Source organism: Pongo pygmaeus, chromosome 17 (genome assembly GCF_028885625.2).
Source record: "Pongo pygmaeus isolate AG05252 chromosome 17, NHGRI_mPonPyg2-v2.0_pri, whole genome shotgun sequence".
Lineage (NCBI taxonomy): Eukaryota > Metazoa > Chordata > Mammalia > Primates > Hominidae > Pongo > Pongo pygmaeus.
Genome location: NC_072390.2, coordinates 52,830,096 through 52,902,184, shown reverse-complemented (window position 1 = coordinate 52,902,184; position 72,089 = coordinate 52,830,096).

Sequence of the window (72,089 nt, the reverse complement as noted above, 5' to 3'; positions counted from 1 at the left end):
TTCCTGAGACCAGGTCTCACTCTGTCACCCAGATTTGAGTGCAATGACACAATCATAGGTCACTACAGCCTGGATCTCCTGGGCTCAAGTGATCCTCCTGCCTTAGCCTCCCAAGTAGCTAGGACTACAGGCACATATCATGCCCAGCTAGTTTATTTTTTACTTCTTGTACAGTCAAGGTCTTGCTATGTTGCCCAGTGGATCTGCAACTCCTGAGCTCAAGCTATCTTCTTGTCTTGGCCTCCCAAAGTGCTGGAATTACAGGTGTGAGCTACCATGCCCAGCTTTTCATTTTTCTTGATAACAAAAAATATATTCAAACCTCCATTTTTAATTAGAATAAAAAGTCACTTTAAATTTGATTTAATTTTAACATTCTGAATAATTTTTATTACTTTGAATTTAAATGTTAATATGAAATCATATTTAAACCAAATATCTAATTTAACTTAAACCTAATCTAATCAAAATTCAGAATTGAACATAACTCAATTAAAACTTTTATGGATTAATGACAGAATGTTAAAGATTGAAAAAATACTGTGTCATTCAAAAACTTTGTTAAAGAAAATTAACTGTGTGTGTAATAATTGTAAAATAATTTTTCCATCTGGTATATTTGGCAAATTTATTTTTTGGTAATTTGGCTTTAATTGGCTAGGCTTTTAGGGTTGTTGTTTTTTGTCAGTTATTTTGCATCTACAGGAAAAGCTGAAAGGAGAAGGTGAATGAGTTGTTCCTCACTCCTCATTTGGAATTCAGGATAGAAAATCTGGTTCCATAATTCTTGCCAGTACAGGACTGCTCCAAGAAGCAAAAACTAGCTGAAGAATATGGTTGAGAAAGGAGTACCTAATATCTTGCGATTCTCTTTGCTTCTGTGTAATATAGAAGGGATCCATAATTTCTGGCATATCTTATAGAAGACATGAAAGGAGGGTGATGATACCAGTATGGCAAGAAGCAAGGTGGACCCACCATAGAATTGATAGGAAGGTAGTCAGCACTAGGATATGAATGAGGGTTCTTTTCAAGAATCAGAGTGACTTTCAACTAACGACAAAGCTGAGGCTGCCACAAGGCAATGAGATAAGAACAGGAGGCTGTATCTGAAAGAATAGATCTCAGGTTTGGGCCACAGACTTCACAGCTTGTGATACAAGTTTGGGCCCATATTTCATACACCTGGATGTCATCTAGGGGAGAACCGGGAGAAAAGATTTGAAAATATATAAAAACTGAGCATAGTTTCCAAGGAAACTGAATTCTATATATTCATTTATTGATTCTTTCATTGTTGCATTTATTCATTCAAGAAAGATGTTATCAAGTGGCTACAGCATAATAGACATCATTCTAGGCACTAGAGAACAAGAAAAATCCACCCTCTCATGAACCTTCCTAATCTGAGAGACACTGATTAGGCCAGAAATGACTAAGATGATTGGTATGTGTTAGTTATTCCTTGGGCTATGTGGCAGGTAGAGTTTTGGCAGGAAATTTAGATGGGTTAGAGAAAATAAACCATGTATTTTTGCACTTTTTGTTGCAGCGTTTTATCCACTATAATTATACCAGAGTTCATATTGTATAGTTATTTGAAGGAAACAGGATTGTTTTATTCATTTATTTAACTATTTATTATACAGAGTTCTAAAGTATCTATGATGGGCCAAGCATTATTCTCACGCAGAAGATACAGCAGTAGACAATTCCATATTTGTATCTCTTTTACTTAACACATGATACACACTCCATATTTGGAAAAAAATAAACAGCAGAGGTAATGATTTTTGCCCTACTGACTATACTAGTTTTTGTAGAAGGCAACAAAGTATTTTGGGGTCCCTCCACCATCAGTCAACAAGAACAATTTATATAGGTCCTCCATGGTTCCAGAGTCTAAGGTCTTCCATGTTTTCTCTGACACCTATGCTGATCCACCCCACTGTAGGATGTGCCAGGAAAGAAAGAATTTTTAGCATCTGGCAACCTGGGTCCTACTCTGACCCATGTATAATAACATCCAATGATCACTTGTATTTAGTTTGGATATATCATAATTATCTGATATATTGGGTATATCTAAATGCATGTATAGAATATATCAAAATTATGTGATATATCTAAATGCACGTGCCTAGTTTGTCTTAGGAATTCTTAGTTTTCAAGTTTGTATACTTTTTGAGAAAACTGCTGGGTTACAAAAGCTACTGAAAATAGTGACATTAAATCAATTAGAAGACAAATTAGAAAATTATTCAGGTATAGGACATAAACTGATCCCTTGAGACATGACCAATTATTTAAATCATAATTATGTCATTTTTATGGACACTAGATTAATTGGTGGCTCCTTCACTTAACAAAACTTTATTTATCCCCTTTATCATTTTTTATTGCATCTATTTGATTCTTCTCTCTTTTTTTCTTTATTAATCTTGCTAGCAGTCTATCAATTTTGTTGATCCTTTCAAAAAACCAGCTCCTGGATTCATTTATTTTTTGAAGGGTTTTTTGTGTCTCTATTTCCTTCAGTTCTGCTCTGATTTTAGTTATTTCTTGCCTTCTGCTAGCTTTTGAATGTGTTTGCTCTTGCTTTTCTAGTTCTTTTAATTGTGATGTTAGGGTGTCAATTTTGGATCTTTCCTGCTTTCTCTTGTGGGCATTTAGTGCTATAAATTTCCCTCTACACACTGCTTTGAATGCATCCCAGAGATTCTGGTATGTTGTGTCTTGGTTCTCGTTGGTTTCAAAGAACATCTTTATTTCTGCCTTCATTTCGTTATGTACCCAGTAGTCATTCAGGAGCAGGTTGTTCAGTTTCCACGTAGTTGAGCGGTTTTGAGTGAGATTCTTAATCCTGAGTTCTAGCTTGATTGCACTGTGATCTGAGAGACAGTTTGTTACAATTTCTGTTCTTTTACATTTATTGAGGAGAGCTTTACTTCCAAGGATATGGTCAATTTTGGAATAGGTGTGGTGTGGTGCTGAAAAAAATGTATATTCTGTTGATTTGGGGTGGAGAGTTCTGTAGATGTCTATTAGGTCTGCTTGGTGCAGAGCTGAGTTCAATTCCTGGGTATCCTTGTTGACTTTCTGTCTCGTTGATCTGTCGCTAGCCATATGTAGAAAGCTGAAACTGGATCCCTTCCTTACACCTTATACAAAAATCAATTCAAGATGGATTAAAGACTTAAATGTTAGACCTAAAACCATAAAAACCCTAGAAGAAAACCTAGGCAATACCATTCAGGACATAGGCATGGGCAAGGACTTCATGTCTAAAACACCAAAAGCAATGGCAACAAAAGCCAAAATTGACAAATGGGATCTAATTAAACTAAAGAGCTTCTGCACAGCAAAGGAAACTACCATCAGAGTGAACAGGCAACCTACAAAATGGGAGAAAATTTTCGCAACCTACTCATCTGACAAAGGGCTAATATCCAGAATCTACAATGAACTCCAACAAATTTACAAGAAAAAAACAAACAACCCCATGAAAAAGTGGGCGAAGGACATGAACAGACACTTCTCAAAAGAAGACATTTATGCAGCCAAAAGACACATGAAAAAATGCTCACCATCACTGGCCATCAGAGAAATGCAAATCAAAACCACAATGAGATACCATCTCACACCAGTTAGAATGGCGATCATTAAAAAGTCAGGAAACAACAGGTGCTGGAGAGGATGTGGAGAAATAGGAACACTTTTACACTGTTGGTGGGACTGTAAACTAGTTCAACCCTTGTGGAAGTCAGTGTGGCGATTCCTCAGGGATCTAGAACTAGAAATTCCATTCGACCCAGCCATCCCATTACTGGGTATATACCCAAAGGACTATAAATCATGCTGCTATAAAGACACATGCACACGTATGTTTATTGCGGCATTATTCACAATAGCAAAGACTTGGAACCAACCCAAATGTCCAACAATGATAGACTGGATTAAGAAAATGTGGCACATCTACACCATGGAATACTATGCAGCCATAAGAAATGATGAGTTCATGTCCTTTGTAGGGACATGGATGAAATTGGAAATCATCATTCTCAGTAAACTATCGCAAGAACAAAAAACCAAACACCGCATATTCTCACTCATAGGTGGGAATTGAACAATGAGAACACATGGACACAGGAAGGGGAACATCACACTTCAGGGACTGTTGTGGGTTGGGGGGAGGGGGGAGGGATAGCATTGGGAGATATACCTAATGCTAGATGACGAGTTGGTGGGTGCAGTGCACCAGCATGGCACATGTATACATATGTAACTTACTGCACATTGGGCACATGTACCATAAAACCTAAAGTATAATAATAATAATAATAATAATAATTACAATAAAAGAAAAAAAAAAAAAAAAGAAAAAAAAAAAAAAAAAAAAAAAACTTTATTTAAAACCTACTATGTTCATAACACTGAAATTCTGCAAATGCATTAAGGAATACTTAAATTTTTAAATTTACCAAATTGTGTAATAACGATTGGCATCAGGTTATTATTTATTTTCTGGTTTATTTTTGTTCAAATCTGTAGGGTACCCAATTGCTTTCTTAATTCTGGCATTCTTGGATTTAATAGAAAAGTTTCGTAGTATCTTGGTTTACTTCCTTTATTGTGTTTTTAGTACTCTTGTCATTTCTATTCTCGGATTTGATCTTTTCAGACAAATGTCTTTCCCTTTGGAGTATATTTCAGTTTATTAAATTCACTTTTAATGGAAATTCTGAAGTGGTTACCTTATCATTTTTCACTTCTCTTTTTGTCTTCTCTTTCCTTTTCTTCCTCTTTCTCCTCAAGTGTACTTCCACCTTGGGAGAATTCGTAGGCTCTGGCCATGCGGCAGTTTGCATCTGTCACTAGTACTGCAGCCTCCAGCAACTTTTTATTAAAGCCAGTGATGTAGTGGGCACTTTGGCCAAAGCTGTCCACATGATGGATAGGACCATGTCTCCAGGGGCCTTTCCCTTGCAATGAGATGAGATTGGCTGATGTTGGGAGATGAAGCCTTTCCCCTCTAGGTCAGTGCCTGCAATCCATTCCAAGTCAGAAGGGAGAGGAAGTTATTACCAGCCAGTGGCTGTTTCCTGGTCACTGGGAATTCTATGACTGGGAGAGCCTCATCCCTCTTTTCTCTCTACAGGACCACAGCTCCTATCATCTAATGCTAGCCACCATGGTATCTGTCTCAGAGGAGATGCCCTGGGCAAAATGAACTGGAGTCAATTAACTAAATCTTGACCTGCAGTGGAAAATGAGGCAGATAATTATACTCTTTGGTTTCCCTAGGTATAAAATGTAGTACCAACATTTCCTTACAGAAAGACTTATAGCCATCTAAACTGGAGAAGTGTAACACTGAATCCAGAAATAAGTGAGGATGGCACCACGGTAGTAGGAAAAGAGAATCACAAACCCCATGTACTTTATTCCACATACACAGATGTGGAACCACTCTGAGGTAAATCATTCTTAATCTATTCTTTGCCTAAAAGCAAATAAAATAATAGTCATTGAGCACTTACTACATACTGGGAAGTTTATATCTGTATCCATTGTCTCACTTAATGATGATAATATCAATATTAGCTAATGGTAAGAGTGTTCACCATGTACAGGGGTCTCCAAAATACTCTATATTTATTACTTCATTTTATCCTTGTGGGTTTCCTATGATATAAGTTTTTGTTTTATTATGTTCCCCATTTAACAGATAAAAAACCTGATTGTAAAAGAGGTTAAGAAATCTGAAAGAAAATGAGAAAAATGAGGTTTAAGGAACCTGCGCAAATGGTTCAAGGCCATCCTCAATGCTGCACAATATCAAAACTAATGGTTTTGCTACTATAACAAAAACTCTGAGTGTATTAGGAGCTACAGTTTGCAAGCAGAATGAACATAAAGAAATATCAAAAAAAGTATAAATAATGGTAATGGAGCACAACAGAAAGCAGGAGATTCCTAACCCTAGAGCTTTTTCTTGGGAAGCACATAGTTACTGGGAGCATTATTCTATTGGAGTGCAGTAGGATAACTGATGTTCGTGATGATGACTCTGAGGTACCCAGACATGGTTAATTTTGTTTCAATATACAATTGAATCAAGAAAGATTGTAAACAAAATTTGCATGAAGAAAAGTTTTGTCTTGTATATCACACTATAAACTGAATTCATATGCTGAGGAATTTTTCACAGAGGGGATATTTAAAGGTAACTGTAATCCTACAGTACATTTTACAGAATGTTCAAGTACTGCTTAAATTGATGATTTACATAGCTGAACTTTCAGGGAAGTGTGGACTGTCTAAAATACAGACCACATAACTGACAATGCTACAGTGTATTGTTACTTTTAACTGCTGTGTTGCTCATTATAAATAGGACATGGTTATGTCAGAGATTAAGATAATTTGTATTTTCCCCATAAGAAATCAGCCTACACAAAGGTGTGCAACATTGCCCCAACCATATTGTACCCCTAATTTCCTCCAAAATGAAATGTCATGGTCACCATTGTGAACATAATGTGTCATAAATCTTCTTGAAATTAGGAGGCACTCAGAAAATGCTTGTGGAACAAATTATTTGATGAATAGTACACACATAGTCACACTTTGCCTTCCTTGTTACTAAGAGTTCTCTTTGGCTGAACTCTTGACCAAAGGCCAGAGGGCAGATGTGATGATTGTAAAACCCTGAACTGGGTCTCATTAGCAGTTTGGCCTCACTGATGGAGTAAGGTTATGAAGGACAATTACTACGATCCAAGCTGCAGTCTGGTTGTCTATGCCCAGAAAAGCAGTGTATATTTTGAGAAACAATATAATCTTGGGTCTCTGGAAACTCATCACTGCTGATGGAAATATTGCCATAAATGAAATTTAGGTATTTTAGCCAAGTAGACATGAAGCTTACTAAAAATATTTTACAGTTGAAAAAATATTCCCTATGGTATTACAATAACTTAGTGTTATTTTCACGTATAGTTATATTATTTCCATGATGGGTAAAGTTTTAATTACTACATTTCCAGCTAGTCGAGAAAAAGTCTGAGAGGAAAGTGGTTGTAGTATACTCTTGACATTACATTTTTCACACAGGCATTTAAACAGGTTTTCGAAAATTCCCTAAAGATGCAATGAATTGCCTATATCTCATCTACATTTTGCAATACATAGAAGAAGCCTGATTCTGTGTTCAGGTCTTGAAATCTATGTTAAAATAACCTTATTTAAATTAAGTGCTTTATTAGAGATCACAAAAAATTTTAATTATCAGTTATAAAAATGACCTGTTCAGTCTCCATTGAAATATCGTAAACATTTCTAAGGAATCGTCAGAATTCCAGGACAATGACAATCTAACCAGTATTAGGTTTACTTAGCCCACACCTCCAATGGAAGCATAAACTCTGTTTTAAGAATATTGTATTTCCTCCAATCTCCTAATTGGGGGAAAAAGAAAATACCACATTGTACTTACTATCCTCTCAGTGCAGTCATCCTTTGCTGTTTTATCTTTTCATATTTTGGTAAAAATAAAATATTGGAACATTCAAATATATTGTCTGTGTTATGTTTCTAGAGGCTTACTATTTATTTCAAGCCTTTTTGCCCTTCTGAAGCATGAAAACACATTTGTAAAGATTTTCATAGATAAGTTCTCTTTAATATTAAAATGTCTCCTATAGTTTCCTATGAGTTCCAATTCTTTTAGTCACCAAACAACCTCATAATAAAAGGTCAGAGCTATTATCATGAAAGACAGACAACAAGAGCTCCTCTTGCTTTACTTACTCTTATTTAACCACACCTATGGCCACTTGGGAGAGTTCCCTTAGGACCATTTAACAGAGAAGGAAAAACCACAGGCCTAGTTTAAAGATGCATCTTGAGTATACAGATGGTACAACATCAACAGCAGAAGTGAGTGACTACTGCATTTCAGGTCCAATCAAGGAGTGGCTCAGAAAGAGAGTGATGAGAAAAATTCTCTCTCCAGGTAGATCTTTAGACAGTGCATCAGATTGTCCACTTTTTATGAAAGGAGAGGTGGTTAGAGGTATAATCTACATTCATTACTCATTCATTAATGGGCAGTGATTAGGCAGCTGGCCAGCTCCTTAGAGATTTGGAAAGAATAAGATGGAAAGATTAGTGATGAGAAAGTTCATCAGAGATGTGTGGACATATGCAGCAAACTTGAAAGAAAAGATAAAGATACTTCTATCTCATGTAAGTAAATGCCTTCCTTAGAGCATCAATTACACAGGGATGTCTCAATAGTTATGAATATAATGATTCATCCTGTGGATGTCAATCAGTTGATTTCCACAACTATCTCATTTGTTCAATAAGTCAAAGTGGAAAGAGCTCATTGCCACAGATGGAGACTATGCATGGGCTCAAAAATATGCATATTCTGTCATCTAGAGTGATCTGAATGCCACCACTGCTGACTGTTAACTACCCAATGATAATAACTGACACTGAGTTCCTGACATAGTACCATTTCCCCTGAAGGGTGAGCCAACCACTCAGTGGCAGATAGATTACACTGGACCTCTGTTAATCATGGAGCAAGTAGCAATTTATCATCTTGAGAATAGATTCATTTTCTGGATATGGATTTGCCTTTCTTGCCTGCAATGCTTATGTGGGAAAGACTATTTTTGGACTTTATCTTATTCTTTAGCATGCTATCTCATATAACATCACATCAGACCAAAGAACTAATTGTATGGTGAAGAAAATGTGGCAGTTGACTCATTCCATGAAATTCATTTTTCTTACCACAGTGCTCCATTTGCCAGACGTATCTGGCTTAACAGAATGGTGAAATGAACTTCTGAAGCCTCCCTTATTACACCGTCTGGGGCAGAACACTTTGTAAGGTTGAAGGGTTGTCCAAAGAATCCAATGGATGACTTAAAAGGAAATATATAATGTGTTTTCCTCTATAACTATATTATGCATCTCTGCGAATACAGGTTTGGCAGGGAAGTGGCTCACTTGTTATATCCATTATATAAAAGAAACTGCAGAAAGCTAGCTAGTCCCTTCCACCATTTGAAAACACAGGAAGAAGACACCACCTATGAACAGAAAGTGGTCTTCACCAATATTGAATCTATTAGTGCCTTGATCTTGGACTTCCAGCCTTCAGAATTCTGAGAAATAAATTTCTATTGTTTATAAGCCAACCAGTCTATGGTATTTTGTTGCTTCCCCATCTGCAAGTACTTATGTCTTGTGTGTTTGGAGGTCCTCTTGCCAAGGAAAGACCCCTTTCCCCAGGAAACGAAACCCTTCATGTTTCTGTTAAATTGGAAGCTAAGGGAACGAATGACATTTTTGGATTTTTATACTATTAAACAAGTAGATATGGGGTCATTTTAGTGGTGAGCATGGCTGATCCTGTTTATTATTTTGATATTGCACAATTTGGGCAAGGAGAACTACTACCAGAATCCAGGATATTTACTATTTGTATCCAGGATATCTCATAGTACTCTGAGAGCATTTCTGAGTTAGAGGAAGCACTAGCAAATCCATAACAACAGGAACACTAAGGATCATGTGGACACTTTTGGGTTACTCTACCAGGTAAAAGTTTTCAAGAAGCTTAAGTGTTGTTTGAGAGTAAAGGGACATGGAAAGGATGAAAAAAGCTGTAATTATCCGCCTTGGCCTTTGACCATATGCAGAAGAGGTGACTGGAGCAGCTATATTTTAGGTCAATTAATGCCCACCCCCAATGCGTGTGACATTTCATGAAGTATACATTATAATTTGGGTTTCATATGTGAGAATAACTTTATTGACACAATGGTGACAATACCGTTTCACCTGTATAAGGAGGCAAGTTTCTTCTTCCAAGTGAAGAAGACACTGCCAGATGCATTCTTCTTTATCCTGTCTTATGCTTGAGATATCTAAGAACTTTATCCCCTGGGATACTTTATTCTCTGGTGTCTAGTTGATTTTGACAATAGGAACATAATAAGAGATCATAAGCAAAGAGAAAAAATGATCTGAATACTGATTTCACCACCTCCTCCTGGGCTCCCTCTTTACCTGCCTCACTGTGGTTCTAACTACAACTGCTATCTATGTTATCTCCTAGTGGTTATTTTATCTCTGCTGACACCAAACTTTCTCTATATTTTGATAAGACGATTTCTCCCCTTGACCATTCAGGGTTTGTGATGGCTTAGAGTTTCCCATACTTTGTAGTCTCTGGGCATTTCACCATCCTTAGCTGATTTCTTTAACCCTTACCACAATGCTATATAAATAGTTCCTCCACAATAGAATGTATTGGATATGTTATTTCTTTCCCGTCACTATGCTGGCTGACAATTATTACCTACCAGATATCAAGAAGACAAAAAACTCTCCATGTACCCCTCAAAAAGACGTTAAGCTCACGATACCACGGTTTCTTACCCGAATATGGGGATATTAATTACCTCATAAACCTGTATTGAGGATAAAAAATCAGAAGTGCTTACAAATATTATCTGGCTTTCTGATAAATTACTATTATTATTCTCCTTATTACCATAATTAATGTTATCATCAGCTTTATTATCAGTGATTAGTGTTATTGGTTAGAATTTTTCATTAGCATTTCTGAGAAAAATAATCCTCTAGATTGACATTGTTACCAGGCATTTTTGTAAGAGGTTAATTTTACCAATGTGCAGTAAGTCAATATACTGAGACACCAAGGATTATAGCAGAGAATGAATTTAATAATCACAGGGCAGCCAGATGAGGAAACTAGAGGAAACCTCAAATTTGCCTCCTTGAGGAGTTTGAGGATAGAAATTTTAAGGAGTTTGGAGAGGGCCAAAATGTGGGGACCATTGATTAGTGGAAGAGTGCAGGGGAAGTCTGGGACTGGGACAAGAAGAAATTGCATTTTCATGCTGATTCCATTTCTCTGTGGGGGTCTTCCAACTAGTCGGCATCAATTATTCTGCTAGAATTCAGGATGTGAGGAACATCTTAAGCAATTCTTTTAAAAAAGCTTAATGATTCTAACAACAGTGATCCTATGTATAGGAACAGTGGAGGTGCAAATGGTCATTATCTAGTGCTACTTGACTTTTGGTTACAAAGAAGTAAGCCAAAGTACAGCCTAATGTTTAATTTTCTCTATATTTCTGCTCAGAATCCAGCATGTATTTATTGTTAACCTTTTGAAGGTGTTTTTTTTTTTCAAAAAAGTTCTGATATTTTAAAGAACTTTCAGTATCATCTACTGTCCAATGGAAAAAAACTGGAAAGAAATATCAACACTTGAATGTAAAAACAAAATGCTAACTAAAGCAGAATAATCTGAGTCTATTCTGTCCAAGAAAATGAGTATACAAGCTATGGTCCATTAGGGTGGAACTGAGATAAAAACAAGAAAAAAAAAAACCTTCGAATGATCTTACATAAACTGCCTTTATGGACCTCATAACTATCCTCTCCAACTCACTGAGTATGTTGAAAACTATCTCTGAGCTAACAGGGGAGCACACTGTCTTTTGTATATTTTCTTTCTCCAACCATAGCCCAGGAGAGGCACAGAGGTGGTGCCTACCAGGAGCTTATAAAGAGATCTTTAAAAGAAATCATTGAAGTTATAATTGATATAGAAGTAATTGCATATATAAAAGTATAGTATTTAATAAGAATTGAGATATGTATGCACTTATGAAACCATTGTCACAATCAAGATAATGAGCATATCCATTATCCCCCAATTCTCTCATGCCCGTTTATAGTCTGTCTCTCCCTCTCCTCCCTGCTCCCAACCTCCATCCTCAGGCAAACACTGATCTGCTTTTTATTGCTATAGATAACTTTGAATTTTACATAATTTATATAAATTGAATGATACAGTGTATTCTCTTTTTTGGTTTGGTCTCTTTCACTCTGCATCATTCTTTTTAAAATCATCAGTGTTGCTGCACATAACAGTTCACTTTTTTTATTGTTGAGTAACATTTTGTTTTTACATTCAAGTGTTAGTGTTTCTTTCTAGTTGGAGGCTATTACAAATACAGCATTTTGAACATTCTTGTCTAAGTTTTTGTATGACCATAAACATTCATTTACCTTTACTAAATACCTAGGACTAGAATGGCTGGATGATATGGTAAGTGTATGATAATTTTAAGAAATTACCATACTTCCTTTCCAAAGTGGTTGTACCAATTTTCATTCCCATGAGCAGTGTATGTGAATTCTAATTTCTCCATATTCTTGCAACATTTGGAATGGTCAGTCTTTTTAATGTTAGTTATTCTAAGAGGTACATAGGGGTATCATCTGGTAGTTTTAATTTTCAGTGATGTCAAATATCATCCATCTATATGTCTTCTATGGAAAAATGTCTGTTCAAATCCTTTGAGGACTTTTATATATTTCATTGGAACTTTTGTATTTACATATCTTAGATATCAATCATTTATTATATAAATTAATATTTTCTTCCAGTCTGGGGCTTATCTCTTTTCTTCCCAGTGTCTTTCAAAGAAAATATTTTTTAAAATTACAAACCGCTGTTTATCCTTTTTTCCCCCAATGAATCATGCTTTAGGTGGGATAACAAAGAAATCTTTGCTTAAGTAAAGGTCATAAAGATTTTGTCCTAAGTTTGCTTCTAGACATTGCAGTTTTAAGTTCTACATTGAGATCAATGATCTATTTTTAGTTAAAATTTTTTATCTCCTTGGGGGTATGAATCAAACTTCATTTTGCTTTGCATATGGATATCCAATTGTTCCAGATTGTCTTATAAAAGGATTTTTTCTCTATGAATGTCCCTTGCATTTTTACTGAAAATCAGTTATATATACATATATGCACATATATAGTATACACACACACACACACACACACATATATATATATACACACATATGCTGGACTATTTCTGAACTCCATATTCTACTCCATTGATCTATTTTTCTATCATTACAAAAATACCATGCTCCCTTGATTACCAGAGTTTTGAATAAATTTTGAAGTCAGGTAGTGTTAATTCTCAAGCACTCTTCCTTTTCAAAAATATTTTTTGCCTAATTTTCTAGGTCTTTGCACTTCCATATGAGCTTCTGAATCAGCTTGTTAACTTCAATTGACAATCCCACTGATAGTTTTACTGGGATTGCATTGAATCAATAGAGCAGTTTAGAGATAATTGATACCTTAATATTATTGAGTCTTCTGACTAAAAAGATGGTGTATATCTCCATTTATTTAGGCTTACTTTAATTTCTTCAGCAATTTCTTCTTCAATTTATTTCAACAAATATATACATACATGTTTAATTTTTAATATAAAGATCTCACATATCTTGTAAGATTTATCCCTAAGTATTCTGTATTCTTTGATGCTATTGTAAATAATGCTATACATTTTAATTTCTGATTGTTTATTGCTACTATGTAAAATTATAACTCACCTATGAATGCCATCCTTGTATTCTCTTACTTTGCTAAACTCACATATTAGTTCTATTAGCTTTATTTTATATGCAATGTAATTTGTATAGATAATATCTATTTACTTCTTCCTTTCCAATTTGGATATGTTTTCTTTGTGTTGCTTTATGTCAATTGGTAAGGACCTCAGCAAAAAAAAAAAAAAAAATTAGGTGACTAGAAGACAGATATACTTGCGTTATTTCTCATCTTAAAAGTATACAGTTGCCACATTAAGTATAATGTTAGATGCCAGTTTTTTATATAAATTATTGGTCAAGAGTACTTTATATACTTTATCTGTCAAGATTATCTAATAGAAATGAACATGGGCTTTTGACAATTTTTTTCTGTATAAACTAAGATAATCATATTTTTTTCTCTTTTAGTATGTTAATATGAGTGAATTATGATACACTGGTTTTTACACGTTAAACCAACCTTGCATGACAGGGACAAACTGTACTTGGTCATGATTCATCATCTTTTTGTATTGCTGGATTTTGTGTGCTAATGTCAAAGATTTTAATGTACATGTACATGAAGACTACTGGCCTGTAATTTTCTTTTCTTGTAACATATTTATCTTGCAGTGTAATGTTGACCTCATAAAATGAGTTGGAGAGTACTCCTTTTTCTTTTTCAGGAAGAGACTGTAGAATTGTCATTATTTCTTCCTGACATGTTTGTTGGAATTCACTAGGAAAGTCATCTGGATCGGCAGTTTTATTTTTTGGAAGGTTTGTAACTACTAATTCGATTTATAAAATAGAATTTTAAGACTATTATGTTATCTAATTCCTCTTGAGTGAGTTGTTGTGGATAATCTCTTTTAAAAAGGTTTTTGGCCAGGCGCCGTGGCTCACGCCTGTAATCCCAGCACTTTGGGAGGCCGAGGCAGGCGGATCATGAGGTCAGGAGATCGAGAACATGCTGGCTAACACGGTGAAACCCCGTCTCTACTGAAAATACAAAAAAATTAGCCAGGCGTGGTGGCGAGCGCCTGTAGTCCCAGCTACTCAGGAGACTGAGGCAGGAGAATGGCGTGAACCCAGGAGGCAGAGCTTGCAGTGAGCCGAGATCGCGCCACTGCACTCCAGTCTGGGTGACAAAGCGAGACTCCGTCTCAAAAAAAAAAAAAAAGTTTTTTTTCCATCTAATTGCCAGGTTAGATTTGCTCATAGTAGTTATTTAATATCTTATTAATATCTTGGTTAATATCTCTGGAGAGCAGTGATGCCTGTACTGATAATTTGTGTCTTTTTGTCTTTTTTCCTCCCTTTTCAGCCTGAACAGAGGTTCATCAATTCTAGACATTTTCTAATAAATTGCTTTTGGTTTTATTGATTTTATTGTTTTTTCTGTTTAAATGTTATTGATTTTTGCTCTGACGTTATTATTTCCAAGCTTCTGATTGTTGTGTGTTTAATTTGCTCTACTTTCGCTAATCTCTTAAAGTGGAAGTTTAGGTTACTGATTTTAGATCTTTCTTCTTTTCTAATACAAGCAATTCATGCTATACTTTTTCCCTAAGTACTGCTTTAGCTGAATCCCACAAATTTTGATGTTGCAGTTAAAATTTCATTTAATTCAAAATATTTTTTAAAAATTTTCTCTTGAGACTTTCTCTTCATCTACAAGTTATTTAGACGGGTGTTGTTTGTTTTCCAAATTTTTGGAGGTTTTACAAATTTCCTTCTGATGTTGACTTCTAGATTATTTTTATTATGGTTTAAACATGTGCCTTGTATCATTTCTATCCTTTCAAATTTCTTATGGTATGTTTTATGATCCAGAGTATGCTCTATCTTGTTAAATGTTCCATGTGCACTTGAAAAGAATGTGGATTCTGCTTGTGTGAAGTATACTACAAATATTAATTAGATCAAGTTGGTAGCTAGTGTTGTTTATGTCATCTGTAACCTGACTGATTTTCTGCATACTTGTTCCGTCAGTTACTGAGAGATGAGTATTGAAGGCTCCAACCTTAATTGCAAATTTTCTCCTTACAGATTTAACAATTTTTGCTTCATGCATTTTAAAGCTAAATGTGGATACACATTTAAAATATCCATGTCTTAGTGGGGAATTTACCCTTTATCAGTATGTAATGTCTCTCTTTTCACTAATGTTTTCATTATATATCTATTTCCATCCTTTATTTTTATCCTATATATGTCTTTATTTTAAGCGGTTTTCTTGTAGAAGCATGTAGCTAAGTTGTCCTTTTAAATTTAATCTGTCAATATGTTTTTTAACTGGGGGTTAGACCATTTACATTTTAAGTAGTTATTGATATTGCTATATTAAAATATACCATCTTGCTAGGTATAGGTGTTTCTTCTTTTCTTCTTTGTTTCCTTTTTTCTTTTTTTGTTTTCTCTGAGATTAACTGAGCTTTTTAAAGATTCTCAATTGACATAATTATTTTTAGAAAATTTTTTTTAGTTGTCCAAGAGTTAGCAGTATAGATTTTAAAATAAACTGAATCTATTTCAAATAATATAATATGGCTTCACTTCTAGTAAAAGGATCTTAAAACTATTTCTAATTCTTCCTCCATCCTCCTGTTATTACTATCACATATTTTACTATTACATATGCTATAGACATTCAATACTTCATGCCACTGCACTCCAGCCTGGGTCACAAAGTGAAACCTTGTTGAGAGAGAGAGATATTTATTTATTTATTTATTTTTTTAGAGGGAGTCTCGCTCTATTGCCAGGCTGTAGTGCAGTGGCGCGAACTCTGCTCACTGCAACCTCTGCCTCCCGGGTTCAAGCAGTTCTACCTCAGCCTCCCAAGTAGCTTGGACTACAGACACGCACCACCACACCCAGCTAATTTTTGTATTTTTAGTAGAGATGGGGTTTCACCATGTTGGCCAGGATGATCTCGATCTCTTGACCTCGTGATCTGCCTGCCTTGGCCTCCCAAATTGCTGAGATTATAGGCGTAAGCCACCACACCTGGCCAAGAGGATATTTTAATGAACAAAAATGTAGGGAATGAATTGTTAGCAGACTTAATCTATAAGAAATGTTAAAGGGAGTGTCTGATAGGCAAAAGGAAATAATATAGGTCAGAAATTGGATCTCTGTAAAGAGATAAGAAGTATCAGAAATGAATTAAATGAAGGTAAAATAAAATCAGTTTTTCCTTATTTTTATTACTCCAAAGATAAAGGACAAATTAAGGCAAAAATTACCAACAAAGTATTGAATGCTTATCATGGCTTATTGCATCCTCAACCTCCCAGGCTCGAGCAATCCTCCCACCTCGGCCTCTCAAGTAGCTGGGACCAGAAGCACACATCGCCACACATGGCTTTTTATTTCTTTGTAGCTATAGGATCTCACTATGTTGCCCAGGCTAGTCTTGAAGTCATGGGCTTATGATATCCTCCTGCCTCGGCCTCCCACAGTGCTGAGGTTACAGGAGTGAGCCATTATTCCTGGCCTTCTTTCTCTTTTGAAGAATTGTTGCACTGAATGGAGAATTCTGAGTTCCTAGTTTTGTGTGTGTTTGTTTTTCTTTGTTTTCTTCACTATATTTTAATGCTGCGCCTAGCATGCATTTGTCTCTTCCCTGAGGTAGATCTCTTTTTCTTATTCTGCCTTCCCAATTACTGTGGGTTTTCCTCAGGCTTCAGTTTTTGTTGCTCTTTCCCACCCCTTCTGTTTAAGGCTCCCTCCCACTGGGGAAGATGATTCTCATTGTATTTTCAACGTAGTTGCTTTTCCTACTTTCACCTACACTCTCAAGCAGTTTTTTTGATCCTTCCACTGACGATTAAGGCACTTGGGTAGTCAGAGGAATTGGACGAGGTGGTGTTTTGGTAGTTGCTGTTCCCCTCCACCATCATGTGCCAAAAGGGAAGCTCTTTCTGGATTCTCCCCATGCTCCCTATAAATGACAGGTGGGATTCCTAGAGGAGAGTGAAAACCCTACTATGTGTTCATTCCCAGGAATTTTACTCTCTTAGCTCACCTATACGCAACCTTTAACAAGTCTTTAACATTTTCTAGTTGAATCTTTTTTCCAGTTTATATTAGGCATTTGGTGACTTCCATTCCAAGTAAGCAAATACTTGTGTCCTATTTCTTCATGCAGGTTCCTGTCTATCCCCATGATTTGGGACAGTTGGGTGACCTGTGAACTCACATTTGACAGTTTTAGGAAAAGCCATTCATTTGTGATTTGTCCACCTCTCTACTTTTTCTGTATTTGGGAGTGATGTTCTTTCCAATTCTCTACATCTCTAACCTGAAACTGAAGTGCCCAAGTTTCATTATATATTATTATTAGGTATATAAAAATATATATGCAAATTTTGTATGAGTTAAGTATTAAATATAAACATTTATGAACCTACCACTTAATGTAAGGACAAAAATGATATAATCCTTACATCTAGAGAGGAGATGGGACAGGTATGAAACACACAAGTAAATGAAATCCATTTTCCTTTGGGAGGCGTTAATAGTATTTATAGTTGGTGTCTCTGGAAGGCCTGAATTCAAATATGTTGCTTGAAGTAACATATAAACCGGACATATTCAAATTATAGCTGTAGCCAGTGCTTAAACTCCTTCATTTTGTGCCAAAAGACCTAAGATTTAAGAACTAAATCCCACTTTAACTTCACCATCCCAATTGACAGTCAGAGAGCTGGGAATAGCAGCAAATCTTGAGTGCTACCAAGAATGCTTGTAATACTTTAGTAATTTACTTCTTTCTGAAGAGAATTAGTGTCTTTGTTAACTATGTTTCTCCCTTTACTATGTCATCATGTGAAATTATATCCTGGGCACATTGCACAATTGGAAAAGCATGCAAGGTCCTGTTTTAATCCTTTTTCGTTTCCCTCTTCATCTTAATTTTTGATTGATGTAATTTTCTCTGGTCTGTTGAATAAATAGTTCCCAAATTTATAATCTTATTGATTAATAAATCATTTTACCCTGATTAGGAAAGCAGTATCTACTTTCAAGGAAAAAAAATGAGCCTTCTATTGCCTTTCAATATCTTTGGAAAAGTAACATGGCTCTTCTCTTAGCTCCTTTCCCATTATATTAGTACATTTTGTTTCCTCTAATAGGCTGCAGAAACCAGTAATATGATAGGAAGTCATTAATACAATATAATCACAGCAGAAGATCAAGCTCATCTTTTTCTCTTTGCATTGTCAAGTGTTTCAATATTTTATTTTATAATATGATGACCAGAACTGATCGTGGTAATCTAAGTGTGGATCTGACTAATGCATTGTATAATCAAAGATTTTCTTTTAGATGATGATTCGTTTACATTCCCTAGCTTGTCTCATATCACAGTCAGGCCCACTGGAATAGCCATGCTAGTGTATTTTCTCAAAAGGAAATCAGGGAATGGGGTGACTACAGGAGAGTGACAACAATGAGAAACAGAAAAATGTGAACCCCAGCTCCATTTCACAGAGTAGCAGTACACTGTGGCTCAGTTTCCGTGTATGTAAAAGCTCCAGTGGGTACCGCAAGCTGAAATGCCTACAGGGTTGGGAAAGATCATGGAAATGATCAAGTAACAGAGGGATAGGATTTGGGAGAGGTCCTGGCAACTGGCAAATGACTCTGTATGGAAGGGTGGTGGTCCCACAGCTCCAGCTCCTTGCTACCCAGCCTTCCCAGAAAATGCAAATTTCTCAACAGAGGCTCCAAGTACAGATTTTCATAAGGAATCTTCTATCTTTTAAATACAGAAACTATTTAAAAGCCTTGTAAAACTAGTAGCTATAGAACAAAGCAGTCTGCAGACAAAACGCCTCTTGTGGACTGCTTATTTGTGCCTATTTTATTAGAAGGTCTCCAAGGATCCTTCTGGTTCTATCATTTTGTATTTAAAGATTGTAGATCAGTATGTTTTTGAAGGGAATCAACTGAATTAATTGTTTAGGCTGAGATCATTTATAGAAGCAGTAGCAGACTTATCCAAAGGTACTAATTAAGTGTCAAATTCTAGAGAACTATGTTAAGGATACTTCAGAAGTTAAAAAGGCATAGTTTTTCCATACAGGATCATACACACATTATTCATTGGCTCAACAAATATTTACTGAGTAATGAAAGGTCAATAAGACTGAAATAATTCAATTTACCTTCCATTGTTCTCCAAACTTATGTATATTTTTTCACATCCCTGGTGTTCTCAGACCTTTGCAGGGTGAATCTTATATTTTGTATATTCTTAAATCTATGTTGTTGAGTTTTTTTTTTTTTGTTTGCTTCCTCTGGGACCTTTCTCCATTAATTACTCTCTTAGTCTTTTGGCTGTGAAGTCCTTTAATTTCCTCTTGCTCCTTATTCTCTATGAAAACTATGTTTATGATTTACTGCATAAGAAATAATACCATGACTTACACCACACCTGCCTCTTTTCATCCCCTTCATTCCCCAATACACTTCTAAAAAGAGCATTACAAGACAAGGCTGCTGACCTCACTGTCACTGCCTAGCTTCCCTGAAGACCTTAAAATGACAAGGGGCAGTGGGGAGGGGGAGGTGTGGTGTGGGGTGGTGACACCTGATTGCAATGAGCCAATATTGTGAGCTCATCTATCATCCCTTACCTCCAATACTCTGTAGGAAAAGAGGTGGAGGGAGGGCATCCTGTATAAAAGCAGTGGAGTCACACTGCCAGGGTTGGAAACCTGACACTGCCATCCTCTAGCTGGGTGACCTTGTGTAAGTTATTCACCTCTTGTGCCTCAATTTTCTGGGAAATAGTACCCATCTCCTAGGACTGCTGTGAAGATGAAATGTGTTAAAATTTGTAAAAGCCTTAGAACATACATGAACCATATAGTAAGCTCTATATAAAGCTCTGAGAAATAATAATAGAAGTCTTTACTCTGAAATGAGAAAATTGAGGTAAACGGTGATCCAGAATCTTGCCAGAGCCCAGGCAGATAATGAGTGACAGAGCTGAGAATTAAACCCTGGCTATCTTGCTGCAAAGCCCAGGCCTTCAACTGCCATGTTCTTCTCCTTCTCAATCAGGATATGTTGACCAAAACCAAGAAAAATGCAACAATGCAATAAATAAAGGTCATATAAATGGCATTTTACACATCTTAAATTAGTAATAACAGGCACTGTATTATTAATTTTCATTCTGTATCCCTTGCTCCACAGAAACTATTCATGATTTCCCTCCCCAGCAGTTTCAATAAGATGCTTGCAAATTTGTTTTGCTTTGTTGCAGATAATTTGCTTACTAAGAGGCATTGTTTTCTTTATGGGGCCAGTTCTCTTTCTAAATGTTCAATGCCTTTCTGATTTTATGACTCAGAGTGGTTGATTGTTGACTCTTAACTCTCCCCTCCCACTCTCCAGGTCCTGCCTCCTGCCTTCCAGATTCCACTGTAATTATTTACAGAAAGAATAACTTGGATCCTTGACATAGAAAATGCTTTAAGTAACCTGTACTTAACTTACTTATGGTCCTCTCCCACTCTTCTAAATGCTCATTTTATGCAATCTTGTAATTTTTGTACAATAATGTGCTTTCTTCCAGCATCCCACAATAGCCAGGGTGTAGGCAGATGGTGGATTGATCCAAGATTTGGAATTTGCAGAAGAAAGAGGAAATGCTTGAGGCTCTGGCAATAAATTGGTTAAAGTTACTCATCATTAGTTCTGGGCTCAGCAGGCAAGGAAATGAAAAATGAAACCATGAGGTATACGGGAAATGGAGGATGAGAGACTGTTGAGTTTATTCAGGTGAAATGCTTTAAAGTGAAAAAGGGAAAGTTGGGGGTTGTAAGAAGGACTTGCACATTGCGCTGTAAGATCTCGGACACCGGGCTCTTAAGGGTGCTTCAGAGTGTAGCTGTGGGAGTGCATTTGTGAAGTGGTCCCTCTCAATCTTCACTCTCACACCCATGGGGCATTTCCACCCCAGAGCTGCAAGAACCAGGTCTTATCACAAATTAGCTCTAGTGAGTCTTTCAGGTTTTGCCTTTTTCTCTCTTTTCACCGGAATCTTTATTTTTGTTTAGCTATTTTTTTCAGGATATGAGCATTCTTTGTTACTTTATCATGTTGTGTCTTTGAAACCTCATGTATCATTGATCTTTTTGATCAAATTTATTCTCAAAATTCTTATTCTCAATATCCCAGTACTATTCACCACCCACAGCCCACACTTGCTTGTCTAAAAGAGATTAGGGAGACATGTATGGAAGAGGAAGAACCTGGGGTTTATGAGAAAAAGGACCTATGAAAGCAAAGGTCTCCACTGGATATACCAAGTGGATATTTTAGTCATTAATTATGATGGGTTATGGAAGAAGAATGGAACCAGGTTCCAAAGTCTTCACTGAATATGGATGAATGCATGGGCATTCTTTAGAAAACATTAAAGCTTGTACATACGGTGGCTAAAACCTCAAAGAAGGATTTTTATGTTGTTTTTTTTTTGCATAAAAGTGAAAGAATACTGGTCTGGACATGGCAATGGGGCACTTACAGGGCTTGTGATCTGGAGAAAATGGCAGCTTCTACTTGAGGTTTGACAAATCCACAGCAGCATTTCCCAAACCTCCTAGGTCACAAGTATCACCTTGAGGCACTTGTTAGATATATGATGCTCTTTACATATACAGATGACTAAGCTCTGCCCTGGACAAAGAAGTCAACCTCCTGGAATGTTTGGAAAATATTGTACTTGAGACAATCTTTTTGCAACTAAGAAGAATATGAAGAGGCACTGTTCTGTGACAATGCTGAAAATATAAGAATGTTTGCTCACAAAGCAAGGACATTCCAAGAGGGTGAGGTGGAAAAAGTGGAAAGGAAGAACCAGGTTGAAAGCTGCATAAAGTCTGGCAATGGCAATAATATGAGGGGAGTTGAAATGTAGCTGAGTAATGTGCAGAAAAATTAGTTTGGCTTTTCTCCGGACAGCAAGCTGGCACTGGCTGAGGTTCCTTGAGACATAAGAGTTTTCGTAAGGTTAAAAGATTCAAGTGTTTGCTCAATAGTTGAATAAAGTTTTGCAAAAATATTTTTTTCTGATGTCTATGAGGAGAGCTCTTCTTTCAAGGAAAGGTCAACTTGCTTTCTGGTTGCTTACCTTGGGATAAAATCCCAGCAGCTGGCACACGTGAAGAGCTTCAAAAGTTCTCACGGTGAAAGAGGAAAGACCTGCAGCAGTCATGGAAATCTACCTGTGAATCAAGCTCTTTTTATAAATTGCTAAGAAGGCAGCTGGTCCTTAGATTCTTACCACTTAGTGGAGACCCAGCTGTCCACATAGGAAGGCTCAAGTTTTATGTGGAGGAGCTGGAGCACCTGAGGTGCCTTAGGTATAAAGAGCCCCATGTAAGCTGTTTCTGGTGGTTGGAAGGCAGTCACAGTATGCGCAGGTGTTTAACTCCCAGCCACCTGTGCTGGCTAGAAGCCATCAAGGCATCAGACCACAAGTATGTGGACAATATTTTTGGTCTTCCAACACCACACTGCACCTTGAGCGCTAAAACACCATAAATTTTTCTGCTCCCATTTTCAATGGTATGTAATCCAAGTTTTGCTTTTTTTTTTTTTTTGGTGAATAAGCATTCAAGCTTTCATTGAGCTGACCCCAGAGAAACTCTCCAACTTTCTCATTTTTTGCTATTTCTCTACATCTATCTTCTCGTTACCCATGCAGCCATCTCAGACTCTAATCCATCTAGGTATTTTTATACAGTTTCAGAGCTCCTTGTTTGGGGTGCTGCTAAACTTTCACCACCCCATTTCTATTGAAATTCTGCTCATCCTTTGAGGACACATTTACATGTAGCATTCTTCTTCAACTTTCTTCTATACTCTGAATTGGAATTAATTACTATTGGAGTTTCATAGCACTTTGTACCACTATCTAGACAACTTACTATAATCATTAACAGTCAGTCCTGCCTTATGTTCCTTGTTCTCTTATTAGATTATAAACCCTTTGAAGGAAAGGTTGTGTTTTAGCACTACTATCCTCTACAGAACCCATTTTATCACCTTGAATACAGTGTACACTTGTCCAAATATCGGCTGATTGAATAACCATTTCCAGTGACTAAAATAGGCCTTATAAGCAGACAAAGAAACACTGCACACAAATCAAGTAGCAATTTATCAGCAGTCCCCCCGGTGGCTTAAATGAGTAAATGACATTTTCCAAACCACCAGAATTTCCTCATTTCCTATTGTTTAAGGAGAATCTTGAATAATAGAGGAATATATATTTCTGTGTAGTCTGCATTCTGTACAAATCATGCAATTTGGGGTTGACTTAGAGACACAGTTCCTCCTTCTTTTCAGAATGACATAAGGAGATATTGTTCCAGGTTCTGGAATGTGTTACAGGATGGCAGGAAATGTTTGAGACCTGGAACCACCAAGCACACATGCTGATGCATACACTGTGGCCTCATGGAATATGAACAGACTGGAGAAAGGAAGCCTTCATTAACTCTGTCTCTGGACAAGCAGCTTCAGTCCTCTGGAATTCTGTCTTCTCCTATGTAAAATGTGGATTAAAATGTCTTTTCTGAATTTAAATAAATACATTGGGTGCTTCTTATTCATCATTTCAGAATCTCTCACCCTCATCTATCTCCTTTTTCAGTTGCTGCTGCAATGATCAGTTCTGCTAGCTCCATGAAACTTCCTGCCAGTACCACCTGAGCAACTGATTTCAAGTTTCTTGCCTCACACCAAGAAGTGTCTCTGTTGGCACCATGTGGGAAGCCATAGGAACCCACTCAGCTTGCAGTCTAAGCATGCATATTCCAAAAGGTCAAGGCAGTTAACAACTCATGGGGTGAACTATGACCATTGAAAGACAGAAACAAGTAGAAAGTTCTTTCTCCTCTTTGGCCCCAGAGAAATGGTCCTGAAATACATCTTCATAAAATAGAGCAACCAGTTGCCTACAGCAGTGGCCAGCTGGTAATGCTTCCCTTTATTTGACTTTCTTTCTATGTCGTCTATTCATCATGATTCCTTACTTCTGTTCTGTGGACTCACACTCGGCAAGCAGCATAATCACCTAGAAGCCTTTGTCCAGAGTCTGCTTTTCTGGGAACCTATGCTGTGACATCACACTTTTGCTAAAATGTGGGCAGGAATGCACAAAAATAAATAAATAAATAAAATTTTAAAATCCGTGATTAAAAAACATAAGGAGACAGTGAATTGGCTTTTCTCTAGGAAGGTAAATACGAAGAAAGTAAGTATGCGGTCATAAGAGGATTTAAAAATTATACTAGATTTTATTTGGTATGGAACCTTTTTGCCAAACCTGCCAATGATTCGGAAGACTTTTCTATGTAATCGCCATGGTCCTGTATTCCCTTGGATGCTGGCCTGGTCTTAGCGGGTAAAACTGCATAGAAATCACAAGGGGGGTTAAAATCACAGCAGCCAAATTAACCCAAGCTGACCATATTGCTCTGTGCCCTAGGAAAGGCGCTGGAAGCTGGGAAACACTAATGGAAAATAACCAAGAGGCTAAGGAGAGAGATGTTATTTTTGAACTTTTAAAGAGAACATTATAAATAGCAGAGAAAATGGAAAAGCAGAAATTAAAAACAATAAAAACAAAAGCAAGTTGACAGCAGCTCTTTTAATATGACAATTTTGGTGCTTCTAAGGCCCAGGCTTAGGAACGTAATAGCTGAGTCCCAGTGAAATGGCCAAGGACCATGGGGTTTGAGCACTTAGTCACAATGGCATTTTAGGTTAAACAATCATTGACTCAGCAGTGAAAAATGAGATAAATTAAAATTATTTTCTTCACAACGGCCGAGGGGCTTGGCAAGTAATATATTGAAGAAATTTCCTGGACATAATAGGTTACATTAATTTTCAACTGCAGAACAATTCCTTCAGCATTATTTTTCAAGGAGAGAGAAAAGAAGGGGGGAGAAAACCACCCTGTTACTTGTGCTATTTACTTCTGGCCTAAATGAGAAAACATGTTTCAAAGGGAAGATTAAGAAAGGCGTATCAAGACACAGAGCAAATCCTGACTGTAAAGAATTCAAGCTAATTGGTTACCCATTTGCCTGTTCAAATGTGGTCAGTATTAATCCAAGAACAATAGAAGCATAAGTTATGAAAATCGTTACATTGGAAAGCGGAATGTTAAGCCCTCTAATAGCTAAAACCACCTTTGTGTGGAATATGGAATTAAAATGGGAGCAAATTTTCTCAACTAAATGTGCTACCATTTACTCTTGAAGTGCTCAATGCCTGTGATGGGGGGCTCTTTGTCCCTGATCCTGAGTAAATGGGGTGAACACATCAGGTTCCAAACCTTATGAATTTCACAAGCTGCTTGGGAAGCCAGGCAAATGGAGTTGTGTAGGGTGGTAAGAAGATGATAGTGTCACCAACTACTACCAGATAGGAACAAAAGCCTGAATTTCTTTTTCTACAAAGGGCAAGACAGTAAATATTTTAGGCCTTGTTGTCATATATTCTCTGTCACAGCTACTCAACTCACCATTGCAGCCTGAAAGCAGCCATAGACAATATGCAAATGAATGAACATGGTGATGTTTCAATAAAACTTTATTTATGGACACTAAAACCTGAATTTCATAAAATTTTCATGTGTCATGAAATATTTTTCTTTTCATCTTATTTCACTTTGTACTTTAGTTTCAGCCATTTAAAAATGTAAGAACCATTCCGAGCTCTCAAATGTACAAAGCCAGCCAGCAGGCTGGATGTGGCCTGTGGGTCATTGTCATTCATTTTTTACAGTAATCATAAAGTAATACAATAACAATGGTATTAAAATGTATGTTGGAACTTCACTTGTTTGTCAGTGTGATGTGTGTGACTTCTTTGGTCAATTGGATAATTGTTTTCAAATATGGAAGTATGTTTTCTTAATTTCATTGTATTATTCACAATGTAATGGCTACTGACAAGGTATACTTTTAAGTTTAATCTGTATTATTAACACTCTCTTTATAACTTTCCTATGTCATGACAATGAACAAAACAGCTCAAACTGATTAGTAGCATTTGCCAATTTCCGCAGTGTAAAAACTCCAATTTCAAGCTCTTAGCATGACATTGCTTGCTTATGTTATGTGAATGAGTCTCTTACAAGCATATTACAAGAGCAAGAATTTCCATCTTTGTTATCTCTGCTTCCATTCCATGTCTCATATAAAAATAAGTACAAACTAAATGCTCAATAAAGATACATTGATGGAGGAATATATCCATTTGGTAATTTGTTTTATCTCTCACATCAAATCATTTTATGTGATAGACACAGATCTGTGACAACCAGATAGTCATCACGTTCTAGTCTCAGGTTTGGTTACAGACCTTACTTAGCTCTATGACTAGCCTCCAACTAGTACAGGAGATAACACGACCTCAGTTGCTCCCAACTTCCTTCCTATTTCTCTATTTCTCTGCTCTTCCTCTGCCCCTTCTCTCTCTCTTTATTTTTTTTTAGACAGGGTCTTGCTCTGTCGCCCAGGCTGGAGGGCAGTGGCGTGATCTCGGCTCACTGCAACCTCTACCTCCAGGGTTCAAGTGATTCTCATGCCTCAGCATCCTGAGTAGCTGGAATTACAGGTGCGTGCCACCATGCCCAGCTAATTTTTTTTTGTATTTTTAGTAGAGACAAGGTTTCACCTTGTTGGTCAGCCTGGTCTTGAACTCCTGACCTCGTCATCTGCCTGCCTCGGTCTTCCAAAGTGCTGGGATTCCAGGCCTGAGCCACTGCACTCGGCCTGCCTCTTCTCTTTGTTGGCTCTCTCTTTCCCTCTTTTGCTCTGGTTCCTAGTACCCTCTTCTGGCTTTTATAGTATTCAAACCTTCCCAATATAGCTAAATACCTATTATGGTGTTTATTTGGAGAGAGAGATAAGCTTGATTTACAAATAGAAAGCAAACTTTGAACTAAAGTATAGGTCTCCATTGGCTAAAATTTACGAATTTAATGCATCAATTTGTCTTAGTTAACTCAAGCTGCCGTAACAAAATACCATAGACTAGTTGGCTTATAAACAACAGAAATTTATTTCTCAGAGTTCTGGAGGCTGGAAGTCCAAGATCAAGGCACCAATAGATTCAATATTGGTGAAGACCACTTTCTGTTCATAGGTGGTGTCTTCTTCTTGTGTTTTCAAATGGTGGAAGGGACTAGCTAGCTTTCTGCAGTTTCTTTTCTATAAGGGCACAAATCCCATTCATGAAGTTTCTGCCATTATGATCTAATCACCTCCCACAAGCCCCCACCTCCCAATACCATTACCTTGGGGATTAGGATTTCAACTTAGGAGTTTTGGGATGACACAAATATTCAGACCCCAGTAGGAAGCTATAGGTATATATATCTCTGTGTATATTTGTATCTTTACATGAAAAATGCTAAACAAATTTTACCACCCAAATTTATTCATATTCTTACAACCTTTAGAATTGTCTGAAATTTTAAAATTTCCTGTAGCCTATATAATTACATCCCAAAAAATTAACCATTATTAACAATTTGGGGAGTGTCATTTTTATTTTTTTCCACGTTTAAAATTATAAAACTTCTCTCTCATATATATGTGTGTGTTTGTGTGTGCATGTGTGTATACATATGCTCATATATAACATATATAATGGGTATATATGTATGTTATTGATGTGTATATATGTTATATATATGAATAGGTGTATAGATATACAAATACACACATATACACATTATGAAGTGCCCCTCCCTCCCCCACTCCTTCCTCACTTCCTTATATGCATTATCCAGTTCATAAGACTTTAGTGTAGTCCCTCTTTCCCTCGGTCCTAGCTCAACTTCCACTCCAAGCCACTCCCTCATGCATACCCTTGAGCTCTTAGTGCCCAGGAGGCTCAGGGCCCATATTTGCACTCTGACATAGAGCTCACATCTGCTTTAGTGGGTACTCTCATTCCCCTGGACTTTATCAGTACCCTCCCACTGCACTCTTCATCCTTCTACATGATGAACCTGTAACTGGCATCCACAGCCACAAAACTATTTAGATTTCCTGGAACCAAATTGCTTTCCAGAACTCCAGTGGCATGAAGCTGATGTGGATATTGATTTCTTGTTTGTTAGTGGCTAGTAATAAGGAGCCCTAGAACAGGCACAGAGTGGTAGAAAGAGCACCTGTTCACATCTGTGAGCTGCAGGGGGCTGCCCTCCACTAGCAGCAGCAGCTGGACCTCCTGCTGCATACTGTGCCCTTTCTGCAGACTACCAGGATCAGGTAGATTGCAGCCACAACACTGGGCTCTGAGGCTTGCAGCCAGAGATCTCCTGCACCAGCTGCCACCTTCTAAATCCATTTTGCCCTTTGTCTGCTGAGGGCCTGATAGCAGTAGGGCCCACCAGCTTGCAGCCAGCTCAGCAAATGTGACATTCTCTGCTGAGGCAAAATTGCACGTAGTGTCTGTCTGCAAGGAAAAGCACCACCTAAAAGAAGCATGTCAGTTCCCTAGCCAGCCAGACACCCAATTATTTGTCTTTACATGTTTTTTCTTTCAATTTTTAAGTTCTGACAAAAATGTCTGGTACAAAGCAGGCAGCGGTGTGGCTGATCATTTTTTTTTTCCTTTGGCTAATTTAGCTTTCAACCCTGGAGGGAAAGACCTGGATGTCCAGTGCCTGGTCCCTGCTCATTGGGTTCCAAATAAACACACCTGACACATTGACATGTGTTTGTAGAAAAGCTTTGCATTTACCCTACAGCAAATATTTAGTAGCAATATTGCTGTTGTAATAAATGTGTGCAGATATACCTTTTTTACTGTGCTTGCCTTTATTGTACTTCAAATATATTGTGGGTTTTTCTTCACAAATTGAAGGTTTGTGGCAACTGTATATCAAGCAAATTTATCAGCACTATTTTTTTCTAACACCATGTACTCACTTCCAGTCTCTGTCACATTTTGGTAATTCTTATGATATTTCTACCTTTTCCATTATTATTATATTTGTTACGGTGATCAGTAATGTTTAATGTTTAATGTTACTGTTGTTATTATTTGGGGGATGCCATGAACCATCCCCATATGAAATGGGGACCTAGTAAGTGTTATGTGTGTTCTGGCTGCTCCAGTGACCAGCCATTCCCCCATCTTTCTTTCTTTCCTCAGGCCTCCCTATTCTCTGAGTGACGACTGCATTGGAATTAGGCCAATTAAGAACTCTACAATGGCCTCTAAGAGTTCAAGTGAAAGGAAGAGTCACAGGTCTCTTTAAATCAAAAGCTTGGGATGATTAAGCTTCATAAAGAAGGTGTCAAAAGCAGAAATAAGTTGAAAGCTAGGCTTCTTGCACCAAACACTTAACCAAGTTGTGACTGCAAATGCAAAGTTCTTAAAGGAAACTAAAAGTACTAGTCCAGTGAACACATGATTGATAGCCTTATTGCTGATTTAGAGAAAGTTTTCGTGGTCTGGATAGATGAAACTAGCCACAACATTCTCTTAAGCCAATATCGAATCCAGAGCAAGGGCCTAATTCTCTTCATTTCATTCCCTGAAGCTGAAATGCTGATTTGGGTACAGGTGGAATAATGAGAAGGCAAACATCCATAAGTATCTCAGAAGTGGCATACAATTACACTCGCACCAATTTAGGCATTGCATTTATGTTCTAGAGCCATCCTAAGACAATATAATGGAAAGGACTACAGTCACCATCTTTGTCAATCTCACATGAGAAACACAAGGCCTAGAGTGAATAATAACTTGCATAAGACTATACAGCTACAGTTGGCCAAGTTTGGATGGAGCTCAGGAATTGCATCTCAATTTTTTGGTTTCTTCTTCGGTATCACTTTGCTCAATGGAGAGTTGTTTTCCATGTGCTGCAATATACACCTATACAGAGGAGTGCTGTATTTGAAGATTCTGTTCAAGTGGCAAAATGATCAGAATATACTTAGATGCATGAGGGAAGTTCATTTCACTGTTATTGAAAGAGTAAGTAATAAAATAAATCATTGGTTTCTAGTCTGGCACCACAGACTAGAATATTAAGACTAATACTTAAAAGAAGATCTCCCCAAACATTTTACTTTTCTTTTCTCCACAGATTTATTTGATTCTTTTAAATTATTGTTCATTAATGAAAAGTCATAAATAAAGGCCAATGTATCAATCTTTCATTAAAAAATTCCAGCCATATGTTTTCTGAAGGTCTAGGATGCTTTTGACTATATTATTTCAGATCCAGTAGTACCCCGTATACACATGTATCTATCTGCTCTCTTTGAAACAACTGAAACATCAAAATCTATAGGCCTTTTATGTACACTGTGTTCTTTGTCCAATGACCTTGAATAACATAAAAGCCAAGATTAGTGAAAACATTTTTAAAACCTGACTTACCAATAGATCATGATATTGTCTTTGCCTTTTAGCCTTATTTAAGGGTCTAGGTTGCTGAAGCTGGAAGGTCCCTTAGAGTTCACCTAGGCCAACACCCTCATTTTCCAGATGAGGAACTTGCACCTGGGAGAAATTAAGTGAATTACTCAAGGTCACACAGAAAGTCACTTTCTGAGTCAAGCTAACATTCCTGTCTTTTGATATCAGTTCACTTTCCAATATGCCACAGGGTCTCAAAATTAACAAAACAGAGTAGCATTTTACTAATATTCGGCCAATGGATTTTAATTTGTCCCTTAATTTTTATTCACCTCCTACCTCTGGGACTTCACTTCAAGGTTAATAGAACCAGTAAAATGTGGGTGTAGTTTCCCAGAGGGCGAAGAATCCTGTAAATCAACTTTCTCTCAAGGGTGACTTTCTTACCTTCTTTTGTAAAAGATACTCTCGAAAGCGAGGCCTTATGAAAGCCTAAAGGATTATCTAAGTTCATTTTCTCCTTTAACGTATCAAAAAGTAGGTCTGGAGTCCCAGGTCTTAGAGAGCCCGAGGGAGGCCATGTCAGATGGAGTAAAGGGACTGTCCAGGACAGATGGGCTCCCTGTGCAGTCATCCAGAACATAGTCAGTCTTGGGGCTGCTATATGGCTGGGTGCTCCTGAAGAGGGTTGATTTAAAACTAATGAGAACAATGGTGGATCCCAAGGGGTACTTAGAGTTCAGAAGTTCTTGAATTCTCCAAAGTTCGCTGAGGATTTATGGAACCGGCCAGAGGGGACCACCAGCATCGACAAAGTAGTCTTAGCACTGAGATGCTCAGGGCTGGCTGCCCAAGCCAGAGACTGAGTGGGATTCACAGCCAGGTTGAATAGACCCAAAATGCTAGAAAGACAGGGAAGTCTCGTTCAGGATGGGCAGACTGATGAATGCTTTAAAGCAACAGATCAAGCTCTGAGGACAGATGTGCCCTTTCATCTTGAGTTCTCTGCTTCTACCATGGTTTCTTTATCTCACCTCTCAATCTCTACCCACTGCCTACACTCACCTTACCATTGCTTTGTACTCTTTCAGAATTGCAATGTCCAGAACACCCTCTGACCATGCAGCTCACTTTCTATCTCTGCAGCTCACTTTCAAAGTACTTCCACTGCAACAGTAAATAATTCAAAACCAATCTGATACCCTCTTTCCCATGTACCTACCACTTTTTCTCTATCAGGCCCCTCTTAAACTCATTTCCTGTTTTATGTAGCTTGGATTCCAGGCACACAGTGATAGTCACTGCTTACGAATTCACAGCCCCCTTAACCCTTCTTGCACTGTCTTAATCTCCTGGCCTGTTCCCAGCTGCGGTTTAATGCAATGTTCTGCCTCCTGAGTGTCTCTGCCTTGCCTCCCTGGGAACAGTGTGGCTGCAGGAAAATCAATGATGACTGACATCAAGAAGGCCTCCGTGTCACAGGGAAACAACGCTACAGTTCCGCACAGCAGTTCATTCCTCTATTCCCCAGGAGATGATGGCACACCTTTTCCCATCCATCTTCCACATCCCTGCCCTGAACCACTCAGCTCATTACTTTTGTCTTTTGTTGATAAAATAGAAGCAATCCGAAGAGAATTACATTTAACCCTTCAACAACATGGGTTTGAACTGCATGTGTTAATTTTTATAGGGTTTATTTTTCAACCAAACATGGATTAAAAATACAGTACTTGCAGGATGCAAGTATTATAGGGATGAATTTTGGTATTGGCAGGTTCCACAGGGGATTTAGTATATGCGGGCAGTCCTGGAACCAATTCCCTGCATATACTAAGGGACAACTGCATTTTATCTTCCCTCTTACAATTTTACCACCTTCACTTCACCTGTCTCAAAATGCCCCACTATCTTTTCTGGCACAGTGGGTAAACTGGTACCTTAACTACCTCAGAAAATCTATTGTTCTTCTCATACCCTCTTGACTCCTCAAGGACTTTTTGATCCCTTTCCTCCTGCATCTCCTTTCTCCATGCTCTTTTTGCTCAGGAAGATGGAAGATATCACTACGTTTGTGCATCAAGGTCTGTGTCAATTTCTTTGTTCCTCTTTATTGATAAAATCCTTCCAAGAGATTTTGTGAAAATTGGCACATTATCTAGCCTCATGGGCCTCACAGTTAAGCAGAGGAAAGGCACAGTTAAATAAAGACAGAGAAGAGTATGTAATTACAAATTATCGTATTGTTGATCGATAGGTAGATAGACAGGGACAGACAAGATAGAGAAGAATTCTAAACTAAGTAAAAATTTTAATTTTTATGTGAAAACAACAGGCATGCTCAGATATGGAATGTATCTGGAAGCATATTACACATACACACGCTTTCTGACACAATTCTACTCTCCTTTCCTCCCACTCCAAAAAATAAAACTGAACAAACACATTTTAGCCACAAGAGATAACCCAATATAGCAAACTTCCTACTGGAGAGGTTATATACGAGGAGACCAGCAATAAGCACTGAAACCACCTAATCATGGATTTAAATCTAACTATAGTGCAATTCAAACCTTATAACTGTGAAGCAAACATACTGATGTGAAAGAAAAAAACAATTTTGTTACTACAATCATTGGTTGCAGAAATTGCAGTGTACACTAATTTTGAGATAGGGGGTTAGAAGGGAAGGGGACAATGGGAGAAAGTGTGAGGATGCCAACTAATATATCTTACCTAAATAAGAGCAACACAGACTTTCATTCTTGATTATGCTAATTTGATAAATAAATGTAAATCCAATTTTTAAAATAAGAGAAGGAATTCAGAGAGATTACAAAAAACTCATAATAATTTTCTATCATGTATTTGAGATAGAGACATATTTTAAAAAATTTTAAATAACATTTTACTTTATTTTGATTGAAACAGCAACAAAATAAAAGTATTAATTGGATTAGAAGCTCTTTGAAAACAAACTTTGAAGAAGCATATATAGATAATTTTCTATTGATCTTTGTGTTTTATTTATGTAGTTGTACTTCTCATTTCATGCCTTCAAAAGTAAACATTAAATTTTCACCCATGTTATGTTGTTTGAATGCCTACCCACACCAGGGAGTCATATTCCACAGGTGGTAATGGCATTTGGACTTACTAGGTTCTCAAACTTCAGCAAGGCTTCTAAAAACACAAATTGCTGGGTCCTAGCTGGAGTTTTTGATATCATTCCATGTGATGCTAATGTTGCTGGTCTGGGGATCACTATTTGAGAACCATCATTCTAAAAAATAAGAGTCCCAGGTTTCACTTCCCAGATATAGACCAGGTCTGGATTCTGAGCTCCGTAGTTAGTTCCCTCATTCTATGAGCTTAAGAAACATTGTTGGTGGTGTGGTACGGGGAAGGAAAGGCAGTGTGTTACTTTTATTTTATTGGTCTTAGTTCTGCTGCTGTTCCTTATATGAGAAAAAGAAGAAAAAGACAGAAATGCATGTAGACTTTGTTTTCTTTCATATCAGAAACAACAAAGCTTTGTTCTTCCATTAGAAAATAATCTTAGTTTTTCTCTGGCCCCGTGGGAAGGAAATTGAGGAGACGTACATTTATTTGTGTATTTCCTGTGTTTAAGTTATACCTCAATGAAAAGAAAATTGTGGCCGGGTGCGTGTGGTTCACGCCTGTAATCCCAGCACTTTGGGAGGCCGAGGCGGGCAGATCACGAGGTCATGAGATCGAGACCATCCTAGCTAAACGGTGAAACCCTGTCTCTACTAAAAATACAAAAAATTAGCCGGGCATGGTGGCACGCACTTGTAGTCCCAGCTACTCAGGAGGCTGAGGCAGGAGAATCACTTGAACCTGGGAGGCAGAGGTTGCAGCAAGCCAAGATCGCGCCACTGCACTCCAGCCTGGGTGACAGAGCAAGACTCCACCTCAAAAAGGAAGGAAGGGAAGAAGAAGGGAGGGAGGGAGGGAAAGAGAGAGAGAGAGAGAAAGAAAATCATTAGTGCAGTAAAAGCCTCAGAATAAGAGCCTCATCAACAGGACTATGGAGGGTGCAGGTCCCTCTGGACACATCAGCTTGTGGACGTGCAGTTACCTCAGACCCACATGAATTAGCCTCAGGAGAGCAATGGTTGCCCTTGGGTCCATATTGACTCTCCTGCACATCAGCAACAATGGATCATTGCTTCAGTCTATGGGACCTTCCCTGGGCACTTTGAATAAAACAGCATGGATCTTCATTTTCTATCCTTTTTGTTTTCTTCACAGTCCTATACACCTCCAGACCCATGGAATATGCCTTTGTATATCTATAATTATCTGTCTACCTCACCTTCCTGAAAGTGCCACAAGTATAGGCTGTTTTGTTTATACCATATCCTCAGCAGAGCTCCTTACATGTGGATGGAACTCAATATATATTTGTTAAATTAATGAGAGAATGAGGAAGTGAATTAATGAAACCATACATGCCCCATTAGGAGCACTAACTAGAAGAAATACACAAAGAGAGATTTTAGAGTAAAGCAAGTTTCAGTTAGTCCAATTTTCTTTGATTCTGGCTGGGCCCACAGGGCTGTGTGAGGTTCTCAGGGAAAAGAGAGATCTAATGAATACTACTAAGTTTCAATCAACTACAAGAGACCCAATCTTTGAAGTACAGAACATACATTGAGTGGCATTGGCAATTGGGATGAGGCTACCATTTACAGCTTTGGGTATAGTGCAAGGAGGCAACATCATTCTCTTTCCATTTGGTTGGAGATAAGGAGGCAATGCTATCTCCCCTTCCTATGTCCCCTACAAGCAAATATGTGGCTTTTACTCATTTGTACTGGGCTGTATCGGAGCAGCAACCAGCCAGAGAGGCATGCTTCACAGCACTGGAATGTGTCCCTGGGGCTCCATTTCAGTCAAACTGAGAATTATATACCTGAACACAAATCAAGGCAAGCTAAGCACCCTTCAATGGTCATCTCTGAAGATGCCCCTTGTTTGCTGGGGACGAAATACCATGCAGATGCATCTTCCACTCACTTTAACCCTGCTCTCTGTTCCTGTCTGCCCCTTGTTCCATTGAGTTAGATGTGGTCCAGTTATGTGGTCCATAACTCTTGGCTTTCCATGAAGGTGTATCTCAAAAACACTCATCTCACTTTTCCTATTATGCATGGACTAGGCAAAGATACTGGGCTTTATCTTGGGCTTTTTGGGGCTGAAACCCTTAGCCTGAGCTAGAATAATTGATTCCCCTAACAAACCTACAACCTCAAAGGGGCTCTGAGACTCTGATGAAAATGGGAAGTTTACCATAAAGTAGCAAAGGGGGATAGCAAAGACATTAAGGAACATGCATATCAGGTATTAAAGTCACGCCTCTCCTCATCTTGTGTCCCAGTCACAAATTCAACAAAAGAGGAGTTTACTAGGAGCTGAGGCTCTATGGATTTCTTTGACACTAGAGCCATGCATGTTTTTTGGATAGAATTTGCAAACAGTGGAATGCTAAAAGGTTAATCAGAGCCATCATTCAAATGAAGTAGTAGAACACCGCCAGCATCCCCAGGAATTTTTTCATGCCCCTTCTCCCTCAATAACTACTCTAAGGTCATCACTGTTCTACTTTCCATCACTATACACTTTTGCTTGTTGCTGAACAGGAAATGAATTAATCATACAATATGCCATCTTTTGTGTCTGATTTTTTTCTCAACATAATAGTTTTGAGATTCATCCATGTGACTATGTGTTTGAGTAGTTCATTTTTGTTGCTGCATAGTATTCCATTGTACAGATGTACCACTTTTGTTTTACTCCCAATTGTGGACTCTGGGTTGTTTCTATTTGGGGATATTATAAATAGTGCTGCTTGAATATTCTTGTACAAATGCATTGTAATCACATGTACTGAGATTTTTAACATGAATACCTAGGAGAGAAGCTGCTGGAACATAGAAGCAATGTATATTTAACTTTGGTAGACACTGAAAAATCTGTCTTTCGAAGTGGTTGTACCCATTTTCCATTCTCACCAGTAGTATATTTTGCATTCTCTCCACTTGCTGTGCATCTTCATCCACCAACAGCTGGTGTTGCCACGTACCTCACTTGATAATATTACTCAAATTACTGCAGTCCAGTTTTGTCTAAACAAAGCACTATGCTTATTGGAAGTAATGTTAAAGTGAACCTGTACTTTTCAGATGAAAAATTAAGAGTACTGTGTTACTCTTAATAGAAAAGTTAACCCACTTGGGGGAACTCACACAGTAGAGTGTTCTTAATTTTTTTTTATTTCCCTCAAACAGAATCACTGATAGGAAATTCTAAAATGTACCAAGGGCCAAACACCTATGAAAGTCAAGGTAGAATCCACAGGAAAGCAGATTCCATGGCTGGGTCAGCCCTCCTGAGAGTGTGGAGTGAACAGAGCTTTCCTGCTCTGCCCTTCTCCTGCCCAGGTGCCCAGTGTTTCCATGGCCCCCCCTGGTGGCCTGGTTTTCCCAACAGTCTACTTACTCCAGCCAGTGGCCCCTGATTGGTTGCATCTTTTAACCTTCAATTCCAAAACTCTTTGTTTGTAAATGTCATCCCAGGCCCAGCTTGCCATACGAGGTCTATGCATCCCTAAGACATTACTCACAACCTTCCTGGCCATGCCACTGCCACTGCAGCAAGCCCTGTTCAGTTCCAGAAGCCTTAGCAGATGGAGCTGAGTGTCCTAGAACTTGGGCACCTAGAATGACATCAATGAGATTTATTTTATTCAGCAAATACAAATCAATGCTGGACTATTTATACATGAAATATGACTATATGAATTCTAACTATTTGCCCTCTCTAACATATATTTAAACATAAGAATTAAACATGCATAATACATGAATAGATAAATATATGATCTAGTTAGGAAGAAATACATAATATAAATAAGAGACAATCAAACACCCAATAAAATAATAAAATTTCATTCTAATAGCAGTTTTGCCACAGACCAAAATGTGCTTAAGCCTGTCACTCCTCACTGTGTAGTCAGGCACACTGAAACCATTCTCTGACAGGATTCTGTCAGTATTGATGCCATTTAGACCTTAATACCTAATTAAGGCTCTTTTATTTTCTTCACAGCCCATTTTTCCTTGACATTCTACAGTGGCTTTCCTGAGATGCCCCTCCACCCCCTGTCCACACTATAGCACACTATAGAATGCCCTCTTTACCTGCATAATTGGTGCAAAAAAATAAGCTTTGGTTTATAGTCAGTGTATTTGGTTCAAGTAATTAAAACAGATATTTCAGATATTTACTACCCAGCATTTGTTTTTTTTTGCATCCTGGTCTCTGTCAACTTGTATAATTATAACTACTTATTAATTCAGGTTCTCTATAAAGTGATGGCCAGCTGTTCTGGAGACTAACCTATGTACCTTGCTTGAAAATGAAACAGCATTCATAAAAATTTCTGGAAAACAGACCTAAGAGAGAGGGTTTTTTTTCTCTTCAATCAAAACAAACAAACAAACAAAAACAAAGTTAAAAGTATACCTTCCAAGGAACTTATTGACATTGTATCAAACGCCTTGCTAACCCTTAACAACAAATCTGCTATGGCCTCAGGCATGCAGGTACATGCCTGTGGTGCTGTGTATTTTGAGTTTTGACATGCACACAACTTTTTCCAGAAAATGCTTGTTTTTTTTCTAATTCTGTTTTGCATAGACTGTATAAAATTCCTATTAAGTCACTTGATTATAAGCTACATTTGATCCCTATAAAATTACTAGATTATAACCTCCCTTAGGCTGAATCCTCCCCCCATAACACTGAAGACATGAGTTTCATATAATAAACACTTAATACATATTTGGGGAACTTAATTCCAAAATGCTTTAAGGTAACTGAAATTGCTATAATATAATAACTTCTGGATTAACATCTATCCTTATCCTGTTAGATGTAAAAATGTTCACTATATAGTGAAAGATAAAACTTTTATAATTAGGTAAAAATTAGAAAAATTTTGACTTATTTTAAGTCTAATTTTTGATGCATAGAAATAAAAGAAGATGTCAACGTCATATTTTCTAAACGATTAAGGGCAAAACGATAACAGAAATTCAGCTTTTAACCATTGCTTAGTACATAGGAAGTACACAATAAACATTTGTTAAATGAACAATTTATTGGTGTCGGTGCATTGGTATAAGTTTTATGTAAGAAATTAAAATTTTCTGTGCAAACTAGAAAATGAATAAATTATTGTTAACACTGATTGGTCCAAAGAGACAATACTTTAAAAATGCTATTTACCTGCAAGTGATCTAAAATGAGTGTGAGGTTTATTAGGTTGTAATGTTATTGCTTAGTCTTTCTTTGAGCACACTTTGACTCAATTTTGGAGGAATGGCCCCCAAACTCTATGAAACACCTTAAGTTCTCACTTTTGTACTGTACATTGCAGTAAGTTGTCTTGGTGTCCCTGCTACATCCCCTGTTAATTGCTCACTGTTATGTTCTTCTCTGAGAAATTGCCCTTGACCAAACAGGAGCCACTGTGCCCTGGATGTTATGCCCCGGCCTCCCCACCATCCCCACTCTGGGCAGCCAGCAGCAAATCACTAACTGAATGGAGTACAAAACATTGGCCCCTTGCCTCAGTATGGGACCAACTCTCAGTACAATCCATACTCTGGAGCATCCTGTGAAATCGGGCAGAAGCTAGACTCCAGCAAAGATTACATCCTTGCTTAGTTCATTTTTCCTTCCCTATCCAGATCCCACTGCCTCTTCCCTGAGAGTCCTCCCTTGACAAGTCACTTTCACAGAATATCTCAAGTTTTAGGTTCTGTGTTGTAGGTGTCTTAACCTAAGACAGTTGATACAAATGTGGTCTTAGGAAGAAGACTAAATATGGGATCCTGAAGACTGATCACTCATCAGTTTAAAAGCCTAATGGCAACAAGGGGCCTGCTGGGGGTGGTAGATGAAGTATTTATGACCCTGGCAATCTCATCGCCAAAACTTTCATCTATAATGAACTGAAAGGAAACACAGGTGGAAAAGATGCACTAGCTGGTGTAAAGTCTCTTGTATTTGATAGATATGGTAAAACAGTAACTATAAGGACTCTAGAAATGGGTGACTATTTCTAGGAACCATTAATTTGTTATTGAGAGAAACATAGGGTCAGATTGAATAATCAGCAGTTTAAAAGCTTTTAAAAAACATTCGTATCCTGCATCTGAAGGACAGACAGAGTTAAAGACCAGACAGAAGGCTTCATCATGAGTGTCAGAACTTTACAGAAGGGTGCAGTTTTAGTCTGAGGATTTGCTGTGCTAAACTCAAGGTCCCGATGGGGAATAAATGGAATCCTGAATCTCGTGGCAGAGCTATAAAGGTAGTTGCACTTCAGATCCTTAAATGTCCTGATTCTCCTGAACACTCTAGACCGAAACCAATCCTCCTTGTGGGAAAACACAATCTTTTCCTCTTTGCTTGGGAACTATGCATAAGCATCAAATCAGGCAGGCCTTACAAGACAAGGCTTGCCGTACTCAAGATATGTTTCTACCTTTCCTGTTTGCCATTAGATCCATAAGTACTGTTGAATGTTAGCATACTCCAGTGAGAAGATGCTTTGTCTGCAAAGGAAGAGAAAGTTTACATTACCAGAGAGGTTATATATCAAAAGCCTTCAGGATACAACTCACATGTACTGACAGCTACCAGGAGAGTGCTCCTGAAAGTGGATCCTCAGAGGTCTAGGAAGATATGAAACTACATAAGGGAGACAGTAGCATATACTTTCATAGTAACTCCTCGCATGCCCCCTGGGGGAAGTTTAAAAGAGAGCTGGTGCTTATTAATTACAAAAGAGATGCATTAACTGACGTGGAAAACTGTAGAGTAATGAACCCAATTCTCAGAGGAGTAGGCATGGTAAAATGGGTTTAGTATAGTTTGGTATACAAGACTGGAAGATTTAGCAGTCCCTTCAAAGAGCCATAGTATCCTTTGTTTACCAAAGTGATTAAGAAATGCACTGATGGTGAATCAGCCTTGTTGAGAAATTCAATGTTGCTGTTGTCTGTCAGGCTAGACTTTGTATATGAGATGGAGGTACAGAACTGAGCTCCATAGTTCCAATAAGGCCATAGGAGCCTAGAATAGCAGAGACCAGGTGGCATCATTTAACCATTAGAGGCAAGGTGGGGCATAATGACTGAAATGGGTGACATAGTTATAATAGCAGCCAGAGAGCCTGGCCCAGACACATCTATAAAGATGGCTGACAGACTATGATGACTTTGAAGCAGTTTGTAATTGGATGATGTAGACAAAAATATGCTTTACCCTAGAGGTATATATACATTGTCTGCTTCTACAATCTGAAGGGACTTGACCATCTGGGCATTCTGGAGAACATCACGGTGCTCCACTCTATAGATGACATCAAATCAGTTAAACTCGATGAGTATGGATTGGGAAGTCTGCTAGGTTTTTTGAAAAGAAGGATGTTTTTCCCCAGATGGCAAAACATAAACCCTACCAAGGGGCCTGATACATCAACTGTAAGGTAATATATTGGACTTGCTGGGGCACCTCTTTCAAGTATTGGCACCATTCAACTTGCACTTCTACCACTAAGAAGCAGCACAATAGTAAGCAGGCTTTGAGTTCTAGAGAAGGCACATTTCACACTTGGGAATCCTTCTCTAATCTTGTTACTGAATGACATGGAAAGTTGTCCGTTTCGAGCAGACTAGAGGGCATGAGATAATTGTGCAGTAGACCCAGGCTTTGTAAAAGTAGCTTGTCACTTCAACTACCCACAATAATCCTGCCTTAGTCCATTCAGGTGGCTATAAAAGCATATTATGGACTGGGTGGCTTATAAACAACCGATATTTAGTTTTGAAGGTTGGGAAGTTCAAGATCAAGGTGCCATCAGATTCAGCGTCTGGTGAGGGCCTCCTTTCTGGTTCATAAATACCCATCTTCTCGCCGCATCCTCACAGGGTAAAAGAGGCCTTAGAGATAAGATGCATGCTCCCACCAAAGGATGCAGTAAGTAGGTCACTAAACTTAAAGCTGCAGTTGTCTCAAGTTCACTTTTATCTGCTCCCATCAGTAGTACAGCAAACACAAAAAGGAATATTTGGGCCCAATTATTATGAAGAGGTAGCACTGTTGCTGCATAATGAGAATGTGCAAAATGTTTCTGGTATGTAGGTGACATGTTGGAACACATTTTAGTACCCTGGTGCCCTAACTATAAGTGGGTGGGTGTATAACCATAGCAAGAGAAGGGACTCACACCCCTCACAGATAGGGGTCTGCATTACCTACCAGGCAATCCATCTGGCCAGCAGAAGTGCTGTTTGAGGATATGGGGAGTCTAGGTGGGAGATAGTGAGCATCCTTAGAGCTTCAGGACTAATAGCACCAGCAGTACCTTCCACTCTCGTAGGTTTTCCCAGAAATTGTTACCAATCAGAATCTCAGGTTAGATGTTCTAATATGAAATGTGAACTTACTGTGAAAAGTAGGTGATTCTGAGTGGTATAAGGGGTGGACTTTAGCGTTTGCTGTTTTTATTCCACTAATGTTCCCTTGATCTAACAGTGCACCCATCCCTCAGTGTGTCCATCCCTCAGCAACTGCGGTAACTGCTGGTAACTGATCATAGCTTCCCCCTTCTCTTGATAACTGCCCACTGCCAGATGGGAGCCACTACTTACCTGGGAATCTCATCTGGAATGTAACCTCTCTATCTCTACTGCTGCCAGGCTGCAGTCAGCAGGCAATGACTAACAGACACAGGCATACAAACAACAAAACAAACAAACAAACAAAAACCCCAGCCCTCGTGGCCCGACTCTGTGGCATCAATAATCCTTAATCCACTTTGAGATTAATATATTCAAAGATGCCTTTTTTGTCCTTGAGAAATATGGTGCCTAGTTGGGCAGCTAAACCTCAGGTCCAGAAATTACTAAGATTAATGAACCTAATTTAAACAAACCTTTATTATCTAGAAATACGTTATCTAAAGGGTCTAGAAGATAGGTTTTCTAGATTACAGAGAGTTTATGGATGACGCATTAACATTAAAATCACAACCGGTTTGGATGGGAGTCTATAAATTTTTATTGCAATTTGCATGCTTTCTTAGACAGAGGATATTGGATATTATTTCAACTGTTCTTGATGCCTCAAAGTTATTGTTATTAACAGCTATTACTGCTACAATGTACTATAATAGTGATGCCTCTGACTCTGCTTAGATGTGTTTGGATCTGCACCAAATGAATAACAATGGCTTTGTTTTGAGTTCTTATGTTTGATTTTGATCATGTTGCTATCTCTTTCCATTACTTCACAAATTTTATTTTGAGTGTCCTCACTCGTTGCGGTTCTTTACTCCCTTTCAATTTGTTATTGTTAGTATTTTATTGACAGGGGAATTAAATATTAATAAGTATTGAATGTATACTGTGTACCAGGCATTTTCTAAGTGCTTTACCTATATTAACTTGTTTAATCTTCACAATACCCAAACTCATTAGCATGTTTTACAAATTAGGAGTAAATTGGTCCTGCAAAACATCATACATGGCTCTTTTGTATCATGTACGTAAGCTGTAGTGCATCAACTTGCTGACATTTATTTATTTTATTTGCTGAGAAGCTTAATTTTTCTGTCCTCCTAGGTATTTACCTATAATTTGGATAACTAAGAGAGGTAAGACATTGAAAGATAGTTGAGTTCAAACTATGCCTATGAACATAGGAAATTATGTAATTGAGACAAAGAACACAAAGAAGTTGGAGTATTAACCACATTCCAGTGAGGTGTTGAAAATTTGCTTGTATAATGAGAGAGTGAAGGGCATTCTAAATAAGAGAAGTCATTTTTATGATGCTACATACTAAACAGAAAGTTTACAAATTAAACTGTTTAATAATCACAGACAAAAATTTCAAAGCAATTCTCATTAATTCTATGAATTCTAAAATGTTGTCTTCTCACATGTGCTACGATAATTCTAAAGTGGGTCCCTTCTAGCTTGTCACTAATCTTTACAGCTTTACCAAGACTGTCTTAAATTTAACAGAAAAATCGTGTTTCTATGAATAGCACATAAAAGAATGGATATCTTTAGATGTATCCTTTAATATACATCCCAGCATTTTCTTGGATTCCAGCTGGAACCTGTTGTGATAACATGACCCTCTCATTCTCACACATCTTAAGAAACAAGGATGAGACCAACCCAGCGTCATTGACCTTTTCCCCCCCGCTTTATTTGTGCGCCAATAAAAGTAACATAGCACCACCTATATTATCCAATAAAATATATCCAAGTTTCCTCTCTGGTTGGGTTCTTAGCTCTTCCTCCAGGTGATGCTGGATTAGCGTCTCCATGGCCTCCCATTAGTTTAAGACATTCTTTTCAAACATGTGTATAACACTCCCCGAAGTGTTATTGGTTTATAAATTACACTTGTTGTTTCAGGGCAATAAATGGAATGATGAATGCATGCTTTGTTCAATCACCTTTTTATTCATGAAAGGCAAAACAAATATTCTAAAAAACATTTATCTATGTCAAGAATAAGCTATAAACCTTTCAAAAATGCTGCAAGTAATCTGGGAAGGAACCAGTAATTACTGTCATAACAAAGAATTCAATGGCTCTAAATGCTCACGGAAACATAGAATGTTAGAGATGGAAAATCTGGCCCAACATCCTTCTTTTACAAATGTGAAACTAAGTTTTTTACTTTTTAAAAAATTTTAGGTTCAGGGCCAGGCACGGTGGCTGACACCTGTAATCCCAACACGTTGGGAGGCTGAGGCAGGCAGATCACTTGAGGTCAAGAGTTTGAAACTTCATGGCCAATATGGTGAAACCCTGTCTCTACTAAAAATACAAAAATTAGCCTGGTGTGGCAGTGCATGCTTGTAGTCCCAGCTACTCAGGAGGCTGAGGCAGGAGAATCGCTTGAGCCCACGAGGCAGAGGTTGCAGTGAGCCAAGATTGCACCACTGCACTCCAGCCTGGGGGACAGAGCGAGACTCTGTCTCCAAAAAAAAAAAAAAAAAAAAGGTTCAGTAGGTACATGTGTGGGTTTGTTACATAAGCAAATTGCATGTCTCTGAGGCTTGGTGTATGAATGATTCCATCATCAAAGTAGACAGCCTAGTACCTGATAGATAGCTTTCAAACCTATGCTTCTCTCCCAACTCTCCCACTTCAAGCAGTCCCCATTGTCTATTGTTCCCTTTGTGTCCATGTGTACTCAGTTTTAGTTCCCATCTACAACTAAGAACTTGTAATATTTGGTTTTCTGTTACTGTACTAGTTCATTTAAGATAATGGCTTCCAGCTGCATCCATGTTGCTACAAAAGGACATGATTTTATTCTTTTTAGTGGCTGCATAGTATTCCGTGGTGTATATGTACCACATTTTCTTTATCCAATCCACCATTCATAAGCATCTTGATTGACTCTGTGCCTGATATTGTGAATAGTGCTGTTATGTACATATGAGTACATGTGTCTTTTTGGTAGAACAATTTATTTTCTTTGGGTATATATATCCAATAGTGGAATTGCTGGGTCAAATGGTAGTTTTGTTTTAAGTTCTTTAAGAAATCTGCACACTGCTTTCCAAAGTGACTAAAATAATTTATATTCCCACAAGCATTGTAGAATTATCCCCTTTTCTCTGCAGCCTCATCAACATCTGTAAATTTTTGGCTTTTTAATAATATCTATTCTGACTGCTATTAGATGGTATCTCATTGTGGTTATGACTTGTATTTCTCTAATGACTAGTTATAATAAGCAGTATTTCCATATATTTCTTGACTGCACATATGTCTTCTTTTGAGAAGTGTCTGTTCATGTCCTTTGCTCATTTTTAAGTGGGATTATTTGCTTTGCTTGCTGATTTAAGTTTCTTATAGATTCTGGATACTAGACTTCTGTCAGATGCATAGTTTCTGAATATTCTCTTCCATTCCGTAGGGTGTCTGTTTGTTCTGTTGATAGTTTCTTTGGCTGTGAAGAAGCTCTTTAGTTTAATTAGGTCCCACTTGTTAATTTTTATTTTTGTTGCAATAGGTTTTGGAGACTTATTCATAAATTCTTTGCTAAGACTAGTGTCTAGAATGGTTTTCCTAGGTTGTCTTTTGGGATTTTTGTTGTTTTATGTCTTACATTAAGTCTTTAATCCATTTTGAGTTAATTTTTCTATATGGTGAAAGAAAGGGGTCTAGTTTCAATCTTCAGCAAATGGCTTTCCAGTTATCTCAGCACCATTTTTTGAATAGCAAGTCTTTTCCCCACTGCTTACTATTATCGACTTTATTGAGGATCAGGTAGTTTTAGGTGTATAGCTTTATTTCTGGTTTCTCTATTCTGTTACATTGTTCTAGGTGTCTCCTTTTTTTTTTTTATCAGTACCATGCTGTTTTGATTTCTGTAGCCTTGTAGTATAGTCTGAAGTCAGTTAATGTGATGCCTCCAGCTTTGTTCTTTTTGCTAGGGATTACTTTGGCAATTGGGCTCTTTTCTGGTTTCCATATGAATTTTAAAACAATTTCTTCAAATTCTTTGGAAAATGACATTGAGTGTTTGATAGAAATAGCACTAAATCTGTACATTGCTTTGAGCAGTTTAGCCATTTTAACAATATTGATTCTTCCTATTCGTAAGCATAGAATGATTTTCCATTTATTGGTGTCATCTCTGATTTCTGTCAACAGCATTTTGTAATTCTTGTTTTAGAGATCTTTCATCACCATGGTAAGCTGTATTCCTGGATATTTTACCCTTTTTTGTGGCTGCTGTAAATGCAATAGCATTCTCGATTTGGCTCTGAGCTTGGACTTTATTGGTATATAGAAACACTACTGATTTTTATACATTGATTTTATACCCTGAAGCTTTACTAAAGTCATTTTTCAGTTCTATAAGCCTTCTGGTGGAATCTAGGGTTTTCTAGGTAGAGAATCATATCGTCTGTGAAGAGAGATAGATAGTTTGACTTCCTATTTGGATGCCTTCTTTTTCTTTCCCTTATCTGATTGCCCTGGCAATCCAGTACTGGGTTGAATAGGAGCAGTGAGAGTGGGCATCTTTCTTTTCTGCCAATTCTCAAGTAGAATACTTCTATTTTTTTCTCCTTCAGTATGATGTTGACTGTGGGTTTGTCATAGATGGCTCTTATTTTGAGGTACTTTCCTTTGATGCCTACTTTATTGGGGGTTTTTAATATGAAGGGATGTTGAATGTTATCAAAAGTCTTCTCTGCATCTATTGAGATGATCATATGTTTTTGTTGTTAATTCTGTTTATATGGTGAATAAAATTTATTGATTTGCATATGCTAAACCAAACTTGCATCCCAGGAATAAAGTCTACTTGATCATGGTGAATTAGCTTTTCAATGTGCTGTTGGATTCGGTTTACCAGCTTTTTTGTTGAGGATTTTTGTGTCTGTGCTCATCAGGGATATTGGCATGAAGTTTTCTTTCTTCATTGTGTCTTTTCCAGGCTTCAGTATCAGAGTTATGCTGGTTTCATAGAATGAATTAGAGAGGAGTCTCCTCCTCAATTTTTTAGAATAATTTCAGTAGGATTGGTACTACTGCTTCTTTGTACATCTGGAAGAATATTGCTATAAATCAATCTCATCCAGGACTTTTTTTCTTTTTCTGGTTGATAGGCTTTTTATTACCGATTCAATTTTGGAACTTCTTATTGGTCTGTTCAGGAATTTAATTCTTCCTCATTCAATCTTGGGAAACTGTTTCCAGGAATTTATCCATTTCTTCTAAGCTGTCTAGGGTGCATACATGTATTTGTAATAGTCTCTGAGGATGTTTTATATTTCTGTGGGGTCCGTTGTAATGTCATGTTTGTTTTTTTCTGATTGTGTTTTTGTTTTCTCTCTTTTATTCTTTATTAACCTAGCTAGCAGTCTATCAATATTGTTTAATCTTTCAAATAACCAGATTTTGATTTTATTGATCTTTTATATGGATTTTCACATCTCAATTTCATTCAGTTCAGCTCTGATTTTGGCTATTTCTTTACTTCTGCTAGCTATGGGATAGGTTTGCTCATTTCTCTAGTGCCTGTATGTGTAATGTTAAGTTGTTAATTTGAGATCTTTCTAACTTCTTGATGTAGGAAGTAGGAATTTAGCGCTATAAATTTTCCTCTTTTATTTATTTATTTTTTGAGACAGAGCCTCGCTCTGTTGCCCATGCTGGAGTGCAGTGGCACAATCTCGGCTTGCTGCAGCCTCTGCCTCCCAGGTTCAAGCAATTCTCCTGCCTCAGCCTCCTGAGTAGCTAGGACTACAGGCACATGCCACCACGCCTGGCTAATTTTTGTATTTTTAGTAGAGACAGGGTTTCACCATATTGACCAGGCTGGTCTCAAACTCCTGACTTTGTGATCTGCCCACCTGGGCCTCCCAAAGTGCTGGGATTACAGGCGTGAGCCACCGTGCCAGGCCATAAATTTTCCTCTTAACACTGCTTTAGCTGTGTCCCAAATATCCTGGTATGTTGTTTTTTGTTTTCATAGTGAAACTAAAGCTTTTGAGAGTAGAAGTGGAAGTCATTCAAATAGTCATTGATGGTGTCAATCCTCAGTTCCACATCTCTTGAGTCTGCATTTGTTGCAGCTTCATGAGGACATAGATATTGGGGTAGGAGCTACAAGAATAGGATAGAATAGGTCACTTTACTCTCTTATTTCACTGTTTAGAGTTTATTTTTCATGTAGATTCTACTTTTTAGGTTGTATCTGAACATGGAAGGATAAGGAGTTCTAAAGAGATAGCTCTCCTCAAAGCAAAAATACCTTTTAAAAGTTCCCATTTTGTAAAGTGTCCTACAAATTATTCCATGTAATGAAACATGCAGGTTTATCCAGTGGTATGACTGAGCATTCTGTGACTCCTCTGAGGGATGGGCTTAAACTTGAGGGTGAAGAAAAGAGAAATGACACTTTATACAATCCTGGGAGACAAAAGATCACCTTTTTCCCTAAATCTGAAATTCCAAAATACCAATTTTAGAATTATTTTAATGTATTAACACATTACTTTCTCATTTTATCTCTTAAAAATTCAGGAAAAGTAATCCTTCAACATTTCCATGGATGATTCCACAGACTCTGTTCAAACAATATAATATATATGTGATATTAATCAATATCCAAAAAAAGGGATATCTAGTGAGGAATCTCTATATTTTACTCAAACACAAATAACTCTGCCAGAGCATGGTACCATTAACCCATCTCCCATCTTGGACCAACAAATATACATCTTTTTGTTTCTTATCTCTTTATTTTGAAATAATTTTAAATTTAAAAAGAGCATACAAAGAAGTTGCAAGAATAGCACCCTTCACTCAGACTCCCTAATTGGCAATATTTTATCATTCTCTGTATATGGGATATATGTATGCATTATTATCTTTTGAACAAGTGAAAGTATGTAGTAAATAGGATGCTCCATTATTCCTAAACAATGTTCATTACCTAGAAAATAAATACACTTTCCCACAAATGACAGCACAAGCATCTTAATCAAGAAAGTAACATTTATAAAACACCACTATCTAATGCACAGACTCATTCAAATGCTCAATATTGCCCTTTAGAGGTTTTTTCTTCTTCTAACTCAAGATTCCAACCAGGATTACACATTGTATTTAATTGCCAGGTCTCTTTAGCAGTTTTCAATATGAAATTTTTCTTTAGTTTGTCTTTTTGTGATCTTGATATTTTTAGTTCAACTGTGGTATTTTGCAGAATGTCTCTCCATTTGGACTTACTTGATATTTCCTCATTATTGCATTTAGGCTCTGGATTTATTGAAGAATATCACAGAAAAGATATAATGTCTTTCTTAGTGCATTACACCAGCAGGCACATGATGATTTGTCCTATTTCTGTTGGTCACTTAGTTAAGGTGGTGTCTGCCAGATTTCTCTACTGTAATGTGACCATATTTTCCTCTTGCAATCAATGGGCATTTTGCACTTAAATACGTTGAGACTATGTAAATAACTGTTTCTCAATGAACTTTTGCCCCTGATGATTCTTTACCTGAATCAGTTGTTACTATGATGATTGCCAAAGAGTAACTTTCTAATTCCACTATATTACTATATATGATTAATTGTGTATACATGTATATACAATTTAAACACATACCTTATATGTGATATAACATATATGATATATAATATAGGAAATACATTATATATAATACATATATATGCATAGTCAGTAATAACCATAAGGAGGAGATTTTTCTTCTAAAAAAATTTACTTATTCATTCATTCATTCATCTTTATCAGTATGAAAACATGGATATATACATATTTTTAATGGACTATAACTCATTACAATAATCATTTCTTTTCAATCTCAAATTCCATCTTATCTGGCCAAAAGAAACCTGGTTAAGTTGATTTCTGTGTTCTTCTGAAAAGTGTCTGTTTTCTTAGCATTCCTTACATTTCTGGAGCAAAAGGGTAGTCAAGGCTCATCTTGTACTTTCATTTCCCCAGTCATATAATCAAACAGTAGAAACTCCCACCTCAGCTTCTTATTTTTTCAAGGAACCCTGGCTCTTCTTAAGATCACAGTACTAGGAATGCCCACAGGTACTGAGATGTTATGCTTCTAGGCCTCCTCAATGAAGAGAGCTAGGAAATGTATGTGTGTATACACACATAAACTCTTACACACATATATATACCCACATGTATCTATATATCTCTCTCTATATATATATTTATTTATATATCCACATAACTCATATGTCTACATATCTATATTTGTACCTGTGTGTGTGTGTGTGCACGTAGATATAAATAGATCCATGTGTATGTATGTGTGTATGTAAAAGTAAATACAAGCTTCAGAAATGTATATAAGTACATGTACAATTACATATTTAAAAACATGAATTCATGCCAATTCTTCCAATTTCAATCCAACAAGAGAGTTCATTCCAGACTTTACCTTTTCCATATTTGTAATTATTTTCTTTAGCAATGAGAAATCTGAAACCCATTTTTAGAAATATATTTATATAGAATTAGCCCTCCATATCTGTAGGTTCCACATCTGTGGACTCAATCACAGATAAAAATATTCAAATTTAATAAATGATAAAATAATATAACAGTAAAGATATACAGAATTTAAAAATACAGAATAAAAAGTATATAACAGTTATATTGTATTAAGTATTACAAGTAATCTAGAGATTATTTATAGAGGAGGATGTAAATAGGTTATATGCAAACCTATGCCATTGTGTATTAGAAACTTGAGCATTTTAGTATTTTGGTGTTTACAGGGGGTCCTAGAACCAATACCCCCATGGAAACTGAGGAATGACTAATTAATTCTTTTTATATATAACTACTCTCCTGACAGCCCCAGATACTTCCTTGGATTCTGTTTTGCACACCCTATAAGCCCTATGGGCTCCCATTGCTTCTTTAGCATCAATACTCGTGTATTGGTTTACAGGCCTCATCATATTGGGCCTCTCTCTGTAGGCCTTGCTGGTGCTGGCCAGCTCAAAGGAACAGAAAAGAGGAGGCAAAGAAAGAGTAAATATTCACCCTCAAATTCTCAATTATAATGGGGATTCCAAGAAGCATTTCCTCTCTAGAAATGCCTTCCTTTCTTAGACAATAGTCTATAATTTCTCTTTTATAGAACTTACTACACAAAAAGGTCAAGCTTATCAACCTGTAGGTATCCACCAGCAGTATGTAATTTTTTTGAGGATTGAATCTATAACCATCTTATTACATATCACATCTATTATACATTAGTGGTTTAAGAAATATTTTTAATAAATTAACGGAACTTATTAAAAATGTTTACATTTAATATGAAGCTAAGAAAAGGAGTTGATTGATGGATGATGAAATGAAGATTGAAAACACAGGAACAAATTAATAAGACAATATTTATCAAGTAAAAAGGGCATGGATAGCATGCATGAATTTGAGGAAACTTAACAATTCTCATAAAATTGGTTTTGGGGGATTCTTTAACTGATGCTTATTCTAACTGCCAGAAAGCAAGAATACTTTCAGGTTACATCTGATTAAGAATTAATGGTCTTGCTCAGTTCACCCACTACTTATTTTTATATCTGGAGCATGATATTCAACAGGCCATTCCATTGTGTGCAGCCTGGGAGCTGACACATCATAGCATGCCAGAAGACAGAGAGAATGGCATGATGGAGGGATCCAGGATGCAGAGAATGGGGTTCCGGAGATTCAGTATGGCTGCCCTCAAATAGCTGAGGAATCCTGTTTGATTTATTTATTCATTAACTTTTGCTTCAAAGGGCAGAACCCATTCCTGAGATAGAAATATATAGCTAAGCAGGTAGTAGCACAAAACAAAGCGGAACTATCAATAGAGATGCCAAAGTCCAGAATAAACTACTTGGAAATATGTCAGTGGAAGGATTGGGCGACTGACCATCACAGGTGTCAGTGCGTCAGCACTGGAATAAAAGAACCCAAATGTTTTCTATCACATCTAGGATTTACAATCGCATGACTGTGTGTTGCTTTTACTTCAGTGTGAATTCCTATTTTTCCTTTTTAGAGACAGGGTCTCGCTCTATATCCCAGGCTGGAGTGCAATGGTGCAATCATAGCTCACTGCAGCCTTAAACTTTTGGGCTCAAGCCATCCTCCTGACTCAGCTTCCTAAGCAACTGGAATTACAGGCACGTTCCACCACACCCAGCAAATTTTTGTAACGTTTTGGAGATACAGGGTCTTACACTAAGTTGCCCAGGCTGGTCTTAAACTAGGACCAAACCATCCTTCCACCTCAGCCTCCCAAAGTGCTGGAATTACAGGTGTGAGCCATCACCCTCAGCTCTAAATGGTTTCAATTGATATGAACCTTAGTCACTGCATTAGTTTTTTGGGTTTCCTTAACAAATTACCACAAACTTGGCAGCTTAAAACAACAGAAATTTATTCTCTCACAGTTGTGGAGGCTAGAAGTCTGGAATCAGTTCCACTAGGTTAACATCAGGGTATCAGCAGAACCACTGTCTCCCCAGAGGCTTTAGGGAAAAATGTGTCCTTTGCTGCTTTCAGTTTCTGGTGGTTGCTCATATTCCTTGGCTTTTGGCTGCATCACTCCAGTCCCTTCTTTGTGGTCACATGGCCAGCTCCTCTTAGGTTTGTAATCTCTTTATGTCTCCTTCTTATAAGGACGCCTGTGGCGCCTTTCGGAAAAACCTGGGTAATCCGGAATAATCTTTCTGTTTCAAATTTCTTAATCACATCTGCAAAGGCGTTGCCATATAAAGTAACACTCACAGATTTCAGGGACTTTGACATAGATAGCTTGAGGTGGTGATGCGGAGGGTGAGGGGTGGGCAGGCATTATTTAGTCTACTACAGCCACCTTAGCCTTAGCAACAGAGGAAATCCTAGTTAGGACGGTGCAAATAACATTTTATCCCATCTCTGCTACTTCCTTTTCAAGTGTAATATAGCATGCAATCAAGTCTTTGCAGTGTTGTCCTAGCAGTCTGTTCCAGTTCCTTTGCCTCATTCCTAGCATTCGGTCCCTGTCTGAGACCTCATCTAGGGAAGAAGAACAAATTCTCCTTGAGTAGCCACTGTCTGCCTTGGTCTCCCCTAGTCTTCTCTAGTAAGCATATATGCCACTGTTTAGATAGGGTGGATGTAGCCTGAACCATCAAATTTGCTCATTTCCAATTAAGATTGCCATCTTTGGTTTCTAAATATTTGGTCGAATGGGCTGGCAGTAAGTCCAGAAGGAGAACTGTCTTTATGGAGAAGATCTCATGTGCCAAGTAAATTAAGATGCTTTGCACGTGCTTTTCCATTTGATCATCAAATAATTGTTGATCTTATCCTCATTTTAAAGATGAGGATCATAATTAAAAATGTCACATCCTCTTTGTTTTAACCTCAACATGATCTGTCAAGGAGGTAGTATTTTTCTCATTTTTATAGAAGTGGTAATGAAGCTCAGAAGTTAGTTTTGTTTTTTGTCAAAGACACACAGATATTACATGATAGAGCCAGAATTTGAAAATATATTATGCTTCAAAAGATATGTCCCTAAAATCAAAAGGTTAAAAAAAAAGTTTTCCACATAAAATCAACTCAAATATGCTATAAAAGTCCCACAATTATTTTACTATGATGCCCAACTGTCCACTATTAGCACTTTATTCTTTTGGGTTAAGGCACAATATTTCCTAATAACATATTAATGTCTCTAAGATGTACTGAATGCTGTAATGCTTTGTTTGTATTTGAGGTTAAAATTTAACTAAAAGAAGGAGAAAAATACAGACTGCATATCTAAACAAAAAGTCTGGCAAGGATGGGCAGTGATTCTGGACAACCAGCTGAAGTGGTTCAGCATGAGAATTTGGGGTATACTAGTGATCACAAAATAAGGAATGAAGAGAGTACCAGAGGCAAGAGTCTCATCCTTTACAATTTGCTAAAAACGAGCTTTAGCAGAACTCTGCACTGAGACTCCACAAAGTCCTTTTGATGCCATTACTGAAAATCATTTAACTTTTCCATGTATCTTTAAAGGTGAAATCACATTAATAAATGGAAAGTTTCATGAATAAAACTGCCTTTGGAATTACCTACCTTATTTGTGTGAATACACTCAGTGAATTTACGATGATTAATGGTAATACGATGAACACCACAGTGCATAATAATGATTTGCTACTTATTATAAAACATTGCCAATATTTTGTACACCCAAGCAGCACAACATGCAAGAAATTCAATGAAACCTTTTTAAACAAGCCATGGGGAAAGGGAAGAGCAGATCAAGCCACACACGCTATCTCTGGGGACAGAGGCCTCTCTTCCATCATAAATTGATTGCTCTGGCACCCATGAAAGGCAACAGGGGCAGTTGGAGGACTGCATAAAGAGATATGACTGTCACAAAGAAAGAGGAGACAGAAGACTGCCTCAAAGGAATGTAGTGTTTCTGAACCTGTGAGAACACAACGACAAAACTTCCTTCAAAATTAGTAACTTTTGAATTCTGGGTAGCTGAAAACAATACAGGAAAACAACATTAAAAAAAAACCCTCCACACTTTCAGCATAATGTGAAATCTGAAATACCTGAACTTCAAAATTAGCGTAAATTATTTAGTAAATGCACCAAAACTCAGCAGGTAATCTCTCACCTTCATTCCCCACTGCAAAGGCAGGCCAAGAAAGCCTGTGGGAAGGGAGACCAGGAGAGCTAGTCATGGGAATACTGTTAACATAAAAGCACCACAAGAAAGATAAAGTTCACTCTCAGTGTAAAAATATTAAACATTTCTTAAAAGTGCTTTGGTAGATTAGAACACGGTCTAACAGTTTATAGGAAAGAGGCTTAAAAATGCATATTGCTTGAAGTGACAGTCTTCAAAATACTTAAATTCTGGGGAATTTTAAAAAATGAAAAAAGGAAGAAAAATAAGCCCTTTAGAAATTGAGTGGTAAAATATAAAAAGATGAAAAAGATCAGAATTTAGGGTCTTGCAAGACCACAAGAACCAAAAATAGCAGAGGACACACAGATCCTCTCGCATTACACACATACACGCACACACACAAATTCATTAAAGAGTATAAATTTTGCTATAATGAAAAAAGTGCGCTTTCAAATAAAGAATCCTTCAAACTAAACCCAAGATAAATGGAAAGTGAACTAATAAAGCCACACAAAGTTATTATTTTTAAAAAGTTAGAAAATGAGATTCAATACATCTCAAGTAATGAAAATGCCCCCTGAACAACCAATCCTGTGTCAGAAGAAACTGGGATACAACACTCCAAAGTAAGTTAATTGTACTCAAACATTTGGAGATAGGAAAACCACTGATTTTTTTTAAATTGGAAATTCAAATTGAAGAATGGAAATTGGCAAGAGAGGGAGACAGAAACAGTAGAAAATAGTTATTTGAACTCAGAAAAGAAATGTAACTGACCAAACAAACAAAAGACTAATTTTTAAGGCATCCAAAGACTAATAAAGGAAAATAAGTAAAAGAACCATTGAAGGAATCTGGAAAAATCTCAAACAGAATGAAATTGAAATGAATAAATGAAAAAGGTCCAGAGAAAAATAAAGATAAAAATAAAGGATGGGGAAAGAATACAATTAACATATTTGGAGTCCCCAAATTAAAAACAAACAAACAAACAAACACCAACCACAAAGCAAAACAGTGTTAACAGTACCAATACTTAAATGTATAATACAAAAACAAAATTTCTATAAAGAAATACCTGAATCTACATATTGAAAGAACCCACAGATACATGAAATATTCAGCCTGAAAGGATGGACTATGGGATGTCTGTACCACAAAGTATTACACAGCTATGTAAAATGTAAAATGAAGCTGATTTCTATGAACTGATAGGGACTATATTTTGAAGTGACAAAATCAAAGTAGAAAGGAATATCTATAACATATATATTTCATGTAAGAAACATACATATTTTATGTAAGAAAAAAATTGATATAATAAAATATGTATGTATCTGATTCTTTATGCAAGAATAAAATAAAGAAAAGAAAAGCCATAAATTAAAGAGATTTATTACCTAGAGGGTGTAGGGGAAAGACCCGGTTGACAGAAAGAAGAAATGAGTATATCTGTGTGGTTTCTGCTTTTTTTGTTTTTGTATTGCTCTGACATTTAGGACAATGTTAAGGTTTCAGATGTTCAAAGAAATAGTTAAATTATCCAACAGAATTTGGGGGAATCCAAACTGGAATACAAACTGTAAAAAATTAATTTAATTTTCTTGCAAATAACCCAACCCCACTGAAGGAAATAGAGAAAAAAATAAATAACATTGAGAATGGTATTTTTCTAGAACTAAAAGAGCTGTACCCAAACATTCTTCCTGAGTTCAGCGGTCCCTAACCTTTTTGGCACCAGGCATCAGTTTCATGGAAGACAATGTTTCCGCAAGGGTGTGGGGGGCAGCGGTGGGGGGTATGGTTTTGGGATGAAACTGTTCCACCTCAGATTATCAGGCATTAGTAGATTCTCACAAAGAGCCTCAACCTAGATTCCCTCCCATGTGCAGTTCACAATAGGGTTTGAGCTCCTGTGAGAATCTAATGACACCAGTGATCTGACAGCAGTTGCAGCTCAGCTGATAATACTCCCTAGCCTGCCATTCACTTCCTGATGTGCGGTCCGGTTCCTAACAGGCCACAGTACCTGTCCGTGGCACCACGGTTGGGGACCCCTGCTTCAGTTAGTAAATTAGTTTTTCCCAGCTGTGTGGGCTAATTTTATTACATTACGTGCATTAAAGGATTGAGAAAATAAGTAAATATATGGGGACACTGAGAGGCAGGCTTCTTACTGTTAAGAGTTACAAATAGAGAAATCTAGAATAAATCCTTTGGTGTTGAATTGAAATTGAAGTATGAAATAATAGATATACATGGAAGTGTGTGTGTACATATGCAATATAAATATATGTATTATACACATACTAGCATATATGTCCTCTAAAAGGGCCTTAAATTAGTGACATTCCAATATAACAAACACAACTAGTATCTATATTTTGGTTCTAAATACCATTCTCTACTGAAATAAAACAGGCTTCCTTGAAGGAATATCTAATTCAAGTTCCCAGTCAGGGAAAGTAAATTCAGAGTCTAAAATATCGTGAGATTCCAATAATCAAAGAAGTGCTCAAAAAGTTATGGAAGCATGCTCAAAAGACACAAAAGAAATTCAAAAGAGCTTTCAATGCCCAAATCTATGAAAATATGAGCAAAAAAAGATAGTAATGAATTATATTCTATAAAATAAAATCAATATCCATGAGTCTATACTGACATAAATAAATGAATAAGTTAAGAAACATGTGAGTAGGGATAGTTTTTTTTACAGTAGAATAAAAATTAACAAATGTAGCAGGAAAAATATCAGTAGAAAATCACCATTTAGCAAATATCAAGTCATCATTGTTTCAGTTAGGAATTGGTCCCCAAATCAGTGAGCAAAAGTGTGATGAGAAATAGGATATTTTCATAGTCTCAACGTAACTCCTGAAAAGAGACTTATTAAGTGGCGTGGGGGAGAGATTAATATTACATTGGAAAGACTTGGACATTACTTAACCAAGTGCTCAAAGTTCACATCACTTGGAATGGGGCTTGTCAACATCATGTTGTTTAATAAATAAATAAACATCCTAGTATGCTGTATTGATCGGAAGGCAACATTTCGTGTGTGGTATTTCTGCCGCAAATGCAAAGTCCGGTTTTAACCATAAATAAACATCAGATAAATTCATGCAGGGGGGCCTTCTATAGAATAACTACAAAATAACTGTTCATACTCTTACAAAAATACAGATTTGTGGAAGTCAAAGAAAGAATGAGAAACTGTACCAGTTTGAAAGAGACTAAGGAGATATGAAAAATAAATTCATTGTGTCAAGTTTGATTGAATCCTGGAAGAGAAAAACGATATTAGTAGAACAATTGGTAAAATGTGAATAAGGTCTGTAGGTCAGTTAACAGTATATTGAATCAATTTTCATTTCCTAATGTTGCCAATTGAACTATGGTTATGGAAAATAGTAACATTTGGGAAAGCTAAGTGAAGGATGCACAAAACTTCTTCTGCACTAATTTTGCAACATTTTTGTGGGTCTGAAATTATTTTTAAGTTAAAAATAAAATAAATAAATTGGTTTTTTTTACAGATTTTTTTTTAACCTGTAACATACACTCTTCCTACTTTGAAAGAGTTCTAACAAAAGTTGGAAGATCACCCTCCCAAGCCAAATTTGACACATGAAAAAAACTACAAACTTGTTGACATAATTGAAATATACAGAATGATGACATAGTCTTAAATTATCCCTGCACAAAATTAACTCATTAACGAAAAAGGGAAAAATAGATTTTACTAGATAAACACAGAAGACACCCCTTAACCATGTAATCAAAGGAGTGAGACAAATTGACATTGTGTTTTCTGGTATAATGAATAGAGAATACAACATTTGTATGTGTTTGTTTTTGTCAAAACCTTATAACTTAAATCATGAGGAAATATCAGAAGACTCCAAATAGACAGATGTTCTTCAAAATAACTGGTCTGATTTCTAAAACATTATCAAGTTTAAAATAGCTAAAGACAGGCCAAGGAATAACTCCACATTAAAAAAGACAAAGAAGATACAACAACTAAATGCAATGTGTGATCCTAGATTGGACCCTCGGTTAGAATAATTTGTTGATTAATTGATTTTGATTTCCTATTTTGTGAAAAATAACATGATTAAACAAATGACAAAGTGTAAACAAGGTCTATAAATGTGTTAATAGTACTGAAACCAACTTAAAGTCTTGAATTTGAACAATCGTTCTTAGGAAACTCAGAAGGATGTATTCAGAGTTGAAGGTGTCACGTCTGAAACTTACAAATGGTTCAGCAATAACAATGATGATAATAATATTAGAATAATATTAGATAAAAATAGAAGCAGAAAGAATACAAGAACAATATGTATAAATGGAGTGAAAGTATAAAAGTGTGGAAAATTTTTAACAGCTGGGGACAACAGAAAAAGGGCAAAGTATAGTTCTTCTTACCACTCATACAACTTTTCAGTAAGCCTGAAATTATTTCAAAATAAAAATTTAAGAAGGAAAGAAAGGACAGGTTTAAGTGCTAGAAAATAAGCTGGAGAGAAACACCTGAATGTGAATGAGGCTCTGTCACTTGCTTGTGGACTGGCCTTGGACCTCTCTGCACTTCGGTTTACTTCTCTGTAAAACAGGGATAATAATTTTAAATAAACCCAGTCAACAGTTGTGAATATTAAGTAGCAAGAATATTAAAGAAAAAGCATGATAAAGGTGCTAGCTATTAATGTTATGAACTATATCAGTTTTAGTAGAGATGGAGCACAAATAAAATATTTTTGATATTAAGAATCTAGAAATTCTAGGCCTTAGTAACCATTTGGTCACAGATGGGAAAGAGAGAGAGATCTATTTTCAGGTAACCAAAATGAACAACTCTGTGGATAGTGGTGCCTTCAACTGGATAAAAGAATAGGAGAAGAAGTGAAAGATTCGATGCGGCAGAGACACAATTTCAATTGTGTACGCATTGAGTTAAAGTGCCTGACAGAATTTTTTCTAGATAGATCAGTAAATGTTTGGGTAAATAAGTGGGGGTTTCAAAAGATCTGAACTTGAGTTGTAGCTTGGAAGTTACTGACATGCATTTTCTTATAAAGCATATTTTCCCATTTAGTATAAACTACCTGAGTCAGTGATGAAAATTTCTCCTTTTATCTCTATAGCAGTTTGTAGCTTGTCAGGTAGGAGCTGTGTAATTGTATTCAACTGAAACTTTCATGTGGTCCCACCATGTGGGTAAGCATAGCAACCTTTGTGGGAAAGACGGTGAGCAATCAAGGGATCTGCCTAATAGGGCTAAAGAAATGTGACATCTTGGTCCTTCAATGAGCCTAGATACCACCAATACAACCCCATCCTGCAGATTGTGTGTATGTGTGTGGGAGAGGTGGTTTTTCCTACCGTAGGAGGAGATAAAATTTGTCTTTGCACTAATTAAGCCACTTATTGTCCCCTCCCTTCAAGTCAGCTTTTGGGGTTGTCTTAAGAGGTCCTCTCCTGCCTAGAGAATACAGCTTATTCTACCATGTAACTCTACTCTCAGCTGGAGGTCTCCACCCTTCCTTCCTTACTTCCCATTCCTTCCGGGTTTTGCCTCATTCTACTATTATCATGTTAATGCCTTTTCTATCATAGTGAGGAAAGAGAATATAAATTAAATCACACAATAGTCTTAACTTTCAAAAAATTAAAAATCCCAACAAATGAAACATAAAAATAAAGTTTCTCTTAGTTCAGATATCCGACATAGGAGACTGGCATAGAAGAGATGGTATAGAGTAAGAGGATGGGAAACAGAATTTGATAAAATACGCTTATCTAGTGTATATACTCCTTATTATGGAAGTGCATGAGTCTTCCTGAGACTTGTTTCTGTGATTCATTCTGTTGTTCCACATTTCATGCTTAAAATGGAAGCAGAACCTATAGCAGGGAATAAGGAAGAAAAGCAGAGCGTGATTTGGCAACCTTTGTTTATTATCTGTTCGTGATTCTATCAACTAGAAGAGACAGGGACTTTATTTTACTTCTCATTATCACTATACAAGACCTTATGGAAAATACTAATGACTAAATTTACAGCTTATAAATGGCTTTCACATATATACTATCAATTAAACTCTACAGGGTGAAGATCTGAGGTAAAGTTATAAATCATCTTGATTGGGACTCTAAGGTTTAAGAAGTGAGCACAGTGTTTCCCAAACTTCTCTGAACATTGGAAACCACTAGGGGAGCTTCAAAATTTACTAGTGTCTGAGTTCCAACTCCAGAAAATGTGATTTAATTGGTTTGGGATCTCATGTGGGCACTGGAATGTTTAAAAGAAAAGATGATTCCAATGTGCAGTCAAGCTTGAAGTCTACTTACTTCATAAGTTTCTAAAATTCTAGAACTGGAAAGAAACAGAACTAGGATTAATTTCAGGACACAGTGTGTCTAGTTTGCTACTTTCAACATAGGTAAATACACACACACACACACACACACACACACACAGAGCTGGATCTAATAACCTCCTCATTCCTATCATAGGAAACTCAGTAAAATGAATTTTCACTCTTTTTCCACCAACTTTATTTCCATAGAGTTTAAAATTGGGTGGATACTGGTTGGTGGAAGTGAATTAACTGTATTTGGTAGATTAGATCAAGAAGATTACAGGTGAGCACAGTCAGGCTCAGGGTGAGTGGGGGAAGAGGTGGGGCAAAGAAGAATGCCTCGGGCCATTCCTGTGAAAAGCAAAAACCAGAATGATGCAGTGGAACATGTCATGTGGACCTAAGGGACAAAGCCAAGCCACTCAGCCAATGTCAAGAATCTGATGGCAACTGTGATAGATAGCCTATTTGCCTCCCATAGAAAGAGATAAGAAACATTTCTCATCAAGTAGGCGTGAGGAGGTTATTAGATCCAGCTGTATACAGTAAAAATCAAAGTCGGCCAAGGTTTTCTACTTGTGGTAGGACTGGATCCTGAAGCAATTTTGTGGGCAGTTGCCAGGATCATCAACCTACAAGAATTATACACCCCCTCAACCCACACACACACACAATGGTGCTAATTCAGAAACATGGTCCTTATTACCTTGTATTTCTACTTCAATGTTTTCATACTTAACCTGTTTATAGTTAGAAAAAATTTAATTGGTCTAGTCTAGTTCCTACTAAAATAAATAGCATTTTTAAGTGGAAGTTGAAAAAATGCTAATGTTAACCAATTATGGTATTTTCACAATACATATAGACAAAACCTGCCTATTTCTGAAACCAGAGATTTCATGGCTTATTCCTATTTACAGGGAGAAAAGAATTATTGTTTCTGTTTCAAAACCTTTAATATGCTTCCCAAAAAGTTATCTGGTTCAGCAAATAAAACAGGAGAGGAGAAAATAAATAGTAATCAGAAGACAATGTAATGTCTGTGTGCCACTCCCACTTTGTCACAGAACAAAATAATTATATGCATATTTTCAAAATGGAAATGATTTGAAAATGTCCCAGAGTTTCCAATCTGTAAACTGAAAGATTACTGTGGTTGTTTCTCACTCACTCTCTCAGATATGTTTGAATTGTGTTTTTTTTTTTTTTGTAATTAAACTTAAACTCTGCTTTGAGCCTTCTAGTCCACTTCATCACAGAAGATGTGATTGTATTCATTTCATGGTCCATATAACCTATCCTGGCTTAAGTTCAGTCGGTTCAGGGATCTCCCCCCTCTTTTGCTTAGTCCTTAGGGTGTCACCTGACTTGCAGGGGAAAGTGGGCCATAGTACTCATTTCTTGGCTCCCAGCCCACTTCCAACTTCAAAGGCAGTAATGTTCAGTGGAGTCTTTCTCACATCATATCACTCTGATGCTCCTTCCCGTTGCCCTATCTAAGGGCCTTTTTCATTACATTGGGTCCACATGGGTAATCTAGGATACTATACCTATTTTAAAGTTAGTTGATTAGTAACATTGATTTCATCTTCTACGCTGATTTCCCTTTTGCATGTAACATAATATATTCACAGGTTTCAAGAATTAGGAAGTAGACATTTTTTGGTGGAGAAAGGAGAACTTATTCTGCCTGCTATACTAGCTATTGTCACCTTTAGGAAATATTTTATCCATTCTGAACCTCATTTGCATTTTCCGTAACATGAGCACCTGAGATTGTTTTGCATTTTTCTGAATTTATTCATCTCAGTGATTTTCAAAGTAGGGAGAGAAGTAGGAACAAAATGTCCAGATGGATTTCTTATTGGTAGAGTGTATCCCTAAATAATGATAACATACCACTTTCCTACTACATGCTTATGCATTTTGAAGGGCTACTGTGAGGAATAAAAGAGGTATTGCATGAAACTACCTGGACACAATGAAGGCCCAATATCTATTAGCTTTTGTTCAATTTCTCTTTCTTATTTCTTTGTTCCATTTGACTCATAGAGAAGGCTCAAGTGTTCAAATATGAATGATTGAGTCCCCTGGATACCACTCATCAAATTAACAAGCTTTTGCCTTAGTTCTGGTTCCAGCTAGATATTTTATCTACATACCTAAAGCTGCTCACATATTGTGATGGTTAATACTGAGTGTCAACTTGATTGGATTGAAGGATGCAAAGTATTGATCTTGGGTGTGTCTGTGAGGGCATTGCCAAAAGAGACTAACAGTTGAGTCAGTGGGCTGAGAAAGACAGACCCACCCTTAATCTGGGTGGGCACCATTTCATCAGCTGCCAGCACGGCCAGGATATAAAGCAGGCAGAAAAAACATGAAAAGAGAGACTGGCTTAGCCTCCCAGGCTACATCTTTCTCCCGTGCTGGATGCTTCCTGCCCTCGAACATCAGACACCAAGTTCTTCAGCTTTGGAACTCAGACAGGCTTCCTTGCTCCTCAGCTTGCAGACAGCCTATTGTGGGACCTTGTGATCATCTGAGTTAATACTTTAATTATCTATCCTATTAGTTTTGTCCCTCTAGAGAACCCTGATTAATACACATATTCATTGGTCCTTCCAATCCCCTTTCAAAAGCCTGCAGAACTCTGGTCTCTGGAACTCTATCTGCCATAGACCCACATTTCAGATGCCACCTACCCCTCCATCTGAGACCTTGAGTTACCTTCCTCTCCTTGAAATGGTGATGGCAGCTAGCACTTGAGCCATGCCTGGAGACAGCACTAACTCCCAGGCACTGTGCCCTGTCTTTTGACACAGACATTCTGAGCTGTACATTCCCAGTTCTCTGCCACATGCCCTGTTGCACTGGGCAAAGCTGTTGCCAAGGTCCTAAACGTCCTGCCCTGCTTGAGGCCCATGACAAATCATCATGTCTCTTGAAAGACTTCCAAGGTGTGATTGTTTCAAACATGTTGAGGATGGTACATCTGAGAGTATACTAGCAACCCTTACTAGTGATCCCAGCTTTTTATGCTACAAAATTTGTTTCTTTCTATGTGTTTTTCTTTTTGTGTATGTTTACTGTAGGTTAGGCTTTTTATCATATTGCCATAAATTCCAATTACCATAATCTAATTTTCAGACACTCATTGATCATTATATTTTAGTCTTACTCTACCACAGCTTAAAGGGTGGAAAAAAAAAAGGAAGATTAAGGTTGTCTTTGGACCTGAGGTCAAGGAGAGAAGCAGAACCTGAATGATGTTCATGCATTTATAGTTGAACGTATTCCTTCAAAGACTATTTATTGAGAACATATCATGCAGTTTTATAACATGCTAGTCATATATTCATGAGAAAAAAACTGACAGTCTTTCCCTCACAGAGATTATACATTTTTGATGAAATAAAGAATTATCCTATGACTGTAAATACTTGTAAACATTTCAAGGGTGCCAATTACATTAAAGATGTTCAACTGCTCTATATACATATATACATATATATATATACATATGTGTGTATATATATATGTGTGTGTATATATATAATTAGTAGAAACTGACCTTATCTGAGGGTTCATGGAAGTTGTAAGCAAAGGAAGTAAATAGCCAAATATATAATTCAATTTTGTGATAATAATAAATACTATGAAAAATATTAAGCAGAAAAGGAAATAGTGATGGCACGAAAGTAAATTTAGTTAAGATGCTGAGGGAAGACTTAGGGGAGATATTTGAGCAAAGATGTGGATGTCATGAAGAGTAAGCACTGTTGTAATATGAAGGAAAAGTATTCTGGGCAAAGGAACAGAAAGTGAGAAGACTGAGCTGGGAGACAGCGAGGATCTTTTAGGAAAGATAAGAAGATCTATAGTAATGGTACAGAATCAATGAAGGCCACAGCACTCATAGTCATCTATATCATGATATAGATTTTGGTTTTTAATACTAAAAGCATTATAAAACCATTATGACTCTTAATTTAGCTTGTGAGATTGTAGGGAAAAAAGAAAGTAAAAAGTGATGTTACTTTGGAAAAGGAAGAGCACAGGTATGATGAATTTCTTAGAAGCAGCAATATTAGAGAATGGGAGAATAATTGAGGGTTTTTTTGCAATAGTCAAGGTAGAAGAACACTTTCATTAGAGAAAGAGAGTGAGCTTGGGGAAAAGTGGTGAAATGGAGATATATGTAAAAGATAAAACCCATATTTGTTAATTTATTGGCTACAATGGACAAAAGAAAGTTGTAAAGAATGACCCTCTAGTTTTTGTTTTGTACAAATCAATCCATGTTAGTGCCATTTACCAAGACAGGGGACACTTGAGGAGGCATAAGTTTGTTTTTTTTTTTTTGTACCAAGGTTGGGATTTTTATCTAGAGGATCTACATAAGGATCTACTCCCAATATCAAATGGATTGTTGGCAGATGACTAGGACTCCATCTTCTTACCAGCTGGTGGTGGTGGGTGCTCCAAGCTCCTAGAGATCACCCACATTTCTTGTCATCAGGCCTCCATTTTCAGAGCCAAGAAAAGAGAATTTTTCACATTAAATTCCTCTCATATTTTGAATCTTTCTCATCAGAAGGAGGATCAGCAACAGTAGGACAAATCTGTATCGTGTGCTTCCTGATACAGTGCACTGAACAGGACACAATGTAACTTCTACTACACAGTGAATACCATGAATCTAATCCTGAGTAATCTTCAGGCAGACCCTGACTCAGAATGTTTCCAGAATAAAACTAGACCAACACTCAAATATGTTGATCATATTAGTAAGGAAGAGGTTCATGTTAAAGGAGTATAAGGAAACAAGACAACTAATGCAATATGATCCCTAACAAATAACCTGAGATGTTTCACATACTCTGAAGCCATCTTAACAAATAACTCAACAGCAAACATAGGATTTAGTACGAATATGTGCTCCATTAAGTTCCAATGTGTGGCGGTTCTAAATTTTGTTCTACATAAAGTAGGGAGGATCTTGTTTAAAACAGATGTTCACAACCAACCACAGTCTTAGGATCAGTAGGTCTGGGGTGGAGCTCAAGAATCTGCATTTTTAATAAGCAGATCAAGTGATTTTGAAATACAGGTAGGAGGTTGTATTAGCAAGGATTTGTCAGAGAAACTGCCTTTAGAGAGGAGATTATATGCGCACACACACACACACACACACACACACACACACACACAGAGACAGAGAGAGAGAGATACACACACACACATACACACACACACAGAATTTATTATAAGGAAATAGAAGGAATTGACTCATGCGATCATGCAATTATGAAGCCTGACAATTCCCAAGATAATCAGTTGAGAAGCTGGAGACCCAAGAAAGCTGATGATGTAGTTCCAGTCCACATCCAAAGGCCTGAGAACCAAGTGAGCTGATAATGTGATTCCAACCTGAAAGATTGCAGGAGGCTTGAGAACTAGGAAGAGTCAAAATATCAGCTTAAGTTTGAAGTTAGGGAAAAACTGATAACCCAGTTTGAAGGTAGTCAGGCAAGAGAAGTTCCTTCTTATTTGCAAGAGGGTCAGCCTTTTGTGCTATTCAGAGCTTGATCAGAAGAGGCCCACCCACATTATGAAGGGCAATCTGCTTTACTTGGTCTACTCTTTCCAATGTTCATCTCATCCAGAAACACCCTTACAGACATACCCAGAATAATGTTTGACCCAATATCTGGACATCCCAAAGCTCAATCAAGTTGACACATAAAATTAACTACCATAGTCCCTGAGAACTACACTTTGGGAAACACCACTGTAGCATATGAATCCAAGTGGCCCCTAAAAGAGGCCAAGATGACTTGCCTGCTTGCCTTTCCCCCCCGCCTTCCTTCCTACCTTCTTTTCTTTCTTATTTCCATCATTTATTCTTTTTCTTTGTTTTAATTTATGAAGTATTTGATCCACAAAAGGTTAATGATTTATATGTAAAAGGAAAGAACCAGAAACGTAATATAAATTTGTGTAGCCAGAACCCACTTTTATAACCAAAATATTGCCAATGCCTAGAACGATGCCAAATTTCCTTTATTTCCTACCCTTTTGAAACCAAATGACTTCATCTCCCAAAGTTAATCATTGTCCTTCCTTTTTTGATGTTTGCTTTTATCTTTTTGTTTTTTTAAGTTGTTATTTTGATAAAATTTAAAATTTTCTGAAAGTTGTAAGATTTCCAAATAATATTTTTATTATTTTCAACTTCTCCATCTCAATCTCTCTCTCTGTTTGTGTATACAGACGTGTATTTTTCTTCCTGTAACATTTGAAATCAGGTTGCATAATCATGCATGACCTTTTATCCCGAAATACTTGCTTATTTCCTAAGTACATGGACATTGTCTTACAAAATCATGGAGCAATTATAAAAATTAGAAAATTTACCTTTAATCTAATATTATGTAATCTCATCTATATTCATATTTCATAAATTAAAAAAATGTCCTTTTATCCTTTTATCCCAAAAATATTATTCATCCCTTTAACAGAGGATCTAATGTGGGATCAAATTGCACTTGCTTATGTTGTTTCCTTATTCTCCTTTAACATAAACCTCTTACTGTACAATCGACATATTTGAAGTGTTGATCTAGTTTTAATAAGAAACATTTTCAGTCAGGGCTTGCCTGATGATTGCTCAGGATTAGATTCATGTTATTCACTGTTGGCAGGAGTGCAGTAGAAGTGATATTATGTCCTTCTCAGCACAGCATATCAGGAGGCACATGATATGGATTTGTCCTACTGTTGGTGATCCTCTTTCTGATAAGAAAGATTCAAAATATGAGAGGGATTTGTTATGAGAAATTCCCTTTTCTGGGCTTTGAAAGTGGAGGCCTGATGACAAGAAATGTGGGTGATCTCTAGGAGCTTGGAGCACCCAACACCACCAGCTTGCAAGAAGACAGAGTCCTCAGTCTTCTGCCAACAACCCATGTGATATTGGAGGTGGATCCTTATGTAGATGCCAAATGACAAGCTCAGGGTCTCATTTGACCCCAATCAAGCCTAGACTTTTGATCTTCCCTACAAAACTGAAAAACAGATGTTATTTTACATTTTTAAGTCTGTGGTAATTTGTTACACAGGAATAAATAATTGATGAACTCAAAATTTTCCCTATTTGGCCAGTAAAAGTATCTTCGAGCAAATTACTGCGTCCTTCAGACATACTCCATCATTTCTAATGAACTTCCTTATTTTCTGGCACATGTGTGCATGCAAGCTCACACACACAAACACACATGCACATCCCAACACACAATGTTTCTGATTCATTCTGCACTTTATCAGCCCCAGTCGCCAAGGGTCACTGGTTCTTTGGAATGGAGAAAGATATTTAGAAGCTAAGATCTGTCTTTGTAGTTGTAACACACAGGCAGACCCAAAAACATCCATACACACGAACACAGAACATTAAGCAAGGCTTACTTTAGTTTTCCAATGTTTTATAAATGGTATTGTACTATACATAATTTTGTGTGATTCATCTTGTATTCTCAATAGGACATTTTTGCAGTTCATCTAAGTTGATGTAAATAGATGTAACTCAGTTTTTCATTGCTATGCATTGTAAAATTATGCCACAATTTCTTAACTTTCTATTGATGAATATTTGAGACATTTTCTTTTTTATTCTGTTACAAATATCAAGCCATTTATTTTCTGATCCTCATGAAGTATGTGTGGATTTCAGCTTTACCCAGGTGATGCTCAATTGTATACCAAAGTGCTTTTGCTGCTGCTCCACAGCTTTGCCAATACTTGGTGCTGTCAAGCATTTTAATCTTTATAAATCACATGGGTGTAAAATATCTCCTTCTGGTTTAATTTACATTTCTCTGGGTTCTAATGGGGTTGAGCATATTTTAATAAGTTAATTGTCCATTTGTATTTCTTTTGTGAAAGCCTTTTTAAGTCTCTTGCCTAATTTCCATTATCTTATTTGTCTCTTCTTACTGATTTATAAGTTGTTTGTATGATCTAAACGTGATTTCTTTCCCAGTTATGTGTTGCAAATCTCTTTTTCTACTTGGTGCCTTCTGTTCATTTTTTAAAATTAATATTTCTACATGTCTGTGATGAGTTGAATTGTGTCTACCCCAAATTTATATGCTGAAAACGCAATGTGGCTATATTTGGAGATAAGGCCATTAAGGAGATAATGAAGGTTACATGAGGCCATAAGGATGGGGTCCTAATCTGATAGGACTGGTGTCCCTATAAGAAGAGAAACATTAGCACTCTTTCTCCATAAGCAGGCACAGAAAAAAAAAAAAAAAAATACATGTGAGGACACCACAGGAAGGAGCCATCTGCAAACCGAGGAGAGAGGCCTTAACAGAAACCAACCCTGCTAGCACCCTAATCATGGACTTTTATCCTCCAGAACTGTGAGAAAATAAAGTCTGTTGTAATCACCCAGTCTGTGCTATCTTGTTATGGTAGCCCTAGCTGACTAATGTCTCTGTTAATGAATGAACATTTTTTTAAATTTAATTTAATCAAATTCATCAATAATTTATTTTAAGTTAGTACTCTGTTTTTTTACTACAATTTCCTATATCTTGTCTCATGGAGATATTGTTCTATATTTTCTTCTGAATAATTTAACCTTACTGAAAGTTGTCAGAAGATTCCCAAATAATATTTTTATTATTTTCAACCTCTTTGTCCCAGTCTCTCTCTCTCTCACTATGTAGATGTTTAAGTATTTATTCCATTTAGAATTGACATTGGTATAACATGTGATAAAGAAAGATAATATATGAAACATGTAATCATTCATAATGCATTATTTATAATGCATATTCATCGTTACATACAATTTACTATAAATGTATGTATTTAACACGACAGACTGATTTTCCACTCTATTTATTAAAGAATTTATTATTTAATCCAACATTACACTGTCCTAGCTGGTTTAATTGTATACTGTGTTTTGATATCTAAAAGGTATAATTTTCTCCACTTGTTCTTCAGGAAAGTCTTGCTATTTTTGTCATTTGCTTTTCCATACAATATTGAAATCAGCTTGTCAATTCCACTAAAATTGTATTGGAATTTTGATTGTCATTGCATTGATGCATAGATCAATACAAAAGGAATGGTCACATTTTATAGTGAATGTCAATAGACATTTTATATCTTTTATTTTGAACATCCTTTACAATTTTCTCTAGGAGTCTTGCACATCTTTTGCTATTTTATTATCAGACATCTTATATATTTAGATACTATTGTAAAGGGAAATAATTCCTTAATTATATTTTACGAATTATGCTGTCGTATGGAAATGCAATTGGTTTTGTATATTGATCTTACAGCCCACAGACACACTGATGAACTCTCTTATTATTACTAATAATTTGTCTGTAAGTGCTTTTTGGTTTTCCATGTAAACAACCATATCATCTGAAAATAATTTGTTTTGTTTATATCTTTTCAATTCTTATGCCTTTACATCTATCTTTTCTTATCTTACTTTACTAGACTCGGATGTCTAGCACAATATTGAGTGCAGTGATGATAATGCGCATCATTGCCTTATTCTTGATTTTAAAGAAAATACTTTAATTTTTTTTTTTTTTTTTTTTTGAGAGGCAGTCTCACTCTGTCACCCAGGCCGGAGTGCAGTGGCGCGATCTCGGCTCACTGCAAGCTCTGCCTCCCGGGTTCACACCATTCTCCTGCCTCAGCCTCCCAAGTAGCTGGGACTACAGGCGCCTGCCACCACGCCTGGCTAATTTTTTGTGTTTTTTAGCAGAGACGGGGTTTCACCATGTTAGCCAGGATGGTTTCCTTCTCCTGACCTTGTGATCAGCCCGCCTCGGCCTCCCAAAGTGCTGGGATTACAGGCGTGAGCCACTGCGCCCGGCCAAAAAAAACCTTTAAAATATGTATCAATGATGTAGAATATTTTCTAGTTTGGTCCTTGTTGTCCCTTTTTATGTGGTTAAGATGGTTCCATTCTGTTTCTTATTTAATAGAAATTTTTAAAATCATATATTGAAATTACATTTTGTCTACAGAGATGTTCTTTATGGCTCTTCTCTTTTTAATCTGTTTATGTAATGAACTACCTTAATAGACTGTTTACTATGAAAACAAGCATGCATTTTTGTGATAAACCCAACTTGATATACTGCTAAATTTGATTTACTAACATTTAAATTAAGATTTTTTGGCCTCTAGTTTAACAATGTATTTGCCTTCAATTTCCCTTCTTTTTAATAATATAAATATACTGGGATGATTGGAATCTTCTGCTTCTTAAGGGTTAGTTATAGCTAATGGTAGCAATACTAAACCCTCAGCACTCACAGCCCCAGACACACAGATGATTTTTTACTGCAAACACTAGTGACTCTGCCTGAGGGCTTTCTCTGGCTTCTGGAGGCCAGTAGGCCCATCTCCAAGATTGGGCAGCAATGCTGGGGAGTAAATGCCCCTGGGAGCAGCACT